Source organism: Triticum urartu, chromosome 1 (genome assembly GCF_003073215.2).
Source record: "Triticum urartu cultivar G1812 chromosome 1, Tu2.1, whole genome shotgun sequence".
Taxonomy (NCBI): Eukaryota; Viridiplantae; Streptophyta; class Magnoliopsida; order Poales; family Poaceae; genus Triticum; species Triticum urartu.
Genome location: NC_053022.1, coordinates 285,472,238 through 285,544,120, shown reverse-complemented (window position 1 = coordinate 285,544,120; position 71,883 = coordinate 285,472,238). Strand labels below are relative to the sequence as shown.

Sequence of the window (71,883 nt, the reverse complement as noted above, 5' to 3'; positions counted from 1 at the left end):
TAGCTATATATATCAGGATCTTTCCAACACATTGTGCTTGCCAAAGGATAAAATGTAAAAAGGAAAGAAAAGGTGAAGATCACCATGACTCTTGTATGAAGTATAAGACAAGAATAAAAGATAGGCCCTTCGCAGAGGGAAGCAGAGGTTGTCATGTGCTTTTATGGTTGGATGCATGAAATCTTAATGCAAAAGAACGTCAATTTATATTGCCACTTGTGATATGGACCTTTATTATGCAGTCCGTCGCTTTTATTTCTTCCACATCACAAGATCGTATAAAGCTTATTTTCTCCGCACTAATAAATCATACATATTTAGAGAGCAATTTTTATTGCTTGCAACAATGACAACTTACTTGAAGGATCTTACTCAATCCATAGGTAGATATGGTGGACTCTCATGGCAAAACTGGGTTTAAGGATATTTGGAAGCACAAGTAGTATCTCTACTTGGTGCAAAGAATTTGGCTAGCATGAGAGGGAAAGGCAAGCTCAACATGTTGGATGATCCATGACAATATAATTTATTTCAGATGTAAGAAAACATAACCCATTACGTTGTCTTCCTTGTCCAACATCAACTCTTTAGCATGTCATATTTTAATGAGTGCTCACAATCATAAAAGATGTCCAGGATAGTATATTTATATGTGAAAACCTCTCTTTCTTTATTACTTCCTATTAATTGCAATGATGACCAAAACTATGTTTGTCAATTCTCAACAACTTTTATTCACCATACTATTTATATGTGAAGTCATTACTCTCCATAAGATCCATATGATCTCTTTAATTCTTTTTATTCTTCTCTTCTTTTTTTATTCCCTCAAGATCATAGCAAGATGGCAAATCCCTTGACTCAAGACTAATCTTTATTATATAGCTCATGGACTTGATTACATAGAAGGATCATAAAGCAAAACTCAAAACTAGATCATATTAAAACTTTATTCTACTAGATCAAGATATTACCAAAAGGATCGAACTAAGAAAAACGATAAAGATAAAAGTGTGACAGTGATATGATACCGGGGCACTCCCCCAAGCTTGGCAGTTTACAAGGGGAGTGCCCATACCCATGTGTTTATGTCTCTTTGTTTGGGGGGTGATGTGATATTCTTGGTGATGATGCCCCTCAGGATACGATTATCTTCCTCGATCTTATTGACTTGCTGCTTGAGGTCCATTATTTCCTTATGGAGCTTGCCTGTGACGGCTAAAGCTCCTTTCACCCAAGGATGTTGCATAGCTGTGGGAGAACAAGTAACACTCTTTTCATATTTTCATAAGAAAGAAATCTAACATTGGAAGGGATGACCGAGTTTGGAATAGCTGAGCTCTGTAGTTCCCCCGTCATGAATCCGGCTCGGAAACGAGAAGTAACTTCTTGATCCTCCTCCATGGCATCTATCATTTTCAAGTCGACCTCCATCTCTTCCTCGGTTGATGGCCCAAAGTGGTCAGCATCGCTGTTTGCTCTTGACCCCGGTATCGGATGAGACACCCGACTCTCCCTGACTGACTCTTGAGAAGACATCTTGCTCTAGATCTGCAGCAGAAACAGCTCAAAACAAAAACAGAGGATATTTGCGTGGTACGGTGGTCAAAACCTTCGGGAGATTATATAATGAACTTTTACCGACCAAAAGAAGTATCCTACAAGAAAACGGAGTCCGGAGGGAACACGAGGTGCCCACGAGGCAGGGGGTGCGCCCAGGGGGTAGGGTGAGCCCTCCACCCTCGTGGACGCCTCGTGTCCTTCCTGGGCTGCTTCTTATTTTCCTATTTTCTTAAATATTCCAAAACGGAGCAAAATTTCTATTAGAACTGTTTTGGAGTTGGTTTACTTACCGTACCTCATACCTCTTCCTTTTCGGAGTCTGGAATGTTTTGGAAAGTCTCCTTTATGTATTCCTCCGGGGTTACGGTTTCGATAACATTAGTTTCAACATTTATAGGATTACCTGATATAATGTTTGATTCTTTGACCGTTCACCACCCTCGGATTTGTGCCTTTGAAGTTGTTGATTTTTATGGCACCGGTACGATAGACCTCCTCGATAATGTGAGGACCTTCCCATTTAGAGAGGAGTTTTCCTGCAAAAAATCTTAAACGAGAGTTGTATAGCAAAACATAATCACCTACATTAAACTCACGCTTTTGTATCATTTTGTTTTCTTTAAACAATTTTGCATTCTCATAAGCCTGAGTTCTCCATTCATCAAGTGAGCTAATGTCAAAAGGCCTCTTCTCACCGGCAAGTTTGAAATCATAATTGAGCTCTTTAATGGCCCAATATGCCTTATGTTCTAGTTTGAGAGGTAAGTGACATGCTTTTCCATAAACCATTTTATACGGAGACATACCCATAGGATTTTTATATGCAGTTCTATAAGCCCATAATGCATCATCAAGTTTCTTGGACCAATTCTTTCTAGATCTATTAACAGTCTTTTGCAAAATTAATTTAAGCTCTCTATTACTCAGTTCTACTTGACCACTAGACTGTGTATGATATGGAGATGCAATTCTATGATTAACATCATACTTAGCAAGCATCTTACGAAAAGCACCATGAATAAAATGTGAACCACCATCAGTCATTAAGTATCTAGGTACTCCAAACCTCAGAAAAATAACTTCTTTAAGCATCTTAATAGAGGTGTTATGATCAGCACTACTAGTTGGAATAGCTTCTACCCACTTAGTAACGTAATCAACAGCAACTAAAATATGTGTATACCCATTAGAGGAAGGAAACAGTCCCATATAATCAAAGCCCCAAACATCAAATGGTTCAATAACAAGTGAATAATTCATAGGCATTTCTTGACGTCTACTAATATTACCAATTCTTTGACATTCATCACAAGACAAGACAAACTTATGGGCATCTTTGAAGAGTGTAGGCCAATAAAAACCAGATTGCAATACCTTATATGCAGTTCTGTCTCCAGCATGGTGTCCTCCATAAGCCTCGGAATGACACTTACGTAGGATCTGTTCCTTTTCATGCTCAGGTACACAATGTCTAATAACACCATCTACTCCTTCTTTATAAAGGTGTGGGTCATCCCAGAAGTAATGTCTTAAATCATAGAAAAACTTTTTCTTTTGCTGGTATGTGAAACTAGGTGGTATAAATGTAGCAGCAATGTAATTAACATAATCAGCATACCATGGAGCAGTACGAGAAGCATTTATGACAGCTAATTGTTCATCAGGAAAGCTATCATCAATAGGTAGTGGGTCATCAAGAACATTCTTTAACCTAGACAAGTTGTCTGCAACGGGGTTCTCAGCTCTTTTCTATCGATAATATGCAAATCAAATTCTTGTATCAAGAGAACCCATCTAATAAGTCTAAGTTTAGCATCTTTATTTTCCATAAGATATTTAATAGCAGCATGATCAGCATGAACAGTTACTTTAGAATCAACAATATAAGGTCTGAACTTATCACAAGCAAATACAACAGCTAAAAATTCTTTTTCAGTAGTAGCATAATTTCTCTGGGCACTGCCTAGAGTTTTACTAGCATACTGGATAACATTTAATTTCTTATCAACTCTTTGTCCTAGAACAGCACCTACAGCATAATCACTAGCATCACACATAATTTCAAAGGGCAAATTCCAATCAGGTGGCTGAACAATAGGTGCAGAAATCAAGGCTTTCTTAAGTATTTCAAATGCTTCTACACAATCATCATCAAAGACAAAAGGAACATCTTTTTGTAAGAGATTAGTGAGAGGCCTGGAAATTTTAGATAAGTCCTTAATGAACCTCCTATAAAAAGCGGCATGACCAAGGAAACTTCTTATACCTTTAATGTCCTTAGGACATGACATCTTTTCAATAGCATCAACTTTAGCTTTGTCAACTTCAATACCTCTTTCAGAAATTTTATGCTCCAAGACAATACCTTCATTAACCATAAAGTGGCACTTCTCCCAATTCAAGACAAGATTAGTTTCTTCACATCTCTGCAAAACTCGATCAAGGTTGCTTAAGCAATCATCAAAAGAAGTTCCATATATGGAGAAATCATCCATGAAAACCTCAACAATCTTTTCACAAAAGTCAGAGAATATAGCAATCATACATCTTTGAAAGGTAGCAGGTGCATTGCATAAACCAAAAGGCATACGTCTATAAGCAAAGGTACCAAAAGGGCAAGTAAAAGTGGTATTTTCCTGATCCTATTTCGACATAGGTATTTGAGAGAAACCAGAATAACCATCTAGAAAGCAAAAATGTGTATGTTTAGATAATCTTTCTAGCATTTGATCAATAAAAGGTAAATGGTAATGATCCTTTTTAGTGGCTTTATTTAATTTGCGGAAATCAATTACCATTCTATAACCCGTAACAATTCTTTGCGGGATCAATTCATCTTTATCATTAGGAACAATAGTAATACCTCCCTTCTTAGGGACACAATGAACAGGACTCACCCACTGACTATTAGCAACGGGATAAATTATACCTGCCTCCAGAAGCTTTAGTATTTCTTTTCTTACCACTTCTTTCATCTTAGGATTTAACCGTCGTTGGTGATCAACAACCAGTTTAGCGTCTTTCTCCAATTTTATTTTGTGCTAGCATAGAGTGGGACTAATGCCCTTAAGATCACCAAGAGTATATCCAATAGCAGCATGGTGCTTCTTCAGAGTTTTCAATAATTTCTTTTCTTCATGCTCTGAAAAGTTAGCACTAATAATAACAGGATATATCTCTTTCTCATCAAGATAAGCATATTTAAGAGTATCAGGTAAAGGTTTAAGCTCAAACATGGGATCACCCTTGGGTGGAGGAGGATCCCCTAGGATTTCAACAGGCAAGTTGTGTTTCAAAATAGGTCCCTGTTTAAAGAATACTTCATCTATTTCCCTTCTTTCATTCATAAACATATCATTTTCATGGTCAAGCAAATATTGTTTTAAAGGATCATTAGGAGGCACGGCAATAGAATCAAGACCAATAATTTCATCTTTATTAGGCAATTCTTTATCATGGGGTTGTCTATGAAATTTAGCAAAATTAAAATCATGAGACATATCCCCCAAACCAATAGTAACAACATCCTTTTTGCAATCTATCCTAGCATTAACATTATTCAAGAAGGGTCTACCAAATATAATGGGACAAAAGTTATCTTGTGGGGAACCAAGAACAAGAAAATCAGCAGGATATTTAACTTTCCCACACAAGACTTCAACATCTCTAACAATCCCAACTGGTGAAATAGTGTATCTATGGGAAAGCTTAATTGTAACATCAATTTCCTCTATCTCAGCAGGTGCAATATCATGCATAATTTCTTTGTATAAGGAATGAGGTATTGCACTTGCACTAGCACCCATATCACATAAGCCATGATAGCAATGATCTCCTATTTTAACAGAAATAACAGGCATGCCTACAACAGGTCTATGTTTATTTTTAATGTCAGGTCTAGCAATTCTAGCAGCTTCATCACAGAAGTAAATAACATGCCCATCAATATTATCAGCCAAGAGATCTTTAACCATAGCAATACTAGGTTCAACTTTAATTTGCTCAGGGGTGTAGGTGTTCTAGTATTACTCTTACGAACCACAGTTGAAGCTTTAGCATGATCCTTTATTCTAACAGGGAAAGGTGGTTTCTCAATATAAGCAGTAGGAACAACAGAATCATTATAAGTGATAGTCTTCTCTTCAACTTTAATAGGTGCAACTACTTTTACTTCAATGGGAGGATTATATTTAAACCACTTCTCCTTAGGGAGATCAACATGAGTAGCAAAGGATTCACAGAAAGAAGCTACTATCTCATCCAACCCATCACCGTCCAGCAAGCCTATGATGGATTTACTCACGCATGGCGGTGAGCATCACGAAATTGCTGATGGAGGATGGTTGATGATGGCGACAGATTCCCCTCTCCGGAGCCCCGAACAGACTCCAAATCAGTCCTCCCAAGAGGTTTTAGGGCTTGGTGGTGGCTCCGTATCGTAAAACGCGATGAATCCTTCTCTTTGATTTTTTTCTCCCCAAAAGTGAATATATAGAGTTGGAGTTGAGGTCGGAGGAGCTCCAGGGGGCCCATGAGGTAGGGGGCGCGCCCAGGGGGTAGGCGCGCCCGCACCCTTGTGGCTAGGGTGTGGGCCCCTAGTCTTGATATTTTGCCAGTATTTTTTTATTATTTCCAAAAATACGCTCCGTGGAGTTTCAGGTCATCCCGAGAACTTTTGTTTCTGCACATAAATAAAAACATGACAATTCTGCTAAAAACAACGTCAGTCTGGGTTAGTTCCATTCAAATCATGCAAGTTAGAGTCCAAAACAAGGGCAAAAGTGTTTGGAAAAGTAGATACGACGAAGACATATCAACTCCTCCAAGCTTAAACCTTTGCTTGTCCTCAAGCAATTCAGTTGACAAACTGAAAGTGATAAAGAAAAACTTTTACAAACTCTGTTTGCTCTTGTTTGTAAATATGTAAAGCCAGCATTCAAGTTTTCAGCAAAGATTATGAACTAACCATATTCACAATAACTCTTAGGTCTCCTGTTTACTCATATCAATGGCATAATCAACTAGCGAGCAATAATAATAAATCTCGGATGACAACACTTTCTCAAAACAATCATAATATGATATAACAAGATGGTATCTCGCTAGCCCTTTCTGAGACTGCAAAACATAAATGCAGAGCACCTTTAAAGATCAAGGACTGACTAGACATTGTAATTCATGGTAAAAGAGATCCAGTCAAGTCATACTCAATGTAAACTAACAGTAATGAATGCAAATGACAGTGGTGCTCTCCAACTGGTGCTTTTTAATAAGAGGATGATGACTCAACATGAAAGTAAATAGATAGGCCCTTCACAGAGGGAACCAGGGATTTGTAGAGGTGCCAGAGCTCGGTTTTAAAATAGAGATGAATAATATTTTGAGCGGTATACTTTCATTGTCAACATAACAACCAAGCGATGGCGATATCTTCCATGCTGCACACACTATAGGCGGTTCCCAAACAGAATGGTAAAGTTTATACTCCCCCTCCACCAACAAGCATCAATCCGTGGCTTGCTCGAAACAACGAGTGCCTCCAACTAACAAGAGTCCCAGGGGAGTTTTTTTTGTAATTATTTTGATTTAGTTTGCATAAAGCATGGGACTGGGCATCCCAGTGACCAGCCATTTTCTCGTGAGTGAGGAGCGGAGTCCACTCCTCTTGAGAATAACCCGCCTAACATGGAAGATACGTACAACCCTAGTTGATACATGAGCTATTTGAGCATACAAAACAGGATATTTATTTGAAGGTTTAGAGTTTGGCACATACAAATTTACTTGGAACGGCAGGTAGATACCATATATAGGTAGGTATGGTGGACTCATATGGAATAACTTTGGGGTTTATGGAGTTGGATGCACAAGCAGTATTCCCGCTTAGTACAAGTGAAGGCTAGCAAAAGACTGGGAAGCGACCAGCTAGAGAGTGACAACAGTCATGAACATGCATTAAAATTAATCAACACCGAATGCAAGCATGAGTAGGATATAATGCACCATGAACATAAATATCGTAGAGGCTATGTTGATTTTGTTTCAACTACATGCGTGAATATGTGCCAAGTCAAGCCACTCGAATCGTTCAAAAGAGGATACCGCCCTATCATACCACCTCACAACCATTTTAATAGCATGTTGGCACGCAAGGTAAACCATTATAAGCTCCTAGCTAATTAGGCATGGCATAAGCAACTATAATCTCTAATTGTCATTGCAAACATGTTTATTCATAATAGGCTGAATCAGGAACGATGAACTAATCGTATTTACAAAAACAAGAGAGGTCGAGTTCATACCAGCTTCTCCCATCTCAATCAGCCCATCAGATATCGTCATAATTGCCTTTCACTTGCACGACCGAATGATGTGAATAATAATAACAGTGCACGTGCATTGGACTAAGCTGGAATCTGCAAGCATTCAATAAACAGGAGAAGACAAAGCAATATGGACTCTTGGTTAAATCAACAATAATGCATATAGGAGTCACTTCCACAATTTAATTATGGTCTTCTCCTATCGACCCCCAAAGAAAAGAAAAGAAGTAAAAGTATTTACACGGGAAAGCTCCCAACAAGCAAAAGAAGAACATGAAATCTTTTTGGGTTTTCTTTTTAATTACTACTACAAGCATAGAAATTAAAACTAGCTAAAAGCTACAACTAATTTTTTTTGGTTTTTTCTTAAGGTTTATCAAACACACAAGAGAAAGCATATAAAGGAAAATAAACTAGCATGGATATTACAGTGAAAGGGTATGAACACCGACATCTAGCAATGAGTGTGTGAACATGAATGTAATGTCGGTGAGAAATACGTACTCCCCCAAGCTTAGGCTTTTGGCCTAAGTTGGTCTAATGCCACGGATGGCCTGGCGGATATCCAAAGTTGTAGTTGGGGTCGTACTGAGATGCAGCAGTCATTGCATCGTGGGCTGCAGCTTGGAGGCGAGCTATCTCAGCCCTCCTCTTATACTCTTTTGCTTCCTCTATGGTTATAGAATATCTCCCCTTTGCCTGAAAATCAAAGAAAGTAGAAGCAGGGAGAGCGACGTGATAGGTGCGTCATCTGTCAAAGATTAGTCGATACTGGAGGAACTGATCGTTCCTCTCAACAAATTGATGATGAACCATAGCCTCATAATCCAAATAAGCAGGGGGCAACTCAATATCATCCTCATGTATGGTTATACCAAGAAAATTAGCTATGCGGGTTGCATAAATTCCACCAAAGAAATCTCCATTAAATCTATTAAGATGCAACCTACGTGCAACAATGGCTCCCAAATTATAAGATTTATCTCCTAACACAGCACTCCTAAGAATACTGAGGTCAGGGACACACATGTGACATGCTTCATCTTTACCGTTAATGCATCTACCTATGAAGAGAGCAAAATAATGTATAGCAGGAAAGTGAATGCTCCCTATGGTAGCTTGTGTTATATCTCTAGATTCCCCCACAGTTATACTACTAAGAAAATCTCTAAATTCAGATTTGCGAGGTTCACTAGTACTACCCCATTGTGGAAGTTTGCAAGCAGTGGTAAAGTCCTCTAAGTCCACAGTGTAAGAATTTTCATAAAGATCAAATAGGACCGTTTGAGAATTACGTGAAGATGAAAATTCAAATCTCCTCACAAAGGAACTAGTGAGATAGTGGTACTGAGGGCATTTTTCTTCCTCGAAGCTCACAAGATCAGTGTTACACAAATATGCGTTAAATTCTTCCTTAATTCCCGCTCGATCCATGAAGTCCTCTGAAGGCCATTCACAAGGCCGCATTGGAGCGTCCCTTGGTGGCTCATCATCAGCATCACGCATTGCAAGCCTGGGTCCTTGTTTCCTTGAAGAACCACCTTGGTACATTTTCCTATGCATATTTCTCCCTCTGAAAAATTTCTGAAATTTTTAGTAACTTCAAATAAAAGTAAACCAAACTTAACAAAATTGATAGCAACTACTCCTACAAGTGCCTAGAGGCAATATCATGCACCAAAACTACTTTCGACCATATAAATTTGACATGCAAGCTCAAGAACAGGGTCACCTAAGCAGCAAAAATATGCAATGAATAAAGCACTAGAACAAAAACTAATTTGACCAATGGAGGGGTCAAATACCAAGGAACAATCCCCCCAAGTAGTTTTGTGAGAGGTGCTTTGGGCAAGGAGATCGAAAATGGCAGCAAAATGAGCTTGGACTCGGGTTTGAGCTAGATAATGGTGTTTGTGGGAGGAATAAGGAGAGTGTGGGTGCAGGAATAAGTGGAGGAGGGCCACCATGGGCCCATGAGGCAGGGGGGCGCGCCCAGGGGGGTAGGGCACGCCCTCCACCCTCGTGGCCAGGTGGATGCCCCCTGTTGTGTTCTCAGTGCCAAATATTCTCAAATATTCCAGAAAAAAATCATATTTAAATTTCAGGGCATTTGGCGAACTTTTATTTTCGGGGTATTTTTATATTGAACGGATAATTCGGATAACAGACAGAAAATACTATTTTTACTTTATTTAATATGAATAACAGAAAGTAAAAGGAGGGTATAGGGGGTTGTGCTTTCTAACTTCATCCATCTCATGATCATCAAAAGGAATCCATTAACAAGGTTGATCAAGTCTTGTTAACAAACTCATTCCGAATAACATGGAACCGGAGAATTTTTGAATAACACTAGGTTACCTCAACGGGGATATGCACATCCCCAATAATAAGAATATCATATTTCTTCTTGACAGTAGGAAGAGGAAATTCAAAACCTCCAAAAATAATTGATGGAATTTTTCCAATAGAATTGATACTGTGGACTTGAGGTTGTTTCCTCGGAAAGTGTATCATATGCTCATTACCATTAACATGAAAAGTGACACTGCCTTTGTTGCAATCAATAACAGCCCCTGCAGTATTCAAAAAGGGTCTTCCAAGAATAATAGACATACTATCGTCCTCAGGAATATCAAGAATAACAATGTCCGTTAAAATAGTAACGTTTGCAACCACAACAGGCACATCCTCACAAATACCGACAGGTATAGCAGTTGATTTATCAGCCATTTGCAAAGATATTTCAGTAGGTGTCAACTTATTCAAATCAAGTCTACGATATAAAGAGAGAGGCATAACACTAACACCGGCTCCAAGATCACATAAAGCAGTTTTAACATAGTTTCTTTTAATGGAGCATGGTATAGTGGGTACTCCTGGATCTCCAAGTTTCTTTGGTATTCCACCCTTAAAAGTATAATTAGCAAGCATGGTGGAAATTTCAGCTTCCGGTATCTTTCTTTTATTAGTAACAATATCTTTCATATACTTAGCATAAGGATTCATTTTAAGCATATCAGTTAATCGCATACGCAAAAAGATATGTCTAATCATTTCAGCAAAGCGCTCAAAATCCTCATCATCCTTTTTCTTGGATGGTTTGGGAGGAAAAGGCATGGGTTTCTGAACCCATGGTTCTCTTTCTTTACCATGTTTCCTAGCAACAAAGTCTCTCTTGTCATAACGTTGATTATTTGATTGTGGGTTATCAAGATCAATAGCAGGTTCAATTTCTATATCATTATCATTGCTAGGTTGGGCATCAACATGAACATTATCATTAACATTATCATTAACATTATCACTAGTTTCAGGTTCATTACCAGATTGTGTTTCAGCATCAGAAATAGAAATATCATTTGGATTCTCAGGTGTTTCAGTAATAGGTTCACTAGAAGCATGCAAAGTCCTATCATTTTTCTTTTTCTTCTTTTTAGAAGGACTAGGTGCATCTATATTATTTCTCTGAGAATCTTGCTCAATTCTCTTAGGGTGGCCTTCAGGATACAAAGGTTCCTGAGTCATTTTACCAGTTCTAGTAGCCACTCTAATAGCAAAATCATTATTCTTACTATTCAATTCATTGAGCAAATCATTTTGAGCTTTAAGTATTTGTTCTACTTGAGTGGTAACCATAGAAGCATGTTTACTAATAAGTTTAAGTTCACCTTTAACATTAGCCATATAATCACCCAAGTGTTCAAGCATATCAGCACTGCGTTTTAATTCTCTACCAAAATAAGCATTGAAGTCTTCTTGCTTAACCATAAACTTATCAAACTCATCTAAGCATGGGCTAGCAAACTTAGTAAATGGGATTTCAGCTTTATCATATCTATAGAGAGAATTTACCTTTACTACCTGTGTCGGGTTATCAAGACGATGTATTTCTTCAACAGGCGGTAAATTAAGACCATGTATTTCTTCTATAGGGGATAAATTCTTAACATCTTCAGCTTTAATACCCTTTTCTTTCATAGATTTCTTTGCCTCTTGCATATCTCCAGGACTAAGAAATAGAACACCTTTTTCTTCGGAGTTGGTTTAGGAATAGGCTCAGGAACTGGCTCGGGAAGTGTCCAATTATTTTCATTTGTCAACATATTATTCAATAGAATTTCAGCTTCATCCGATGTTCTTTCCCTGAAAACAGAACCAGCACAACTATCCAGGTAATCTCTGGAAGCATCGGTTAGTCCATTATAAAAGATATCAAGTATTTCATTTTTCTTAAGAGGGTGATCAGGCAACGCATTAAGTAATTGGAGAAGCCTCCCCCAAGCTTGTGGGAGACTCTCTTCTACAATTTGCACAAAATTATATATATCCCTTAAAGCAGCTTGTTTCTTATGAGCAGGGAAATATTTAGCAGAGAAGTAATAAATCATATCCTGGGGACTACGCACACAACCAGGATCAAGAGAATTAAACCATATCTTAGCATCACCCTTTAATGAGAACGGAAATATTTTAAGGATATAAAAGTAGTGAGTTCTCCCATCATTAGTGAACAGGGTAGCTATATCATTTAATTTAGTAAGATGTGCCACAACAGTTTCAGATTCATAGCCATAAAAAGGATCAGATTCAACCAAATAATTATATCAGGATCAACAAAGAATTCATAATCCTTATCAGTAATACAGATAGGTGCAGTAGCAAAAGCAAGGTCAGGTTTCATTCTAGCATTAAGGGATTGTTGCTTCCATTTAGCTAATAACCTCTTTAGATCATATCTATCATTGCAAGCAAGAATAGCTCTAGCAGATTCTTCATCCAGAACATAACCCTCAGGAACAACAGGCAATTCATATTTATTAGGGGGAGAGTCTTCATCATCACTTTCATCAATATTATCAATTTCAATAATTTCATTCTCTCTAGCCCTAGCAAGTTGTTCATCAAGAAATTCACCAAGTGGCATAGTAGTATCAATCATAGAAGTAGTTTCATCATAAGTATCATGCATAACAGAAGTGGCATCATCAATAACATGCGACATATCAGAATCAATAGCATAAGTAGGTTTAGGTGTCGCAAGCTTACTCAAAACAGAAGGTGAATCAAGTGCACAGCTAGATGGCAGTTCCTTACCTCCCCTCGTAGTTGAGGGATAAATCTTGGTTCTTGGATCTTTCAAGTTCTTCATAATGATAAGCAGATATAAATCCCAAGTGACTCAAAGAATAGAGCTATGCTCCCTGACAACGGCGCCAGAAAATAGTCTTGATAACCCACAAGTATAGGGGATCGCAACGGTTTTCGAGGGTAGAGTATTCAACCCAAATTTATTGATTTGACACAAGGGGAGCCAAATAATATTCTCAAGTATTAGCAGCTGAGTTGTCAATTCAACCACACCTGGAAACTTAATATCTGCAGCAAAGTATTTAGTAACAAAGTAATATGATAGTAGTGGTAACGGTAGCAAAAGGTAATGATAGCAAAAGTAATGTTTTTGGTATTTTGTAGTGATTGTAACAATAGCAACAGAAAAGTAAATAAGCGGAGAACAATATATGGAAAGCTCGTAGGCAATGGATCGGTGATAGAGAATTATGCCGGATGCGGTTCATCATGCAATAGTCATAACCTAGGGTGACATAGAACTAGCTCCAATTCATCAATGTAATGTAAGCATGTATTCCGAATATAGTCATACATGCTTATGGAAAAGAACTTGCATGACATCTTTTGTCCTACCCTCCCGTGGCAGCGGGGTCCTAGCGGAAACTAAGGGATATTAAGGCCTCCTTTTAATAGAGTACCGGACCAAAGCATTAACACATAGTGAATACATGAACTCCTCAAACTACGGTCATCACCGGGAGTGGTCCCGACTATTGTCACTTCGGGGTTGCCGGATCATAACACATAGTAGGTGACTATAGACTTGCAAGATAGGATCAAGAACACTCATATATTGATGAAAACATAATAGGTTCAAATCTGAAATCATGGCACTCGGGCCCTAGTGACAAGCATTAAGCATAGCAAAGTCATAGCAAAATCAATCTCAGAACATAGTGGATACTAGGGATCAAACCCTAACAAAACTAACTCGATTACATGATAAATATCATCCAACCCATCACCGTCCAGCAAGCCTACGATGGAATTACTCACGCACGGCGGTGAGCATCATGAAATTGGTGATGGAGGATGGTTGATGATGATGATGGCGACGGATTCCCCTCTCCGGAGCCCCGAACGGACTCCAGATCAGCCCTCCCGAGAGGTTTTAGGGCTTGGCGGCGGCTCCGTATCGTAAAACGCGATGAATCCTTCTCTCTGATTTTTTTCTCCCCAAAAGTGAATATATAGAGTTGGAGTTGAGGTCAGAGGAGCTCTAGGGGGCCCACGAGGTAGGGGGCGCGCCCAGGGGGGCAGGCGCGCCCCCCACCCTCGTGGATAGGGTGTGGCCCCCCGGTATTGATCTTTTGCCAGTATTTTTTATTATTTCCAAAAATATGCTCCGTGGAGTTTCAGATCATTCCGAGAACTTTTGTTTCTGCACATAAATAACACCATGGCAATTCTGCTGAAAACACCGTCAGTCCGGGTTAGTTCCATTCAAATCATGCAAGTTAGAGTCCAAAACAAGGGCAAAAGTGGTTGGAAAAGTAGATACGACGGAGACATATCACATCACATAGCCTAAACCATGTCAATGTCTTTTCCTTCAAAGATAAAGGGAAGACCTTCTTCTTGATAACATCCTCGGGCATACCTGCAAGCTTAAATAATCCACAAACTTCATCCACATAAATTAGGTGCAAATTGGGATGCAATGTTTCATCTCCTGTAAAAGGATTAGCTAGCAGTTTATCTATCATACCCGAAGGAATTTCAAAGTAAACATTTTCAGTAGATTCAGTAGGTTGAGGAGCAACTCTTTGCTCTACTGGTCGGGGTGAAGATACCCCGAACAAGCCCCTCAAAGGATTATGTTCCATAGTAACAAGCGACAGTAAATTTCAGCACACTATATAAAATTTTCCTTACCAAATTCCACCTACCAAAGGCGCTTCACTCCCCGGCAATGGTGCCAGAAAAGAGTCTTGATGACCCACAAGTATAGGGGATCTATCATAGTCCTTTCAATAAGTAAGAGTGTCGAACCCAACGAGGAGCAGAAGGAAATGACAAGCGGTTTTCAGTAAGGTATTCCTTGCAAGCACTGAAATTGTCGGTAACAGATAGTTTTGTGATAAGGTAATTTGTAACGGGTAACAAGTAATAAATGTAAATAAGGTGCAGCAAGATGGCCCAATCCTTTTTGTAGCAAAGGACAAGCCTGGACAAACTCTTATATAAAGGAAAACGCTCCCGAGGACACATGGGAATTATCGTGAAGCTAGTTTTCATCACGTTCATATGATTCGCGTTCGGTACTTTGATAATTCGATATGTGGGTGGACCGGTGCTTGGGTGCTGCCCTTCCTTGGAAAAGCATCCCACTTATGATTAACCCCTCTTGCAAGCATCCGCAACTACAAAATAAGTATTAAGGTAAACCTAACCATAGCATGAAACATATGGATCCAAATCAACCCCTTACGAAGCAACTCATAAACTAGGGTTTAAGCTTCTGTCACTCTAGCAACCCATCATCTACTTATTACTTCCCAATGCCTCCCTCTAGGCCCAAATAATGGTGAAGTGTCATGTAGTCGACGTTCACATGACACCACTAGAGGAAAGACAACATACATCTCATCAAAATATCGAACGAATACTAAATTCACATGACTACTTAAAGCGACACTTCTCCAATGTCCTCAGAAACAAACGTAACTACTCACAAATCATATTCATGTTCATAATCAGAGGGTATTAATGTGCATAAAGGATCTGAACATATGATCTTCCACCAAATAAACCAACTAGCATTAACTACAAGGAGTAATCAACACTACTAGCAACCCATAGGTACCAATCTGAGGTTTTGAGACAAAGATTGGATACAAGAGATGAACTAGGGTTTGAGAGGAGATGGTGCTAGTGAAGATGTTGATGGATATTGACCCCCTCCCGATGAGAGGATCGATGATGACGACGATGGTGATGATTTCCCCCTCCCGGAGGGAAGTTTCCCCGGCAGAACAGCTTCACCGGAGCCCTAGATTGGTTCTGCCAAGGTTCCGCCTCGTGGCAGTGGAGTTTCGTCCCGTAAGCTTTCTTATGATTTTTTCCAAGGCAAAAGACCTCATATAGCAGAAGATGGGCACCGGAGGCCTGCCAGGGGGCCCACAAGGCAGGGGGCGCGCCCATGGGGGTAGGGCGCGCCCCCCACCCTCGTGGATGGTGGGCGGCCCCCTCTGGTACTTCCTTCTCCCAATATTTTTTATATATTCTGAAACGTGCTCCCATGAAGTTTCAGGACTTTTGGAGTTGTGCAGAATAGGTCTCTAATATTTGCTCCTTTTCTAGCCCAGAATTCCAATTGCCGGCATTCTCCCTCTTCTTGTAAACCTTGTCAATTAAGAGAGAATAGGCATAAGTATTGTGACATAATGTGTAATAACAGCCCATAATGCAATAAATATCGATATAAAAGCATGATGCAAAATAGACGTATCTGCTACATTTTTCTAAAATGTAATCAAATGTCCATGTTAATCATGTCAGATCGAAGATGGCATGTTAGTGCATTTTACAAATCCTGCAAACCAAATAGGACTGTAGTAATGTTCAAAACTGCATGTAGGCACTAACACGTTTTCTTCTTTTGCAGATAAGATTAGGCCAAGTGGTGGATAATGTGATACAATATAACATTCACGTCGAATGCCTAGTTCTGCATCTCTCAGAAATTACTTTGAACTCCTACCGAGGGACCTTATATTCGCCAGGTTCTTTGCTCTCAGAGCAAGGGTGCTGAAGGAAATGAGGTTTGCCCTACTTTTTTCGCAAAAATGAATGGTTTGTTGATCAGCGCTGGCGCCTGCGGCAAAATGGAATAGGCTCCAAAAATGCTGAATTTCATTTTGGAACTTCAGATGACAGAGTAATCGGAAGTCATCGTGTCAACCCCATACATGACTTCTCAGTGGCTGATCCCTTTGCAAAAATTGTGAGGTTTCGAAACAAGACTTAGAAGTGGTAATATTAGTTTGAACCTCTCTGATATCCATGTTCAGTGGATCAGCGTGAGCATTTGCAGCTGATGAGCTGAATTTCATTTCTAATATCAGTTTGAACATTGTAATTTTCGAATTTGAGCCATGTAACTTTGGAATTTAAACATTGTAATATTTCGAGCTTTTGTGGTACAATCGTTGAAATGGCATGGTATGAGACTCGTATATTGGTAGCACTATTTTGACCTTAATATGCAAGGTCTTAGATTTTATTAACCATTCTCGAATCTATTTACCTTGTCGATCTCACAGCACATGATCTGTATTGCTAACTCGACTGTGATCTTTGACATTATTGCACACAGTTGGTTTCTTCCTGTTCGGGGACATAGTATTCCAAAATTTTCCTACGGTCATGCAAGATCTATCTAGGAGATGCATAGCAACGAGAGGTGAGTGTGTGTCTACGTACCCTCGTAGACCGAAAGTGGAAGCGTTAACTAACGCGGTTGATGTAGTCGAACGTCTTCGCGATCCAACCGATCAAGTACCGAACGCACGGCACCTCCGTGATCTGCACACGTTCAGCTCGGTGACGTCCCTCATACTCTTGATCTAGCTAAGGCTGAGGGAGAGTTTTGTCAGCACGACGGCGTGATGACGGTGATGATGAAGTTACCGTCGCAGGGCTTCGCCTAAGCACTACAACGATATGACCGAGGTGGAAATCTATGGAGGGGGGCACCACACACGGCTAAACAATCAACTTGTGTGTCTATGGGGTGTCCCCTCCCCCATATATAAAGGAGGGGAGGGGGCGGGCGGCCTCATGGTGCGCCCACAAAGGGGGGAATCCTACTCCTACTAGGACTAGGTTTCCCCCTTTCCTAGTCCTAATAGGAGGAGGGAGGAAGGGGGAGAGGAGAAGAAGGAAAGGGGGGCCGACCCCCTTCCCAATTCGGATTGGGCTTGGGGGGTGCGCCCCACCTCTTGGACGCCTCCTCTCTCTTCCACTAAAGCCTGTGTAGGCCCATTAAGCCCCCACGGGGTTCCAGTAACCCCCCGGTACTCCGGTAAATGCCCGAACTCGTCCGAAACCATTCCGGTGTCCAAACATAACCTTCCAATATATCAATCTTCATGTCTCAACCATTTCGAGACTCCTCGTCATGTCCGTGATCACATCCGGACTCCGAACTACCTTCGGTACATCAAAACACATAAACTCATAATACCAATCGTCATCGAACGTTAAGCATGCGGACCCTACGGGTTCGAGAACTATGTAGACATGACCGAGACTCATTTCCGGTCAATAACCAATAGCGGAACCTGGATGCTCATACTGATTCCTACATATTCTATGAAGATCTTTATCGGTCAAACCGCATAACAACATACGTTGTTCCCTTTGTCGTCCGTATGTTACTTGCCCGAGATTCGATCGTCGGTAACCTAGTTCAATCTCGTTACCGGCAAGTCTCTTTACTCGTTCCGTAATGCATCATATCGTAACTAACTCATTAGTCACACTGCTTGCAAGGCTTATAGTGATGTGCATTACCGAGAGGGCCCAGAGATACCTCTCCGACAATCGGAGTGACAAATCCTAATATCGATCTATGCCAACTCAACAAACACCATCGGAGACACCTGTAGAGCATCTTTATAATCACCCAGTTACGTTGTGACATTTGATAGCACACTAAGTGTTCCTCCGGTATTCGAGAGTTTCATAATCTCATAGTCATAGGAACATGTATAAGTTATGAAGAAAGCAATAGCAATAAACTAGACGATTATAGTGCTAAGCTAACGGATGGGTCAAGTCAATCACACCATTCGCTAATGATGTGATCCTATTCATCAAATGACAACTCTTGTCTATGGCTAGGAAACTTAACCATCTTTGATTAACGAGCTAGTCAAGTAGAGGCATACTAGTGACACTCTGTTTGTCTATGTATTCACACATGTACTAAGTTTCTGGTTAATACAATTCTAGCATGAATAATAAACATTTATCATGATAGAAGGAAATATAAATAACAACTTTATTATTGCCTCTAGGGCATATTTCCTTCAGTCTCCCACTTGCACTAGAGTCAATAATCTAGATTACATAGTAATGATTCTAACACCCATGGAGTCTTGGTGTTGATCATTGTGAGAGAGGCTTAGTCAACGGGTTTGCAATATTCAGATCCTTATGTATTTTGCAAATCTATATGTCTCCCTCCTTGAGTTGATCGAGGATGGAATTGAAGCGTCTCTTGATGTGCTTGGTTCTCTTGTGAAATCTGGATTCCTTTGCCAAGGCAATTGCACCAGTATTGTCACAAAAGATTTTCATTGGACCCGATGCACTATGTATGACACCTAGATCGGATATGAACTCCTTCGTCCAGACTCCTTCATTTGCTGCTTCCGAAGCAGCTATGTACTCCGCTTCACACGTAGATCCCGCCATGACGCTCTACTTGGAACTGCATCAACTGACAGCTCCACCATTCAATATAAATACGTATCCGGTTTGTGACTTAGAGTCATCCGGACAGTGTCAAAGCTTGCATTGACGTAACCATTTATGACGAGCTCTTTGTCACCTCCATAAATGAGAAACATATCCTTAGTTCTTTTTAGGTATTTCAGGATGTTCTTGACCGTTGTCCAGTGATCCACTCCTGGATTACTATGGTACCTCTCTGCTAAACTAATAGCAAGGCACACATCAGGTCTGGTACACAGCATTGCATACATGATAGAACCTATGGCTGAAGCATAGGGAATGACTTTCATTTTCTCTCTATCTTCTGTAGTGGTCGGGCATTGAGTATGGCTCAACTTCATACCTTGTAACACAGGCAAGAACCCTTTCTTTGCTTGATCCATTTTGAACTTCTTCAAAACTTTATCAAGGTATGTGCTTTGTGAAAGTCCAATTAAGCGTCTTGATCTATCTATATAAAACTTGATTCCTAATATATAAGCAGCTTCTCCGAGGACTTTCATTGGAAAATTCTTATTCAAGTATCCTTTTATGCTATTCAGAAATTCAGTATCATTTCCGATCAACAATATGTCATCCATATATAATATCAGAAATGCTACAGAGCTCCCACTCACTTTCTTGTAAATACAGGCTTCTCCAAATGTTTGTATAAAACCATATGCTTTAATCACACTATCAAAGCGTATATTCCAACTCCGAGAGGCTTACACCAGTCCATAAATGGATCGCTGGAGCTTGCACACTTTGTTAGCACCTTTTGGATCGACAAAACCTTCTGGTTGCATCATATACATCTCTTCTTTAAGATATCCATTAAGGAATGCAATTTTGACATCCATTTGCCAAATTTCATAATCGTAAAATGCGGCAATTGCTAACATGATTCGGACAGACTTAAGTATCGCTACGGGTGAGAAGGTGAATGCAGTCGTCTCTAAAGCATAACCCCAAAACGATAGCGGTAAATCAGTAAGAAACATCGTAGATCGCACCATATCTAATAAAGTACGATTACGACGTTCAGACACACCATTACATTGTGGTGTTCCAGGTGGCGTGAGTTGCGAAACTATTCTGCATTGTTTCATATGAAGACCAAACTCATAACTCAAACATTCTCCTCCATGATCAGATCATAGAAACTTTATTTTCTTGTTACGATGATTGTCCACTTCACTCTGAAATTCTTTGAACTTTTCAAATGTTTCAGACTTATGTTTCATCAAGTAGATATACTCATATCTTCTCAAATCATCTGTGAAGGTCAGAAAATAACAATACCTGCCGCGAGCATCAACACTCATCGGACCACATACATCAGCATGCATTATTTCCAACAAGTCTGTTGCTCGCTCCATTGGTCTGGAGAACGGAGTCTTATTCATCTTGCCCATGAGGCATGGTTCGCAAGCATCAAGTGATTCATAATCAAGTGATTCCAAAAGCCCATCAGCATGGAGTTTCTTCATGCACTTTACACCAGTATGACCTAAACAGCAGTGCCACAAATAAGTTGCACTATCATTATTAAACTTATATCTTTTGGCTTCAATACTATGAATATGTGTGTCACTACTATCGAGATTTAGTAAAAATAGACCACTCATCAAGGGTGCATGACCATAAAAGATATTACTCATATAAATACAACAATCATTATCCTTTGATTTAAATGAATAACCGTCTCGCATCAAACAAGATCCAGATAAAATGTTTATGCTTAACGCAGGCACCAAATAACAATTATTCAGGTCTAAAACTAATCCCGAAGGTAGATGTAGAGGTAGCGTGTCGACGGCGATCACATCGACCTTGGGACCATTTCGCACGTGCATCATCACCTCGTCCTTAGCCAATCTTCGCTTAATCCGTAGTCCCTGTTTCGAGTTGCAAATATTAGCAACAGAATCAGTATCAAATACTCAGGCACTACTGTGAGCATTAGTAAGGTACACATCAATAACATGTATATCAAATATACCTTTCACTTTGCCATCCTTCTTTTCCGCCAAATACTTGGGGCAGTTCCGCTTCCAGTGACCAGTCCCTTTGCAGTAGAAGCACTCAGTCTCAGGCTTAGGTCCAGACTTGGGCTTATTCACTTGAGCAACAACTTGCTTGTTGTTTTTCTTGAAGTTCCCCTTCTTCCCTTTGCCCTTCTTCTTGAAACTGGTGGTCTTGTTGACCATCAACACTTGATGCTCCTTCTTGATTTCTACCTCCGCAACCTTTAGCATTGCGAAGAGCTCGGGAATTGTCTTATCCATCCCTTGCATATTATAGTTCATCACAAAGCTTTTGTAGCTTGGTGGCAGTGATTGAAGAACTTTGTCAATGACACTATCAACCGGAAGATTAACTCTCAGCTGAGTCAAATGATTGTAGTACCCAGACATTCAAAATATGTTCACTGGCAGAACTATTCTCCTCCATTTTGCAGCTATACAACTTATTGGAGACTTCATATCTCTCAATCCGGGCATTTGCTTGAAATATTAACTTCAACTCCTGGAACATCTCATATGCTCCATGACGTTCAAAATATCGTTGAAGTATAGGTTCTAATCCATAAAGCATGGCACACTAAACTATCGAGTAGTCATCAGCTTTGCTCTGCCAGGTGTTCATAACATCTAGAGTTGCTCCCGCAACGGGTTTGGCACCTAGCGGTGTTTCCAGGACGTAATTCTTCTATGCACCAATGAGGATAATCCTCAAGTTACGGACCCAGTCCGTGTAGTTGCTACCATCATCTTTCAACTTAGCTTTCTCTAGGAACGCATTAAAATTCAACAGAACAACATCACGGGCCATTTATCTACAACAACATAAACATGCAAAATACTATCAGGTACTAAGTTCATGATAAATTAAAGTTCAGCTAATCATATTACTTAAGAACTCCCACTTATATAGACATCTCTCTAATCATCTAAGTGATCACGTGATCCATATCAGCTAAACCATGTCCGATCATCACGTGAGATGGAGTAGTTTTCAATGGTGAACATCACTATGTTGATCATATCTACTATATAATTCATGCTTGACCTTTCGGTCTCAGTGTTCCGAGGCCATATCTGCATATGCTAGGCTCGTTAAGTTTAACCCGAGTATTCTGCGTGTGCAAAACTGGCTTGCACCCGTTGTATGTGAACGTAGAGCTTATCACACGCGATCATCACATGGTGTCTCCGCACGACGAACTGTAGCAACAGTGCATACTCAGGGAGAACACTTATACCTTGAAATTTAGTGAGAGACCATCTTATAATGCTACCGCCGTACTAAGAAAAATAAGATGCATAAAGGATAAACATCACATGCAATCAAATAAGTGATATGATATGGCCATCATCATCTTGTGCCTTTTGATCCCCATATCCAAAGCACCGTCATGATCACCATCGTCACCGGCTTGACACCTTGATCTCCATCGAAGCATCGTTGTCGTCTCGCCAACTATTGCTTCCACAACTATCGCTACCGCTTAGTGATAAAGTAAAGAAATTACATGGCGATTGCATTTCATATAATAAAAGAGACAACCATATGGCTCCTACCAGTTGCCGATAACTGTGTTACAAAACATGATCATCTCATACAACAAATTATATAATCATGTCTTGACCATATCACATCACAACATGCCCTGCAAAAACAAGTTAGACGTCCTCTACTTTGTTTTTGCAAGTTTTACGTGGCTGCTACGGGCTTAGCAATAACCGTTCTTACCTACGGCATAAAAACCACAACGTGGTATAGTGATTGCTTTTTGATCTTCAGAAAGAACTCTGTTCATTGAATCCGATTCAACTAAAGTGGGAGAAACTCACACCTGCCAGCCACCTGTGTGGAAAGCACATCGGTAGAACCAGTCTCATGAACGCGGTCATGTAATGTCGGTCCGGGCCACTTCGTCCAACAATACCGCCGAATCAAGAAACAACTAGTGACGGCAAGCAATATGTATATACCCACGCCCACAACTCCTTTGTATTCTACTCGTGCATATAACATCTACGCATAGACTCGGCTCTGATGCCACTGTTGGGGAACGCAGTATTTCAAAAATTGCCTACAATCACGCAAGATATATCTAGGAGATGCATAGCAACGAGAGGGAGAGTGTGTCTACATACCCTCTTAGACCGAAAGCGGAAGCGTTAACTAACGCGGTTGATGTAGTCGAACGTCTTTGCGATCCAACCGATCAAGTACCGAACGCACGGCACCTTCGCGATCTGCACACGTTCAGCTCGGTGACGTCCCTCGTACTCTTGATCTAGTTGAGGCCGAGGGAGAGTTTCGTCAGCACGACGGCGTGATGACGGTGATGATGAAGTTACCGACGCAGGGCTTCGCCTAAGCACTACAACGATATGACCGAGGTGGAAATCTGTGGAGGGGGCACCGCACACGGCTAAACAATCAACTTGTGTGTCTATGGGGTGCCCCTCCCCCGTATATAAAGGAGGGGAGGAGGGGACCAGCCGGCCTCATGGTGCGCCCCCAAAGGGGGGAATCCTACTCCTACTAGGAGTAGGTTTCCCCCCTTTCCTAGTCCTAATAGGAGGGGAAGGAAGGGGAAGAGTAGAAGAAGGAAAGGGGGGCCGACCCCCTTCCCACTTCGGATTGGGCTTGGGGGCGCCCCACCTCTTGGCCGCCTCCTTTCTCTTCCACTAAAGCCCATGTAGGCCCATTAAGCCCCTGGGGGGGTTTCGGTAACCCCCCGGCACTCCGGTAAATGCCCGAACTCGTTCGAAACCATTCCGGTGTCCAAACATAACCTTCCAATATATCACTCTTCATGTATCGACCATTTCGAGTCTCCTCGTCATGTCCGTGATCACATCCGGGACTCCGAACTACCTTCAGTACATCAAAACACATAAACTCATAATATCAATCGTCATCGAACGTTAAGCGTGCGGACCCTACGGGTTCGAGAACTATGTAGACATGACCGAGACTCATTTTTGGTCAATAACCAATAGCGGAACCTGGATGCTCATATTGGTTCCTACATATTCTACGAAAATCTTTATCGGTCAAACCGCATAACAACATACGTTGTTCCCTTTGTCATCGATATGTTACTTGCCCGAGATTTGATCGTCGGCAACCTAGTTCAATCTCGTTACCAGCAAGTCTCTTTATTCGTTCCGTAATGCATCATCAAGTAACTAACTCATTAGTCACACTGCTTGCAAGGCTTATAGTGATGTGCATTACCGAGAGGGCCCAGAGATACCTCTCCGACAATCGGAGTGACAAATCCTAATCTCGATCTATGCCAACTCAACAGACACCATCGGAGACACCTGTAGAGCATATTTATAATCACCCAGTTACGTTGTGATGTTTGATAGCACACTAAGTGTTCCTCTGGTATTCGAGAGTTGCATAATCTCATAGTCATAGGAACATGTATAAGTTATGAAGAAAGCAATAGCAATAAACTAAACGATCATAGTGCTAAGCTAACGGATGGGTCAAGTCAATCACATCATTCTCTAATGATGTGATCCCGTTCATCAAATGACAACTCTTGTCTATGGCTAGAAAACTTAACCATCTTTGACTAACGAGCTAGTCAAGTACAGGCATACTAGTGACACTCTGTTTGTCTATGTATTCACACATGTACTAAGTTTCTGGTTAATACAATTCTAGCATGAATAATAAACATTTATCATGATATAAGGAAATATAAATAACAACTTTATTATTGCCTCTAGGGCATATTTCCTTCACTTTCACCGTGTGCCCTGTAGAGCGCAGAATTAATTATCGCACTCCAAGTGTCCATCATCACCCTTCTGTGTACCTTTGACCTTATCACCTATGGGTAAAATTATGACCGAAGTCATTCCATACACTTCATTTTTACAAAGCTTTTTGCCAATAAATGCCCATGATTCGTCCCTCTTCTAGCCGACGCGTGGCCAAACTAGTCGGGCGGGAACCTTTTGCTGTAAACTGTGCGGTAGCGCGGGAACAGGCTCACCGACGATACATTTGGCGCCTCTTCGAGCCCACGCGTGCGGTGCGGTGTTATCAAGCATGCACTGGAATCCTCCGCTATGAACGCTGTGACAAGACGTGACGATTATAGGCCAGCCGGCCCCCATTTATTACAGCGGCCAACCTTTCGATCGCGCCCCACCATTGCAAGAAGCACACCCACCACGAGAAATTCTTAGAGGGTATCCTGTGCGGCTCCAATGGCGCTCCGAGCGGCTGCCGACGACGAGCAGCAGTTCACCATGCGTGCCATGGTGGACACCCACAGAAGGTTCATGGACCTCTCGGTGGTGTACACCAACGACCCGGTCTGGGTGGAGCACTCCATCCACATCATGGAGCTGTTGCTTGCCGAGGAGAAGTACAAGGTGGTCGGGCTCGACCTCGAGTACACCCGCCAAGATGTGCGTGCGCCACCATGTCCTCATCTACCACTACTGCCTGGCTACAAGGTCTTGCGAGCACATCGCTAGGTTTGTCAAAAGCCCTCACTATATATTTGCTACGGTGAACATCACCAACGATGTAAAGGCGCTCGAGAATTCGAGCATCGCCTGCCAAAATCTTGTTGACATCTAGGGCCAATATAAGATATAAGGCAGCAAGGAGCATGAGAAGGACTCACTGGTTCACCTCGCCGAGGCCATCATCGACCCCTACTACAGAGACATGAATGATTCATGCAACAAGGACAAGCGTGTCTGGCACTCGGCCTGGATGGAGAAACTCGACAAAGCTCACATCGTGTATGCGGCCAAGGAGGCGTACACGAGCTACGACATGTACAGGCGGATCATTGACATGAGGAAGTGCCTCCTTCCCCAAAATAGCCAGTGATCCAGCCGGAAGCAGAGCAATGGCAAGCGTCGTCACAGCAATAAGTAGATGATTAGATCCTCATTTCTCCTACTTTAGTATGCATGTAATTGCTTACTTTGGTGTGTGGAAATGTTATATGTGTAGTCACTTGTATAATTAAGGACAGTAAAACCGAGCCTAAACCAAGCTCTCCCAGCGATCAGCATTTTTGGTCGTCCGTTTTCGTGATCTGGACGTTTCTGGCTGTCAGATCTGATTTGTGCGCCACGTCTGCCGTTTCCTGGCCCGACTGTCCTAGGGGATGCTACTCCAGTGGAAAAATCCGTGTGTCCTGGTTGATTGGGCCTGTGCGCGCGGCCCAACTATCTGATCAGTCCACTGTCCTGCCGATCCATCCTCTCCCCTCCCCTCCTCCTGACCTTCTGCAGCCGCAATTGATTCAGGTCGTTCCTCTTCCCTACCCTCTAGCGACGCCGCCGACGGCAACACGGCACTTGTCCGGCTACAGCGCCACCAGAAGTGGCCTCCGAGGAGCCAGTTGATCCACCTATGAGGTAGAAAGGTTGGACGGTGCCATGCCGCCACCCGCAGATGTCTACCTCCGGCCGACCCCCGCCTCACGAAGCTCATCGTCTTGATCCGCCTGCTCCTAATCCGGATGATATCGTGCCTCTGACCCTTCCAGCCACCTTAATTGCATGTTCCCCATCTATCAGTTTGATGTTGATTTCTTCTCTTCCTTCCCGATCTTGCGTTCTGTATGTTCCCATCTGTTCGTTCTATGGTGAACCTGATCTGCTGGTTTAAGGTGCGAGCGCTTACTCTTCAGTTTCTGGATCCGGTTTCAGGTGTGAGCACTTAATATTCAGCGAGTAGCATGGCCCTCCTGAAGTCATCCCGATTTGATGTGGTTTTGGTTGTACCACGTTCCTGCAGGAGTTTCGATCTGCTGGGTAACCAATCTTCAGTTTCTGGATCCATTCATGATGTGTCACGCACCGGCGACGCTTAATACAAGTGTGACTTTGTATTTTCCTCTGTACAAGAATCTGCAACCTTCCTACTCCAGCAGCTGAACCTCTAGTAGCATGGTTCATGGCAAGGTTACCCTCTATCCACATTTGTTTCTTTCATGTACGAGTCCTTCCACCAAATGATTACATGTTCTAATATCCCCCAATCAATATTTTGTGCAGGCGGTGTTCATACTGATTTGGTCAACTAATTTGGGTAAAACTTGGAGGCTGGTTTTGGCATATTGATTTGGGATTTCTTTACTTTAATCTCCGATGGCTGCTGGACAGTTTATTACTACGACATTTGAGGAATTCTTCAGTTTTGAATCTCTGGTGGATAGCGGCTTTTAATTTTCTTCTATAATTCTCTATTTGTTGATCTGATTTCCAGCATGCTCCAAGTAAAATGGATCTTTGCGTTCAATCGATTATCTCAGGTACATACTTGCCTTCAGGTTATGATGTTGTAGAAGTATAACTTCTAGAAACTTTTGTGATGTTTCCCTTTGTGGTGCTTCAGGTTATAAAGTAAAAGCAGTATCTTTTGTTGTCTCGCCTTTTTATTGTTCAATATTTAGACTGTAAACTTAACTATGTCTCTTATTTTGTGAAATAGTATTATCAATTACTATCCTGCTAATCTTACAAGGTCACACAAATGCAACATTTAGTTGGACAAATTATGCAAAGTACGGGATAAAAAACAATACTCATACTGATATAATCGAGATCACGCAGTGAAGGTTTTCTCTTAAAATAGTGAGGGTTAATCTAACATTTGTAAAGACGGGTAATAATGACTTTTCCTAGATGGTGTAGTAATGTCATGGTCCCTTTGATGACATACATATTTGTTCTTTGCTGTGAACTTACAAGAACTGGAAAAATCAACCTATTTATTCAAATTTCAAAAGCATGGAATTGTTTTTCCTTTCTTTTTGTATACTTCTCCTGATGTTTTGATGACAAGCACTTATTGCTAATCTGCATTTCATGATTACATGTTTTTTGGCTGATAGTATTATTAAACCTTTAAAACAATTTTTTTACTTGATATAATGGTTTGTAATGGTCTGCTGCTCAATATAATTGCTGGTATACAATAGATAAAACTATACTTTCACCAATTTATCATCCCTTTATAATATATTTATTACTACAGATTATGAAACAAAACAAATCAGTGCATCAGCGAGGACTAGGGTTATCAAATGATGAGTTGATAAACTGCCAATAAGATGTGAAATCAAGAACCAAGTGTTTCGTATGATGGGCAAGAACAACGAGCTAGGCTAAAAAATAGGGAAAACGAAGATCAAACAAGTTGATGGGTGTTTATGATTTCAGTTTAAGGCTGATTGTACATCAACTTTAGAGCTGTATTTTTACCTTACAACCTGATGCTGTTGCTAAAACTTGCAGCTGGTTAGAATAAGATTTTTGTGTCTGATCTTGCAACTGCAGTACACACATTACGCTGCTAAAACAAGTGCCGGTGCTCTGTTTTGCTAACCTGAATATTCAGTTTGTTGTCCTTAAACCCAAGCAACTTATTTTGTTGTACTCCCTCAGTTCCATAAAATAAGACGTTATTACATTCAATATGCTTGCATATTGTATGTAATAGCGCCTTATATTAGCATATTGAATGTAATAATGTCTTATATTATGGACGAAGAGAGTATTTAACATCCATATTTCATTTCATCATATATTTACGAATTTCCTACCATTATACCGAAGAAATGCATGGGCGCGGCAAAGCGCGCTAACAATGATTTAGTTGTATGCTTAATTTGGTTATGCAATACTGTATTTTTAAGTATATATGTTGATGCTCTGTAGATAGAGCATAGATGTTGTGCGGACAGAGAAAATCACATCGCACACGGACTAAACAATGGAACCCGTCGGTGATGTTTTCATCAATCACTCACAATTGTATACCAGCAATCGTTTGCTCACAACACACATAGCTTGTTAGCAGTAATCATCTACGTTGTTATCGGTCTTCACACACATTTCCGATTACAGACTTGTTTGCCGCGTATCACACACATCTTGTTAGTTTGAACCGTTTTTGTTCTCATGTCTCGACGCAAACAGTTCATCCGATTGAACCGCATGACGTATATCGCACACACCTTGATCTGGCTGACAGTTTTTTTTTTGTGTTGCCTAATCACAAACAGTTCATCCGAGTGAACCGTATGTTGTATATTGCACACATCTTTATCTGGCTATCCGTTTCTTTTGTTCCTCCTCATCGCAAACAGTTAATTGAGCTGAACTGTAAGCCCTGCATCGCACATGCAACTACAATCTGAACCGTATTTGATGCATCCTCCATCGCAAATGTTTTGCACATTTTTGATGGTTTTTTTACACCATCGTTTGCGATTATTGCATTGTACATAGTTTTGTCGAAGTGTCTCTAATCGTAGTGTCGCGTTAGCAGCATCCTGCAATAGTGATAGTGTTCAATGATATAATTTTTGGTGATGTGCATAAACATTTGTTAGTTAAATATTTGATCAAAATTTGGTACAAATTACAAAGGGGGGCAATAAACCAGGACGGAGGTAGTACTTCAATGACACACGGTTCCCAAAATTGGAACCGTGTGTAATGACTTTCATTTTGCCTGTTACGTCAATCACACACGGTTGGCTCTAGCAAACCGTTGCCTCCGAAACTCTTTGTGGGACAGAAAACCCTCACCACCCAATTAAAAAAAAAAGAAAACCCTCACCATCCCCATGTCACAAAAACCCTCGCCCCGCCCGCCACCCCCTCCGGTCCCCCTTCACACCTGCACAAGCTCCTCCGCGTCATGGAAATATCTACTATTCGAATCGCCTTTCAGGATAAATTGGGGGTTAGAAAGTTGGTACCATATGAGTTCCTCTCCACGCAACAGCCTAGCTATCTATGCATTCGAATGACTCTTGATCCCCATTTCATGCTCAGATAGAGGTCTAACCTCCGCCAAAGCTTCTAAATCATCAATGATAGATGAAAGACGAAGCTTCTCTAACATGCTCCTCCGCACGCCCCACGTCTTCAAGACCGCCTGCATCATCGCCGTCTCATTTGTGTAGTTCTCCTCGTCGGACGAGCCGTCAGACGACTCAACATAGTTCTTGTATATGTACTCCAAATCAGATTCCATTGCTTGAAAGAAGAAGGGACAAATTTTCTAGCTTCAACAATGCATCGAACAAGTGTCGGGGCATGGTGAGTATAGTAGTAGTGGATGGTACCTAGCGAGGCGGTCGGAGGAGAGAAGTTGAACAACGACTTAGGAGAAGCGGGGTAGAGCCTGACTGGAACGCTGGAGATGACGAAGACGTAAAGTTCCCGCAGGGGTGTGGCGTAGAGGCCGGGGTGGTGGAGCGACGACGAAGGTAGGGGAGAAAAAAGAAATAAGAGAAAATGAGGAGGATGGAGGCGCGGGGTCCGGAAGGGTTTTTGGGTGGGCTGAGGGTGTCAGAGTCCTGCGTGGCTCATGTCCGGACTCTCGCAAGGCCCCACGTTTGTCTCGGGTTTGCCGAAAAAAGTACGTCCAGACCGCTCAGTGGACCTATACAGACCCGCATTGGATGGCAAACCGTGTCCAGACAACGCGGCCCAGACGTATGCGGATGGTTTGAGGGTCCACCTTGGCGATGCACTTATATGGCAATATAACAACCTCAATAAGAAAAGCTCATCATAACTTTTAGGGTTGGCATATCTGATAAACGTTGGCCACGAGAGATGGCATTTGCGAATGTTAGTCTGGCAGTTTCAATGTATTTAGAGAACTTGGGTGGTTCGCAAAACTGCAATGGTATTTCTTTAATTTTGAGTGTAAAAAAGTCATCCAAATTGCACCGTAGGATCAAGATCGTGTGGCAGGTAGGGCGTTCACTAACAGTTTCTCATTGGCAAATGTTCACTAGTTACTATTTTCACATTTTTTATCCACCACTCATCCATCAAAACCAAACACATACTTGGCTATCTCCAACCACCTATCACCCTACTCAACCAACCAGAAAAGGAAAAGTGCTCAAATGAACCAGCTGATCCACACAACGCGTAAATCACCTCGTCCTATCGACGTTTGTCCCACGTGGGCCCCAAATGCACATACGCCTTATTCTTTTCCCTTTCCCCTTTATTCTACCTTCGTCCTCACCTCACATTTTTTTCTTCCATCATGAATCCATCTCCTTCCACCTCGCCTCGTGATTCCGTCTTTTTTGCCTTCGCAACCCTGCTGCGAGCGGAGGCGTGCTGTGAGCCCCGAGTAGTGGAGTTGGGAGCATGTCCGCCGGAGTTAGGGAGTGCTCGATCTTGTTAATGCCGTGACCAATGGGAGCACCACCGCTTCGTTGTCGGAGGTGCAATGAAGCACCGCCGGCTTCCGTCGCTGCGATGAAGCTACGACGAGCCGTCGGTGTTGCATTGGAGCACCGTTACGCCGGTGTGGCGCTGCAATGAAGCATCACCGGCTTTTCGTCGATGTTGCGACAGGTTGCGATGGAGCGCCGCTGACTTGTTTTTTTTTTTTTTGCTTCGATGCGGCTAGGGGTGATGGGATGAGGGCGATGCGCCATGCATTGACTGATCCAATATCTGTGAAGGGACGAATCCGATGGCTCACGACGCGACTAATTTAATCAATCGGTTGATCCGTATGGAAAAGGAGGCTATCCCTTGTGAGGCGGGGATATCCACACCCATTCAAACCTAACCCCCGAACCAAACGGACCCTAGTTTTTTTTAAACAAAACCAAACGGACCGCATAGATTGTGGGCCTTTCAGGTGCTGCCGAGCCCAAGCCTGATTAGCCACGGTCCATTCAAAGATTCCGCTCTGTCTAATTTTCTCTTCATCCGTTGGCTGCTTCTCTCTCGCGACGCCCGTCCGGCCCCGTTCGCCTCACAAAACCCTAGGCCACACTCTACTCCCATGGCGACGCCGGAGGTGGTCGCCTCCGACGCTGCCAACCCGCAGCCGGATGAGCCATCTCGGGCTGAGGAAGCTGCCCCAGTGGCGGAACCAGAGGAAGCATCCGATCTTGGCGCCGTTGCGGCGGCCCCAGCGGTGGAAGAGGTGGCAGCTGGGGATGCCCCGCCCGCTACCACTCCTACCTCCACCTCCACCTCGAGTGCCGCAGTGCTACCGCCGCCTGCTTCCCCTGCCTCGGCTGCCGCTCCAGGGCCGCCGCCGCCGCGGCCGCAGTTCGCTGGCTCGCCGGCGTACATGGCGCCTCCGGCGTCGTCTCCGGCGCCCGCGTTCTCTTACAACGTTCTGCCCAGGGCGCCGCCCTCGCAGCATATGGGCAGCGGTTTGGCCCACCAGCAGCTAGCTTCCGCTCCGGTAGAGTATCAGTATCCTATCCCTTTCTTCAGCTTATATGCTTATAACCTAACTATTAACAGACGTTCATTTAAGAAAATTGTTTCTCTCATGCATTTTGGTGTATGATCCGCATAGGTAATGCTATAACTTTGTTCAAAGGATACATGGTGCTAGCATTGCCGGGGAATATATTTTGGTTAGTGACTTAGTTCTGATGATAGGTGCTGAGCCGCAGATATATGATGCAATTTTTGATTGCAGAAGCCTGTCCCTTGTATTGTTTATGTAGGGACACTCTGAACTTAGTAATTTCAAACTGATATATAATCCTACTTTAGTCCTCCTGCCAAGAGGTTCATATATCACTCCGGTTAAAAAAACGATAATTTGTTTGTTTCTGTTAGCTTCAACATGAATGCCTAGTTCATGCTTTTGTCAAATAAATTGTTCTTTTAGGTGTATGTTACTATGTTGCAATTATCTTGAAACTTTGTTGTTATGCCTGCTGCACTGTTTTTGACCTTCATTTGGTAAAACATTCTTTGGCTTGATTTTTCATCTGACAGAAAACACAGATAGGTTACCTTTCTCTATCACGGTCCACGGACGTCTGACGTGAACCTTTGCATAAAGAATTCTGAAATTTTCATATGAATGCCTAGAAGCCTATTCAATCAGTAATAAACCTGCTGCATGTTTCATTTCTGTAGCCTTCATGATTAGTCAACTGAAAATTCTTAATGGAACTAAACGTACATGGCTTTGCATCCTGCTTCTGCAACATTTAATAAAGGAGTAAAAGAAATTTGACTATTGACACCTATATTTATGATCGCTGCAAAACAACTCAACGATGTTCAAGTTAGATTATCATAACTAGTATTCTTACCATTCTTCCTTTCCAGGCTCTGATGGCTCGTCCAATGCCTCCAGCGGCTCTCCAGCCACCAGCTCCACGGCAGTATTTTGGGAACAGGCCTTCTTTCTCATATAATGTAGTCTCACATGCCAATGCTAGCCTGCCTACTGGTCAGCAGTTTCAACTTGACACTGTAATTTCTCATGGCTTTATTATTACTAGCATTACTATTGTTCTTGTTATTAGTTTTTAATGAACCGATCCTCTTCTGTAACGCACTAACACTTAATGCCACCTTTTCTTTCAGAGGACAAACCATGCTGTCCAAGTCCCTATGTTTGCTCCACCAGCATCCTTGCAACCTCCTGCTCCTGGGCAATTGCCTCGCCCAGGTGCACCATTCCCTGGACCTATGGCACCAAATCCTCCTGCATCTATTCGGTTGCCATTTCCAGTGCCACCCAGGATGCCCAATATTCTTTATGGTGCAAACCCACAACAGGCACAGTCCTGACCCCCGAGCCCTCCAGCTTTTTTTTAGCACTGCATGCTTCGATTGGCTTGCTGCCATATGCTTGAATCTTGTCAATGAGGCACTAATATTTTTTTTGAATTATTACAGGGTAACCTGGATGTTGGTGCTTCCAAGTCGGATGCCCCAAGTGCCCCAGAGGTAAGTCCCCATACAGTGCAGTCACTGCCACCTCGTCCTGAGGGATTTGGGGCTGTTGGGGGTTCTGCACCTGGACAACGTCCTTCAAACTTGTCAACTCCACCAAGCCTCCTTCAGAGGCCTACAGGTCCAGCCCCATCTTTGCCTCAAACATCACCATCAGGTGCTGCACCAGGTGCTGTTCCACGGGCAACTCAGCAACAGTTTTATCCATCCTATCCTTCAGCCCCATCCTATCCTTCAGCGCCTGGTAATCCACCTCAACCTTTATGGGGATATCCTCCACAACCTACTGGCTTTCAGCAGGCTCCCTTCCATTCATATCCACCGGGCTCTCTTGGACCTCTTGGTACACCAATGGTTGGAACTTCTTCTGTGACTACATCCTTGCCCAACATCCAACCACCAGGCATTACAACTGGTGATCCCAAAGAACAACCATCCGTAAATCCAGGATCTGTGCAGTCCATTCATACTTCAGTTGAACAACATCCAACAGGTATTCTTTTTACTGGAGCTGATGTTCGTGTTGAGTCTTGGTGTTCCTGTTAATTCTCCAGTTCTTATGATTTATGTGTAATGCTGAAGGGCTGGAGGACAGAAGTATGGCCGGAGTTCAGGATTCAGATGCATGGTCTGCACACAAAACAGAAGCCGGTGTTTTATATTATTACAATGCCTTGACAGGGGAATCAACTTATCAAAGACCACCTGGTTATAAGGGGGAGGTAGTTGCACCGAAGAATAGCTTTATCAAGTAATATAACTTCATTCTAGTCTGTGACATGGCAATTTAGCACCACAATGTAACTAACTCATTTTTCCTGTTCTGCTATAGCTCGAGAAGGTTGCAGCTCAACCAGTTCCAGCTTCTTGGTATGTCGTGCAACTGCTCATTTTACCCTGTGCTACTTTGGCTAATTTATGTTGGCATATGAGGGTTGTAAGAACCTTCTTGAATTTGATCAGACCCACTTCTATACTCTTAGGCGTTTTACAAAACATCTTGTACCTACAATTTCCTGTGGATGATAATGTGCACAGCAACTAATTATAAGGTCTTGTTAAATGTGGGACGATCGGTAAATAGTATAAAGTATAAACCACAAAATGCAATTATGAGTAGTGTAAAAGACCAGCCTGCTCTTGGTTACATTTTGATATTGGCGCCACAAGGCAGGATATTTTAGTTTTCTTGTATTATCTGGCATGATTTCACATGTTCTATTTGTTGTATTCCAGCTCAATATGATTGCAGTATTATACAGCGAAATATCAATGTTTGAGATGTTGTTGAACAACTTTTCCTGTCCATCTAGATTGGTAACATACTACCCAACAACAACAACAACAACAACAACAACAACAACAACAACAACAACAACAACAACAACAAAGCCTTTAGTCCCAAACAAGTGGGGGTAGGCTAGAGGTGAAACCCATAAGATCTCGCAACCAACTCATGGTTCTGGCACATGGATAGCAAAGCTTCCATGCACCCCTGTCCATGGCTCGTACCATACTACCCATCTAAGATATTATCATAAATGCACTTTTGCATGTCAGGACCAACCCTATGTAGGCCCTGCAAGGAATATATGAATTTGTGCAGACTGCTGTAATAATTGAGTGGCTTTCTAGTGTGTTCCAAACATGCATGTAAATTTCTGGAAGCTGCCATTGTTATGAATGTCTTTATCCACTTTGGTCTTTTGCTCTTCACCTGAATAAACATGCCAATTTGTTTTTCTGTGCATGCCCACAAATAGTGTTTCATGGACCTTACATTTTGTCACTTTGTCAGGGACAAAATTGCTGGCACAGACTGGAGCATAGTAACTACAAGTGATGGAAAGAAATATTACTATGACAATAAACAAAAGGTATGTGCTTGATGATGGTTTTGAAGCTCAGCACATATACTACATTGGGTTGGTGGGGTAGCCTTTCAGTATCGCATGAATTTGTTATAGTATATGGCTTAATTCTGATGCTGAACAGGTTAGCAGCTGGCAACTTCCGCCGGAGGTGGCTGAACTCAACAAGAATGCTGATTCTGGCAACTTGAAAGGAAGTTCAACTTCACTGCAGGATGCTGGCACAGTAGCAAATAAGGGAGAGGCGAGTGGTGAAATAAGTACTCCTGCCTTACAGACAGGTGGCCGTGATTCGTTGCCACTTCGGCAAACAGTTGCCCCTGCATCGCCTTCTGCTTTGGATTTGATAAAGAAGAAATTGCAGGACGCTGGTGCTTTCAGTGTGTCCTCTCCTCTTGCTACTCCATCATCTAGTGCATCCGAGTTGAATGGATCTAAACCAGCTGATGGTGCACCTAAGGAACAGCAAGGTTCAAAAAATGGTGAGAAATCAAAGGATAACAATGGCAATGAAAATATGTCAGATTCCTCTTCAGATTCAGATGATGAGGAACATGGACCAAGTAAAGAGGATTGTATTCGTGAGTTTAAGGTAATTTTCATGATGTTATTTTGAATTTCAGAATAGATGTCGAGGGAGCTTTTTTCTCCTCCACAAGATTTGGTTTTCCCTGAAATGCTAGTTTAAGACAATGAACTTTGATGCCTTTTCAATTCGTTTGTATTATGTAACCATATGCTATTTCATGGTTTTTTTGGCAAGGCGAAATTTTGTCTACTTTATGTTATTCGGAACCAAGATAACTGAATGCAAATTGTTTATTTATGAAATTTGCTGATTTTTGTTGGTGCTGTGAAGTAATAACATGACATGGGTTCATTTTAAACTTTCACAGAAAATGCTAAAGGAACGAGGAGTAGCACCATTTTCAAAGTGGGAGAAGGAACTGCCAAAAATAGTATTCGATTCACGATTTAAGGTTTGTGAAATTGGTCATTATAGCCTTTCATGAGATCTTTATGGTTTGCCAAGTTTGTGACCGTACTCCTGCTTCCATAGTATCATTTGTGGCCAACAGGGACACTTCCTCTCCATGTAGAATTTTTCATAGTTGATTTCTACTTGTATGGGTGCATTATCTTTCTTCCAAGTAGTTTATGTGTAGAGTTATGATTGCCGAGTGCTATAGTAGTATGAAAGAGGAGAGCTCCCGCATAGCGCACAAAGAGAAGTTTTGATTCAGATGGTTTTCATTGAAATACTAGAAACTTCTAAATGGACTGTTGGATTTTCTGCATGACTGAATACTGAGAATAACATTACACCTAACCGTTTATATGCTTTTCTGTTTATTCTTGGCCGAAGGCCAGAGCGAGCCTGAACATATCTTGACTTATCATTTGTCACAAGGATAACAAAGTGAATGCTGACCAATGATCTCAAGGATCTTTTTGTTTCTTTGTTCCTTCTGCACCAGGTGTTCCCTTTCAAGGCAGTGATATAGTTTCCTAATCCTATCAAAATAAATAACCGTAGCTATCCAACTTGGTTCAAGTTTCAATGATGCAAAGTCAGTGCCTTCTTTCTGTAATTGAATTGATACTGTAATTGGTGGTTATGTCTGTAGATTTACTGTGATTGCAGTTAAAGGTAAACTCTAAAGTGTCCTTATGAGTATCTGCTGTTCAAGGCTAACTCCTGTCCTTCGAACTGGAAAAAAACTGACGAACCTAGTTCATTGTGATCTGTGTTCAAATTACAGCGATTACTCATTCAGAGAATCTGTGTTCTGTGTGCTTGTGGTTCTGGTTTATCTTTAAGTAGCTTCTGTGTTACTACTTTTGGTTGTGGTAACCTCTTCTTTAGAGCCATAACAATAAGTTTACTCGAATCAGGAAAGATTCTGCATAAGTAACTAAATTCAGGAGCTCAATGCTGCACAGCATAGCAAATGCCAAACTGCCCATTTATGCTCTGTTTTTCTAATCCTGGTTATGTTGTATTTGTATCCAAGGCTCCAAGCAAAACCTCATGTTGGAGTACAACAATTATGATTAGCTGATTGCTACACTGTATGTTCAGAACACTAAATTTGCCCTTTTCCAAAGTAGGCCCTAAATTGTATTTCTTCCTGCTTAAGTAGAAGTACTGATTACTTGGCATACATGAAATACATGAAACTTACTTTATAATGCTTATTACTGTAGTAAGGCGCTCCCTCTGTTCCATAATTCTTGTCATATTTTAGTTCGACAAGAATTATGGAACGGAGGGAGTACAATATATTTTCTTTTGGTTTGCCTGCTGCTACTATTAGCTTTACAGCAGTAATTCTATATTCAAATGATACTAACTTTAGATTGCCCCACTACAGGCTATTCCAAGTCACTCGACTAGACGGGCTATATTTGACCACTTTGTTCGGACACGTGCTGACGAGGAACGAAAAGAGAAGAGAGCTGCTCAGAAGGCTGCCGTTGAGGCATATAAACAGCTATTAGAAGAAGCATCTGAGGTTCACTAATTGCTATTAATTCATTTTACAAGTTACTTGAGGTTTTCCTTTAAATTAGGGCATCCGATGGCTGCTTATTTTTGCAACTGCTGCTTTCTTGAATGTCATGCCTTAATACATACATTGCAGGGCATCGATTCAAAACCAGGTTACCAGGATTTCGAAAGAAAATGGGGTGCTGACCCAAGATTTGTAGCCTTGGATAAAAAAGAAAGGGAGGCTCTTTTCAAGGAGAAGTATGGCCGCCTATTGAATTTCAGTTTCATCTTTCAAATCAAACCATTGGGTTATCAACATTTACTTGACACATTTTCAAATGTTTGAGCAGGGTGAGGGCTCTTGAAGAGAAAGTTCAATCAGCGCGAAATGCTGTCATAACTGACTTCAAATCAATGCTTCGAGAATGTAAAGATATAATCCCAACTAGCCGTTGGACCAAAGTAAGTTCCTTGTACTCATTTCACTACATATCTCGTGTCAAGATTAAATAACAAAGAAGGCACATCTGATTTATGTAAAGATAATATGATAATCTGCCTTGTGATGATATTCTGTTACGTGCACTTACATATTAGTATAGACATTTGTATTTGTATTGCAATAAAAGAAGTCAGTTATTTTGTGCTCTCATCATTTTTTCTTCTTTTACCACACTAAGAAAAAAAATACGTTATGGTGATGAAGATAGTCTATATTATTATCTTTCTTCTCTGTGTGAAGATAGTCTTATTCCCGTGTTTTCCTTGAGGCAGCGACTGGTCAGTAAGCAATTTGAGAGATGGGTATGTTATAATAATAATATGCCTAAATCAAAGCATTTGCTCATAAGTTGCACAGTACATGTTCACATATTTGGATTAAATATGACTTGAACACAATCAATAAGGCTGTACGGCGAACACTGCATAGGCTCAATCAGTCCCTCATAAAGGGAATGTTGGTTGGGGGCTAGAAAATTGCTTCATCAAGATGTGATGAATTCTGGCAGAAACCAAATAGTAGTCCCTGCGTCCCATAATGTAAGACGTTTTTTGAAACTACACTAGTATAAAAAAACGTCCTATGTTATGGGAAGGAGGGAGTAATGTTTAACAATGCATCATTTTTGAACAACCGCCCATCTCCACAATATACCCCATCTTTCTTCCTTGGGTTACTCGCCAGCAGCAGCAGGGTCAGGCTTTGCATCTGAAGGCATCTACAACCAGGCACAGATGTGCACGGCTTTCTCCGTGTCTATCGCCGCTTGGACGCTCTTCCCTGTACTACCCTACCCACGCGACCCCAAAGGCTTCCGATATTGACAGAAGTGGCAGCTGCAGATCGATGAACCGTCAACGAAAATTTGAGTATCGCTCCTCGTTTGTGAAACAAAAGAACAGTGAGAGGTATAGGTAGTATGGTGTGAAGCGGCGGTTTGAGGGTTTAGCACATGATTAGACGCGAAAGTTAGTGGAGTGACACGACAGTTCCAGTGGAGACAGTAGTTGGCTATGTTTGGAATGACGTGGATCCAGGATTTTTTTAGTTGGATCCAGGATGAGGAATCAATTTTAGATTAAAGAGAGATTATTTCATTTTGTTATCTTCTAATATTGACAGCAGTAATGGGTTCGTTCTCCTATTGTGAAACTTAAATTATTATGTACTCATGATATTTTGTACTCCCTCCGGTCCTTTTTAGTCTGCATATAAGTTTTGTCCAAAGTCAAAGCATCTCTACTTTGACCAAATTTTTAGAAAAAAGTATCAACATTCATATTGTCAAATTAATATTATTGGATTCATTATGAAATGTAGATTCATAGTATATATATTTGGTATTGTATATGTTGATATTTTTTAATATAAATTTGGTCAAAGTTTACAAAGTTTGACTTGATACAACTCTAATATGCGGAGTAAAAAGGACCGGAGGGAGTAACACATTTGTGTAACTTGTCGATTTGCCCATTTCTTCTGGAAAGTTGAAACTTACCAATAGACCAAGTCAAACAGCTGCCTCTGAGGCTCTGACATAGGGAGCCGTATTGTCTAGTGAAAGTTTGTGATTTAAAGTTGTCATTTTGATGCCTTTTTTCTAGTTACCATTACCACTAACCGGTAATCATCTGGATGTGCTTTACCGAAGTATGATCGTCTGTTTGATACGTTAGCCATATATCTTCACATGGACAGGTTTCATCTTTCCGGCGTTTACATTGACATGGCATGACATCACTGTGTTTAGCTGGTGTGAACCAATTGTGACCCTACAATAGTCCCTTCCCTTCTGAACTTCACATAAAACAGCCGATTGTTTACTTGGGTCAAACTTGTATAGTGTTGTAGGAGTATGTGATTTTGATCTGTCAATTTTATGTAATTTTGATCTGTCATTTCTTTCATGGATCATACTACTGCATACAGGTGAAAGAAAATTTCCGGAGTGATCCAAGGTACAAAGCTGTAAAGCACGAAGAGAGAGAGAATGCTTTTAATGAATACATAGCAGAACTTAAATCAGCTGAACGGGAAGTGGAGCAAGCTGCAAAGGCCAAAGTGGATGAACAAGTATGTCAACTTAGCTGATGAACTGTACGATGCTTTATTTATCGCGTGTGGTTTCACACATACTGTGGTATGCATTGTTAGGCCAAATTAAGGGAGAGGGAACGCGAAACTCGCAAAAGGAAAGAAAGGGAAGAGCAGGAAATGGAGAGAGTAAAATTGAAGATCCGAAGAAAAGATGCCACGTCTTCGTATCAGGCTTTGCTTGTTGAAACTATAAAAGATCCAAAGGTGATTTGGTTGACTTATTTATTCTTTATTTAACTGTACATGCTTCTTGGTCTTAAGTACTTCCCCTGTAAAGAAATATAAGAGCATTTAGATCACCACTACTTTGGTGATCTAAATGCTCTTATATTTCGTTACAGAGGGAGAACTTGTCATAGTACTTTTTTTACGTTCAGCCGATCTGTTTCTTTTGCTCCTTAAGTGACTTCCTTTTGATATATTAGGATACACTCACTTTTGATTATTGGCATGTTGCCTCTTTGCAAAATATAAACTGACATTAACTATGTTGTTTTCGTTCCATAGGCATCATGGACTGAATCCAAACCAAAACTTGAGAAGGATCCGCAAGGTCGTGCTGTAAATCCGGACTTAGGCCAAGGTGAGGCCGAGAAGTTATTCCGTGAACATGTCAAGGACTTATATGAGGTATATTCCTACTATGGTGGTCCTTTGTAGCTACTGTAATAAAAATTCTAACTGTCTGGTATGCTAGCTGCTTGCTTATTGTGTCTGCTTCTTGGGCTCTGAGTCTGTTGGCCTGTTCCAATCATTTTCTTTGACAGAGGAATTTGCCAAAATATTCAGCAGATTCACATGAACTATTGTATGGAAGTCTTTATGGATGGTATTATCTCATGTATTTATGTTTGAGCTTCAATGCTTGGGTCACTGCTACTTCAATATATCCTCTTTGTTTAAGCAGACGTGGCAGCATTTTGGCCGCGATATGTATCATCTGAGCTTACATGCTCAAATTATGGTATGCTTTTGACCTGACCTGATGTTCCTATAACTTCCCCGCAGCGTTGTCGCCGTGACTTCAGGGCACTTCTGTCTGAGGCGATTGCCCCAGACGCAGCAACTCGGACGACGGAAGGAGGAAAGACTGTGGTTATCTCTTGGAGCGAAGCAAAAGACCTTCTAAGATCTGATCCAAGGTACAGCAAAGTGGCAAGCAAAGATCGAGAGTCAATGTGGCGACGATATGCGGATGATATGGTGAGAAAGCTCAAACAGCCGGACACGGAGAAACCGGATACCAATGCCAGACAACAACAACAACGACAACAACAACGCAGGTCCTCTGATCCGCCGAGGCGGAGGTAACTTTTAGAAATACATCCACTTGTGTACCTCCCTGTTATTCCTCTTGTCGGGTTGTTCAGGACCCCTTGTCTGTGTAACAAAATGGCCTTGAGTTATCATCACCAGTTTTGATGGCAAGAGCTCAACTGTTCCGTAACCCCCTTCCTGGTGCCATTTTATGCTGCCATGTCACATTGTTGGCTGTTGTGATATGAATATCTTCAGTTTTTTTGGTTTTGAAAGAATAATGTTTCTAAAGTTGATGAAATACATTGAGTTGTCTTCCCAAAATAATGCCATGTTAATGTGCCATTTCGTTTCACTTGAAGCAAAGTGTTGGCCTGCTCTTGCCAAGGAGCCTGAGCCAGCAGACTTCACCTGTAACCATGCACCTGCACCATAAGCAACAAACGAAGCATAGATCAAGAGCAGTAAGGGGTTTTAAAACAAAAACGACGAGGAAACTGTTTATTTTACTTCACACGTGAATTCATAAAACCACACGAAGAGAGAAGAAATATGCACCAACTTCAGGAAATACCCATGGGCCATGATCTCATTCTCATGTTTGTATTCCTCAAACATTTTGGTCGAACAATAGCTCATCTAATAGAAAGTTTAAATAAGCGCATAATTAGCAACTAAACAAATAATAAAGAAAATTTAAATAAACCATCATGAGCTATTCCTTTGTTCCAAATATCATTTTGAACAGAAAAACCACTCTACCAATCACTGTGATTCATGCACGGAATGAAATGGATCGTCGGCTGTCAAAACATCTGAAATTCATAACCCCACTGCTCAGATTTAAAACAACGACGATCAATCTAATACGGTTCTTATTTAAGTTCAATTTTAGTTTTTTTAAAAACAATTTCAGGTTAACCAAAATGGTAGTATGAGGCCTTCATAGTTTTTTTTTTTTTTTTTTTTTTTTGCGAAATGGACTAGTGCTACAGGCAGACTGTAGCAATTGTGCAAGCTTCCGCAGCAGAAAGGGGAAGTGCCCTCAAACTCAAGGCCCAAACCCTCGCAAACCCCGTGCTCGCTCACCAATCACCATGGCGTCCCTCCTGCGCCGCCGCCACCCCCACCCCTCCGCCGTCTCCGCCCACCTCCTCCGCCGCCTCTCCGCGCTCCCGGACGTCGATCCTTCGCCCCCCGCCACCGCGCCGGCGCGCCCCGGCGCCTCCATCATCGATTCTCCAGCTTCGCCGTCCGCGCGGGACCAACCGGGAGAGCACAACTAGATAGCATAAGAGCATTACGGCAAGACACCCGCTACCCGCCCACACCTGCTGACCGCAATATTTCATACAGACACAATCCCGCCGACGCCGCACCGCCCCCCCCGACCAGCTCCTCGCCTCCGCCCCGGTCACCCCCGGCCTCCTCGCGCGCGCCCTCTCCCTCTTCCCGGGCCCGGACGACGCCGTCCGTGCCTTCTCCTCCTCCGCCCCCGCCGCCCGCTCCGATGTCTCCCTCTCCGCCCTCCTCTCCGCGCTTCTCCGCGCGGGCCGCATCGACGACCTCAAGTCAACCTTCAAATCCGCCGAGTCCTCGCTCGGCGTCGCCCCTGGCCGCGCCTCCCACAACGTGCTCCTCCACGCTCTGGTCAAGAGCTCTGAGCTCCCCGCCGCCCGCAAGCTGCTCAATGAAATGGCCAAGAAGAAGTTTAAGCATCGCCCGCCCGCGGACATCATATCCTACAATACTCTCCTCGCTGGGTTCTCCGAGCAGGACGATGCCGAGGAGTTTGAGAAGCTGCTCAAGGAAATCAATGAGAACAAGCTGGAGCCAAATGTCGTCACGTACAATTGCCGGATGCGGTGGTTTGCAAGGAAGGGGGAAACCTTCAAGGGCGAGGAGCTGCTCGATGTGATGGAGTCAAAAGGCATGCTGCCCAATTACGTTACTTACAATGCGCTTGTGCAGGGGTACTGCAAGGAGGGGAATGTCGGGGCCGCCATGCGAGTATTCAAGAGGATGAAGGTGATGAAGAGGCGGGAGGGGAGGAGTGACTTGGGAGTGTCGGTGCACTCGCAGACATATGTCCTGCTGTTTAAGAGTTTGGTCGAGAAGGAAAGGCTTGATGATGCACTGTGGCTTTGTAACAGCTGCTTTGCAATGAAGGCAGCCCCATCATTTGAGGCTGTCAAGGGTTTAGTCGAGGGGTTGGTGAAGGGAGGGAGGTCTGCAGAGGCGAAGGGTGTTGTTGCCAAGATGAACTTTCTTGTGAAAGGGGATGCTAAAGTTGCTTGGGAGAAGATTGCTGGTGAATTATCTCTTGAAGAGGGAGCACCAAGTTCAGATCCATGATTTGTTGGAGGCATGCAAGTCAGTTCTGATTTATTCAAGTGTTTTGGCCTTTGAATAACGTTGATGAAGAAGAAGGGCATTCACATGGGTTCTAGTATTGTCTTCATGTTATCATGGGCCTATCTTTCAAGGTCCAATAGTTAGATCAGAGTGTAATGTCTCTATAAGGCAGAATGGTCAGCGCCATTTCATAATCCCTTTTCTGTAAGAGCTTCTTCTATTTTGTTGCCTTTTGGTAATACTTAAAAAGATATTACATTTGTTGAAGTGCTAAGGGAATCATGATACTATCTACTATCTATCACTGTAACCGTTTGTTTAGTGTAATTCAGAATAGTTTTATGATAATGGTATGTTTCAAGCCTCAGTTGTTCTGCTTCGTTTTCCTTCTGAGAGGAAGGTAGTTGTACCAGTACTAGTTTGGTCATGCACTTGTACATTGTACAACCAGCACAGATTAAAAAAAAATCACAGCTTATACAGTCTTGGGAACAAACTCGAGTAACTGACATTGTTTGATAATTGATAGCATAAAGCATAAAATTACAAAGTACTGAGTATGTAGTGAACAGAAATCATCAAGACGCTATGCTTATGATATTCTTACAGTATATAATTATAGTCGCGAATTGCTATCCTTACACTGTATAATTATAATTGTGAAATGCTACCGTGCCATGTAAAGCTTGTTTGTGACCTTTCCATATATCTGGTAGTAACCTACTTGGATCTCCTTCAATTTCAGTTAATGCCCCGAACTAGCAGTCCTTCAAATGTGATGCCTGGGCCAAAAGCCAAGATCAATCCCCACTCTTCCCTTATTGCCCCTTTCTTCAATTCATCCCTCAAATACTCCAGCACATAGAAGACTGTGTTACTGCTCACATTCCCATAGTTCATCAGGGCCTTTCTACTGATCTTGAGTTTATCTGGCTCAAGTTGAAGACAAACCTCCAGCCTGTTCAATATTGCTGGTCCACCGGGATGCACAGCCCAAAATACATCATTGAACTCCTTTATCCCAACCTTGTCCATGAGTATCCTGCAGAAGCCTTCTATGCGGCTTTCAATCTTTTCAGGCAAATCACGCCCCAGTTTGAAGTTAATCCCTTCCTCTGAGATTTTGCCATCAATTACCTTGTCTGTCCCTGGTAGGAACTCCTGGGTTGAGAACTCAAGCTCCAAGAAAGGATCCTCTTCTGCTTTGATAGGGCTTGCTCCAATAATTGCAGCTGATGCACCATCACCAAACAGAGCAGCACCAACAAGGTCATAAGGACGATCAGGGCTTGGCGGCCGGAAGCCCAACACAGTTGTCTCCGCCGCTATTACAAGGACACGGCTCCCTGGGTTGTTCTCTGCAATGTCCTTGGCAGTGCGGAGGGCGGCAGCACCACCTGAGCAGCCAAGGAAGAGAAGGGATGTGCGCACTGTGTTTGGAGAGAGGCCAAGACGGGTTGCCAGGAAAAGATCACCCCCTGGGAGGCGAAGCTCGCTGGAGGAGATGTAGACCAGGTGGGTAATATCAGCTGCCGGACGGCCCCACTCACCAAGGGCGGCACGAGCTGCAGCAGCACCAAGTTCAAGCACCGCGGCATTGCAGATGTCAAGCCGTGGCGTCAATGTTGGAGTGCCTTCTGTCTTCAATTCTGGGTGTTCATCCAGGAGCTCCTTCGACATGACAGTGTACCTTGTCCTCACTGTTGTGGTCTTGCCTGTCAAATCAAATCACAGGGGAACCATTATACATACATTGGAGGGACTGATGCAAATTACTACTCCCTCAATTCGGAAATAAGTGTTGTGGGTTTAGTTCAAATTTGAACTAAAACCACGTCACTTATTTCCAAACGGAGGGAATACATAACAAATAAGTATAGTTTATAGTTTGTGATTATGTACTATTAACTCTTATTTGCTTAGCCCTCACCACAAACAGAAGGACAAAAACAAATGGTGTTCTAGTGTTCTTTTTTGAGGGGGTGTCCTAGTGTTTCTCCTAGAGCAAAAAATAAGTACAATTGGAGAGTAATAATTCTAGTTGTGCATGCATGTTGTTTCTAGGTGGATTTTTTTTGGAGCGGTCAATGACTGTAGGCGAGTTTTCCTACAGTCTTTTCTTGTGGAATTTTGTTTCTAGGTGGAATTTTGTTGTGTTTCTCATCACACTAATTCCATTTTACACAATTTATGTACTCTATAAAATAGGTTAGGTACTGCTGATTTTCTTAAGCTAAACTGTAACTGGGATTTAGTAATAATGACCATGTTAACATTTTATTTACCGAGTGGAGATTTGTCGCACTTTGCACCTATGATAACTGACAGTTATACTAAAGCATGGTAGATTCTGTAAACTAAGATGCTGCAACCAAATGGCAGTATTACTACAACTCACTAGTGTCAATGATCTCTTTACGGAGAATCAACTATTTTTGTTTTCGAAGTCGACAGAGAACAACTATTGTTGCCAACTTAAAACTCTCAGCCCGGGAAGCTGTTATATGTAAAACTACAAATGACATGAAGGAAGGGAACTCACAGAGGCGTTCGAGCTTGGCCCTGGTGGCGGGATCGTCGCAGCTGGTGTCCTGGAGGTAGGTCTCCACGAGCTTCTCCTGGGGTAGAACTTGTTCAGGGAGTCCCTTGCCGAGCGCGAGCAGCTTGGCCTTGCCCCCCAAGCCTTGGCTTCTGCCGTCGCCGCCTCCGCCAATGCTCCCGACTCCACCAAGGCCAGACATCGCTGCCTCACAGTCGCTCCTTGCTTCCTTCCGCTTCAGGTTTACAAGTTCTCCGCTCCTGTGATTTCGCTGTGTGCATGATGGGTGCTCCGCTTTAATAGGGGATGCTCGCCATGGGGCTGTTTGGGTTCAGGCTTGCAGGGAGCGGGTTGTTTGGTGTTAGGCCTGAGGGAACGACGGCATGAGTGTAAACTGAAAAGGATGGTAGGTTGTGGATTGGTCATCTGGTTTTCTTCCAGTTTTTGTGGAAGGGCGGCTCGGCGAAGGTTCGTTCTTCACACCCCCTTCTTTGGCTCGCCCATAGTTTTTGCCCATCTATTCGGTGTGATCTTTTTTCATGTGACCCGTGCCCTGTTGTAAAAATGTCTCGTGCTTGTTTGTTTACCTGAAACGTGGTTGATGCTGGAGTCTGTGGGCAGGCAGACACACTTGCTCGTGAAATGTGGTTACAGTTTGTTACTAGTATGAGCAGTGACTCTTCACTTCTCTTCGGTGGGTATACTGTTTCTTGGAAATTGTCAGTTTTCAACATCACTACAAGGTTGTTCTGGAGCTGAAACCTGGAGGTTCTCTTCTGTTGCTGCTTGTGCCTGGGACGCCTAATACGCGGTCTGCGCGCAACTTGTGCCACCGTGCCAGGATTGTTATATGCACACACTCGGCGCCCAACTCAAGCCCGCGCCTGCGGGCGCGCGACACGGCTCCCTGGCTCCGACGATCCTTGCCCACACCGTGCGTGCGCTCTCTAGACGGCCTGTACCAAGCGGCACGGCTAGCATTGGCTTCAAAAACTGCCCAAGACGAGGTAGAATTGTTCGGTCACTCCCAACATCGCCACCTGTTTGACTGCAGCTGCATGCTTCCGTTTCTTATCTTTGGCGATACTCTGTATACTCGTCGTGAGCATCTGTTGCACACAGCAGTCTTCTACAGACAATGCGTAGCCTCACATCGCCGGTTTGCTCGACATGACCAGGACGAGGCCCGGTTGTGGGTGAAGAACAGGGGCTGTCGGACTAAACATGCTACTCCCGGGGATGTCTAGCTTCTTCTTCTTCTTCTTTTTTGAGAGAGAGAGGCTCCCACGGTATGCTTTACTGGTTGCAAAACATGATTACATCGTTCACAAGATATAAGTAAGGCAATAAAAAGCTAGGTGGTTCATCAACCCAAGTACAAGTAATTCTAGAAATATGGAGTTGACAGGGTGGAAGGAGAAATCCTTATGAACACCTACGAGAGACTGGAATGACAAATATTTAAATTGACGAAGTTACCACAAGCATCTCGTGGTCAATGGAAACTTCATCTCCCGTCGCAAAAATGCTTGGAATAAATTTAGAAAAAATTGACATTCATACCAAGTCAGACAGTAGAACCTGAATGGATTGATTCCTTAATAAGGTCAGCACGATACATATAGCTCCCGCTTGCGCAGGAACAGAGGAAGGATCCTTTCATGAGTGGGTTGATTCCTTAAAATTCTAAAATCAACCAAGAGTTCCGAAAGAAATCCTAAAGTTTTAAGATACGGGTCTGCTTCTCCTCTAAGAGCAACTCAAACAGTTCCCCTAAAAATCTTCGCGTAAACCATAATTTTTAGAGGAAATTGTCTGGAAGCAACTTTTGTCAGTTCTCGTATAATTTTTGTGAGCATGAGGTGAGATTGAGGCTGATTTACGAAAATCTCTTTATTGTTTTTTTTGCCACGACTGTTAATTTAAAGATAGGGGAGTGTTTCCGTAAATGGAAGGATGACTAGAGCTTTGCTTCGTTCCTCTTGACTTTTCAAAATCACGCCAAGATCCTACTCCACCTTGGCCTTATCCAAACGTTGCGAGCTGCCAAGCGACTCCAACAGTCGAATTAGGTGGAGCAGTCGAGGTCGGCGCGAGCGAGCAACCAATGGAGGGGAAGCTGTCAGAGGCGTCGAAGCGGGCGGCCCCGTCGCCCATCCAGCAGCTCTCCCACCTCGCGCAGCGCGTCGGGGCCGTCAACCTCGCCGAGGGGTTCCCCGACTTCCCCGCGCCCGCCCACGTCAAGGCCGCCGCCGCCGCCGCCATCGCCGCCGACCTCAACCAGTACAGGTCCGCCTCCCGTGACTCCATCGCCACTGATTCAGTCACCCTATTGTGACGCGCGTTTGGATGGCTGGCTCAAGGCATGTGCAGGGAGTCTGCGACGTCCTCGCGGCGACCATGAAACGGGACCACGGCTTCGATGTCGACCCCCTCACGGACTTCGCCATCTGCTGCGGGCAATCCGAGGCCTTTGCCGCGGCAGTATTTGCAAGTAGTACCTCATGCAAACTACTACTAATGCTCATTCTGTACATATGATATGGGCTACTGAATCGTGGCAGCTCAAGGGGAATGCTGTACCTGGTGAATGTACTGATGCATATGCGGTTTCTGTTCCTGCAGTTATAGACCCAGGGGATGAGGTTCTCCTCTTTGACCCGGCTTACGAAACGTATCAAACATGCATTGAGCTGGCTCGGGGCGTCCCTGTATGTCTTTCGTCTGATCCAAAGTTTTTTTTTCAGACATGAATGATGATGGTCTTCTGCTGACTAATTACGTGTTTGTGTAATTTAATTTATGTGCATGAAGGTGTATGTGCCATTGGATCCACCTTCTTGGACACTGGATGCGGATAAATTTCTGAAGTCGTTTACTAGTCGGACAAAGGCAGTGGTCTTAAATAGGTGAATAGTTCCCACTATTTTCGTGGATATACTGCTAACTTAGTAGATGCCACTGTTATGTTTATCCCTACGATGCTTACCTCTGTAAGTAGCACGAGTGATTTGCACTCATTGTACTAGTCATTTGGTTGAGTCCAACTGTGCTGTTTCAATTTGTGACATGGTTAAATCTCATTACTGCAGCCCACATAATCCAACAGGAAAGGTCTTTAGCAAGGAGGAATTGCTTATTATTTCTCAAGCTTGTCAGCAAATGGACTGCTTTGCAATAACTGACGAGGTAAATCTGCACGATCACGTGGACAGAAATAGCTTTTATAGTAGTTAAACATCTTCAGTAAATTCATTAATCCGTTTGTCTGTTTTTGAAACGAGTCTAAAATTATGGATATTCTAGGTTTATGAGTATATTACTTATGATGAGAACAAGCATATCTCTCTGGCTTCTCTTCCAGGAATGCAACAGAGGACAATCATCACATCCTCACTGTCAAAAACATACAGTGTAACTGGTGGGTTACTCAGTTACATAGCTAGGCTCATTGTACAGATTTACTCATAGTGTTGCTCATTGTACAGATATATTGAGTAACTGTGCAGATTTACCATGAATCTGTATGATGCAAGTGTAAATTTTGCTAGTGACGTGGGATGTTAACATTAGCTGTATAAACTGACTAGGTTGGAGAATTGGTTGGGCTTGTGCTGCAGCAAACATAGCCACAGCAATAAGAAATATCCATGTCAAACTGACAGATTCAGCTCCTGCACCATTCCAAGAAGCTGCATTGATTGCGCTAACCAGCACACCAGACTACTATGAGTCCCTTAAAAAAGTAAGGTTTCATGCTAACTGTTTATGATTAATGTCATTCTATCAAATTCAATTACCCATCGTCGTTTTAACTGTACTTACCTTGGAAAGGACTATGCAGAGAGAAGAGACTTCATTCTTCAGTTACTGAAAAATTATGGTTTCCACATTAGCTTCAAGCCACAAGGTTCAGTCTTTGTGTTTGCTGAGTTGCCCAAGTCCTGGCAAATTTCCGACGTGAGTTCCTTTTACATACTGAACTTTTGTTGAAATATGAGATCATGAATGAGAAAACACCACTATTATCTGATAATTCAACCATGTGGAGCAAACAATTGTTTATTAAATTGGGAGGTAAAGCAAGATATTATTGCACTGGCACTTGGTTTGCTTTATTAGTTACACTGGTCCCTCTGAAGACAAACTAATCCAGAACAGTTAACTGTCTATAGATTTTCAGATATTTTGGTACTAATAGTGTCACATTCATCAAGCTTTATTAGTTACCGACTCTTCAACATGTTGTTATTATCTCTAATTCTCTATCAAGGAAATGCTTTCGAAGTAACCAGTAGAGCACCAACACTCAACAACTGAGACCATTTCCCTGTGATGTCAATGCAGATAGATTTCGTGACGAACTTGATTAACAATGCTGGTGTGGCGGCAGTACCTGGTCGTGGCTTCTTCCACACAGATGCCGACGACCAAAGTTACCATCACCGTTATGTGAGGTTTGCTTTTTGCAAGAGCGATGAGACCCTCAAGGCTGCTGCCCAGAAGATGATGAAGCTGGTTAAAAGCAACGAAAAAGTGCCACATGACACACAAAGCTTTTGCGTGTCCAAGAAAGGAAGGTGAGACTCAGATCATAATACCCTCTGCGGCATTTCTTTTCACTGGAAATGCCTTCAATATCTCCTACCCCCCTGTCCAAAATAAGTGTTGTGGTTTTAGGTCAAATTAGAACTAAAACCATGACACTTACTTTGGAACGGAGGGAGTAGCAGCGTTGTAAACACAGAAATTTGAGTTTTCACACACATTGTCATTTCAACACAGGAATGAACATGTTACCAAGTAAAGATGCTCGGAAACTACAGCCAAGGCAGTGTTGGAGCTGATCCTAGCTCGCTTCTTCCACATGGCTGCTTCACACAGTTTGCATAAGAACACATGAGGCATGAGTTTGGTGACGTGCTGTTTCACACAGCAAGCGTCTTTTCTCACTTTTATTCCCTTGGTTCAAAGTAAAAATGATTACAGTGCTTATATAGGCTCACGCACCCACAAAGCCACCCTCCACACTTGCCTAACTAACTCCATGCACTAACTAATCGCTAGCTACATTTGTGTAATTTTCTGATGGTATAACTTTTGTGATGTAAAACTTGTATTACATTCATCGAATTGGTGATATAAGGATACACGTGGACCTTTCAAACTGGAAAGGAGGGAGTAGCTAATACTTCACAAGGGGGGTAGAAAATTAGAATATTGTACTCCCTCCGTTCCCAAATATAAGTCTTTTCTAGAGATTCCAACAAGTGACTACATATGAAGCAAAATGAGTGAATCGACACTCTGAAATATGTCTATATACATCCGTATGTTGTATTCCATTTAAAATATCTAAAAAGACTTATATTTAGGAACGGAGGAAGTATTAAGTAAGATGACATACTGTTGATAATAACATTCCCCTCACATTGTATTCATCGTCGGGGCTCGGTGCCGAAGATGCAATTGCAGTTTTTTTTCATTACTATCAGTGAGACTCATTCTTGAAGATCTATCCCATCTAACATCTCCCTCTACATTTTTTTGTCTATATTTGCAAATGAATAAACGGAGAGCAATATATATCTATAAGTCATGTAAAAGACTATCCATAATCTGATCATAAAGTAATAATAATTTGTCACATAGCAAAATCACACCATAAAGATTATGTCAGATCAGATGGATAATCATGTGATCTGTGTATTGAAGTATGGGAGAGAAGATGCTAAATATAATTGTTACAAACCCACCATTGTGATGGATGAAAACGGCATTGATAAATATGATGGTGATTAGGGGGTATATGTACGCGTCAAGGGACAAAGTAGGGCACCAGGGTGAGGCCCACACCCAGGGGTCTCCGTGTAGGTCCCACATAGCACCCATGGCTCTCCTTTGGCAGATGTTATCATCCATGTTTCTGGGACCAACATAATTTTGTTTTATGTTTATAAGAACTTCGTAAGTTCTCAAAAATCCTAGTCACGGAAACAAATATTGTCCTTTCTGATACTCTATTAATATGTTAAGTCAAAAAATTATTAAATTATAGATAATATGACAAGAGTAATATGAAAACTGAAGAAAATATGCCCTAGAGGCAATAATAAAGTCGTTATTTATATTTTCTTATATCATGATAAATGTTTATTATTCATGCTAGAATTGTATTAACTGAAAATTTGATACATGTGTGAATATATAGACAAAACAAAGTGTCCCTAGTATGCCTCTACTTGACTAGCTCGTTAATCAAAGATGGTTAAGTTTCCTGACCATAGACATGTGTTGTCATTTGATGAACGGGATCCCATCGTTAGGAGAATAATGTGATGGACAAGACCCATCTGTTAGCTTAGCATAATGATCATTAAGTTTTATTGCTATTGCTTTCTTCATGACTTATACATATTCCTTTGACTATGAGATTATGCAACTCCCGAATACCGGAGGAACACCTTGTGTGTTATCAAACGTCACAACGTAACTGAGTGATTATAAAGATGCTCTACAGATGTCTCCGAAGGTGTTTGTTGGGTTGGCATAGATCGAGATTAGGGTTTATCACTCCGAGTATCGGAACCCCCCGGGGAAGTAATGAGCCTACATGGGCCATAGGGGAAAGAGAGGGGAGCCCATAAGGGGTGGCGCCCCCCCACGGGTTGTCCGAATTGGACAAGGGGAAGGGGGCGCGGCCCCCCTTTCCTTCCCCCTCCCACTCTCCTTCCCCCTCCCCCTACGAAAGAAGGAAGGAGGGGCGACTTGGATTAGGAGTCCTAGTCGGTTTCCCCCCATGGCGTGCCCCCTATGGCCGGCCTCCTCCCTCTCCTCCTTTATATATGGGGACATGGGGCACCCCAAAGCACATCAATTGTTCTTAGCCGTGTGCGGTGCCCCCTCCACAGTTTATGTAACGACCCGAGACCGACGCTCCAGACGCTTTTCATGTTTTTCGTTGTCGCCGTGTGTTTTATTTGCTTGTTGCCTTTCATCATCGCATCATTCGCATTGCATCGACACTATGTTGCCGCCATTTTTCAAAACTTGCATTTGTTGGTAGTGCCGCTTCCCGTTTGTCTTTATTGATCGTTCCGAGATCAACCGGGTTTCTCGTTTCCCTCTTGTTTGACCACCTAACCTCTCTGCTCAGGTCTCACACCCCCTTGCGCGCGTTCGAAACTGCCCCGAACCTGACCCGCTCAGTCATCACCGTTGGATCCAGATCATCCTCAAACATCCCTAAAATATCTTCGGTTCTTTGTTAGACTCCCCTAAGCTATTTGTTTCGGACTGTCCGATTTTGATCGAAGGGACCAAATCGCCAGCATCTAGTTCCCCTACCTATTTATAAGCAGACCGAACCCTAATCCGAGGAGTTGTCCCATCCATCCCCTCACCCGCCGCCGCCACCCACTCACCATCTACATCGGGATCCTCCCGATCCATCCAACCACCTACCTCCTCATCTTGCACACCCAGCCAGTCACCGCCCGATCCAGTCGGGGGCCTCGATCTGGGGCATCCCTAAGTGCCCTCCCTCATGCCCGAGCCACTATCCAGGAGCTCCTCGAGCACCCGCGCTCGTCGCCGGTAGAGTCTACAGCCAGACTGTAACACCCCGGTAGTTAAGCTACAGTAACCACACACTAATGGTGCCACGCCATCGCAATTAATTATCTAAAATCTCAATTTGATCCAAATCGAATTCAAATTCAACTTTAAAATAAAGTCAAATTATTATTTCTTCAAGTGGAAAAACAAAAATGTTCGCTGAGTTGAAAATATTCACTAGCTAATTATAATGTAGGAGTTAACATTTTTCAAATATAAAAGAAACACCTCTAGATAAGAAACAGTACCAACACAACCCCCTTTAAGTCATTTTCGTTTAAAACAAAACACAAACAAATTCTAATAGCCCCCAAACTTTTTGGGGCAGTCCATAACATTGCCAAACATTTTTATGGCAGGTATCACGTTCAACAAAATTCATTTGGTACAGAAATGAATTGCAAAACAGGAGCAATAAAAAGTAAAAGAAAACAAAACTAAAGCCTACTGTGCTACTAGGCCTAATTAAACTACAGTGCAGCCCAACCCACGCACCCCAGCCTTTTGGTCCTCCTCTCGCTACAGGAGGAGGCCGAGGCACCATGGCCGCAAGCGCTCGACACCGCGCACTACAACACCGCGGGAGGATAAGGCTGCCACCGCGACTCCTCGGGCGACCCCCTCGAGATATTTTCCTCCCTCGCTCGCCCCTCTCCTCACATCCATCGATCGCTCCCCACCTTCCGGAGCGCCTTCGTCGCCGTCGCACCGTCGGTTCCACCATGGCCACCGGCGCCCCCCTGCGTCCCCGGGTTGTCCACGGGCCGCGTCTGCTACGACCTCATCTTCTGCACCAAGCAGTCGGAGCCAGGGAGTTCTACGTCGACCGGATTGACTACGTCGTCCACCTCGGGCTCCGGCGCACGCCACCATCGATCTGCACTACTTCGGCCCGCATATGCTTCCCCGAGCTCACGTTGACCTCACTGTGAGCCCCGCCCGCACCTCTGCATCGTTTTGTGCTCGAGCCCAAGCTTATGCGTGCCGACCATCGTCGCATGTAGTCTCGCCGACCGCGCCCCGCTACCGCCCCGACCTCGTCCGCCTTCGCCCACCGCGGCGGCGGCTGCTCCCACCGTGCCCCAGCTCGCGCCGGCCGAGCCCCAACGTGCGCGCCCGCAGCCGCTGCTCTCTGTGTGCTGTCGCGATTGCTCTTGCCGCTGCTTGGCCACTAGCTGCTGTTGTTCTCCTAGCTACTGCTGTGTGCTGCCCTGCTGCTGATGCTCTAGTCCTTGCTATTGCTCTACTTGCTGCCACGACCGCCGTGCTGCCGCTGCTCTATGTTTCTAAGCTACGGCTGTTGCTCTTGTGCTGCGTTGCGGCCGCCTACAGCTCCTAGCTGGCCATGGAGCTCGTGCTCCTTGAGCACAGCCGTGGTTAGGCCACTGCAAGTGGCCGGCCTTGTTTAATTAGACTAGGTCTAATTAGGACCAATTAGGACTAGTTTAGTAGCACTCATTTAGTACTACTAGTTTAGTCTGTAGAGTAAATGACATGTGGCCCCTAGTTTAAATTAATTTAGCCTAAGTAATCTACACCTATGACCATGACATGTGGGCCATGCTATCCCTTTTGACTAGTCAAAAGTTGACTGGGTTGACTGCACTTTAGAAATTAACTTTCAAATTTAAAACAATTCAAAAAATTCTAGAATATTATTAAAGCTTTAGAAATTCATATAAAATAATCCGTAAATCAAATGAAAAAGTTTTATACATGAAAGTTGCTCAGAACGACGAGACGAATCCGAATACGCAGCCCATTCGTCCGCCACACATCCCTAGCATAGTGAACACGCAACTTTCCCCCTCCGATTCATCTATCCGAAAACGCGAAACACCGGAGATATTTTCCCGGATGTTTTCCCCCTTCACCAGTATCACCCCATACCGCGTTAGGGCACCCCTAGTACCGCTTCTTGTCATGTCATGCATCGTTGTGCATCTGTTTGCATTGTATTCATTGTTTCTTCCCCCTCTTCTCTCCGGTAGACTACGAGACTGACGCCGCTGCTGGTGCCCCGATCGACTACGGTGTTGACGGCCCCTCTCTCTTGCCAGAGCAACCAGGCAAGCCCCCCCTTTGATCACCAGATACCGCCTATTCTTCTCTCTACTGCTTGCATTAGAGTAGTGTAGCATGTTACTGCTTTCCGTTATCCTATCCTGATGCATAGCCTGTCCTTGCTACTACTCTTGTTACCTTTACCTGCAATCCTAAATGCTTAGTATATGATGCTAGTGTTCCATCAATGGCCCTACACTCTTGTCCGTCTGCCATGCTATACTACTGGGCCGTGATCACTCGGGAGGTGATCACGGACATATGCTATATACTTTATACTGTTACATTACTGATGATATTATTCGGAGATGGGGACTGAAGGGGCAGGTGGCTCCATCCAGGTAGTGGTGGGCCTGAGTTCCCGACAGCCCCCGACTATTACTTTGAGGCGGAGCAACAGGGCAGGTTGAGAACACCTAGGATAGAGGTGGGCCTGGCCCTGGTCGGCATCCGCGGTTACTTTAAAATAACATGTTTAACGAGTTCTTGGTATTTGATCTGAGTCTGGCCACTGACCTATACACACTAACCATCTACGCGGGGACAGTTATGAGCATTCGACGTCGTGGTACCAGCCGAAGCCTTCGTGACGTCAGCGACTGAGCGGCGCTCGCTGGATTGGACCGTAAGCATGCTCTTGTATTAAGGGGGCTAATTCTGCTTCCGGCCGCGTGCGCAACGTGCAGGTGTGCAATGGGCGATGGGTCCGGACCCCTGCGCCATAGGATTTAGACCGGCGTGCTGACCTCTCTGTTGTGCCTAGGTAGGGCTGCGACGTGTTCCGAGGCCGGGCATGACCCAGGAAAGTGTTTCCAGATAAAGGGGATTGAGCGTGTTGGGAAATGTGGTGCACCCCTGGAGGGAAGTTAATCTATTCGAATAGCCATGATCTTCGGTAATAGGACGACTTGGAGTTGTACCTTGACCTTATGACAACTAGAACCGGATACTTAATAAAACACACCCTTCCAAGTGCCAGATACAACCGGTGATCGCTCTCTCACAGGGCGACGAGGGGAGGATCATCGGTTAGGATTATGCTATGCGATGATACTTGGTGAACTTACCATCTACTCTCTTCTTCTGCTACAAGATGGAGGTGGCCAGAAGCGTAGTCTTCAATAGGAATAGCTATCCCTCTCTTATTCCGGCATTCTGCAGTTCAGCCCACATATCTTACCCCTTTGCCATTTGATACCAATGCATACATATGTAGTGTAGCTCTTTGCTTGCGAGTACTTTGGATGAGTACGCATGGTTGCTTTGCTTCCTCTTTTCCCCCTTCCTATACCCGATTGCTGCGACTAGACGATGGAGCCCAGGAGCCAGACGCCACCGTCGACAACGACTCCTACTACACTGGAGGTGCCTACTACTACGTGCAGCCCGCTGCCGACGACCAGGAGTAGTTTAGGAGGATCCTAGGCAGGAGGCCTGCGCCTGAATCGATCTGTATCCCAGTTTGTGCTAGCCTTTTTAAGGCAAACTTGTTTAACTTATGTCTGTACTCAGATATTGTTGCTTCCGCTGACTCGTCTATGCTTGAGCTCTTGTATTCAAGCCCTCGAGGCCCCTGGCTTGTAATATGATGCTTGTATGACTTATTTTATTTGTAGAGTTGTGTTGTGATATCTTCCCGTGAGTCCCTGATCTTGATCGTACACGTTTGCGTGTATGATTAGTGTACGATTGAATCGGGGGCGTCACAAGTTGGTATCAGAGCCAACTGCCTGTAGGAATCCCCCTTCCACACTCTTTGGCCGAAGTTGAGTCTAGTCAATGAAAACTATTTTACTAACATGGCTGTGCGGCCCATGGGCCCACGTCGTAATTGGGTGGTATTAGGATCTTTTATTCCTCGTCTATACTCTGGGACTCTGATCTCTCTTCTATTCGGGTTAAATGATTTTGCTAACTCTAACTCTAGGTTCTCGTAAATACTTTCTCCCGGAGAGCCCCTTCATTCCAGATGATGGCCTGCTTCACCAGAAGATTCCGATGATACTCTCCGTTATTCTCTCGAGACCTGGTGCCCACCACTTTTGCTATTCCCGTCCATCTATAAATCCTTATGGATAATTGCTTACACTTGTCGTTCTTACCTTTGTTCCCAGTTGCCCCTGTTATTACTTGATACCCTAAAAATTTCTTCGATAATTCAAGAATCCTTTGTGCTCACCACTTTGCAGCTCTTTGCCACAGAAATAACCCTACGGATAATCCCTCACACTTATCAAGGATTCGTTCATCCCCAGCTGATCATGTGTTTCACCAAATTCTTTGAATGCTATTCGGTCTTTCGAAAATCCTCAATAGACTTTTGCTCTTGAAATTCTTGCCTGCTTGCATTATGTTTAATTCCATATGCCTAGTAGCCTTCGTTGACATCCCTTGTCCTTGCCATTTTGAGCCTAATGAATTATTGTCTGTGAATGCACGCAATCATTAGTTGACCCTTATAAATTATCCTTCCGGCTCAGACGTCATTTTAAACATGAGATGGATCTTGTCCAATCAAATTGCCATCGATTGTACCCCTAAGGCTATTCTACTTATCCTTCCCTAATCAGAGGTTTGCTTCTGAACCCTTGTCTTGGAATTCATAATTCCTTTGCATTTGAGCTTTGAGTTAGTCAGTTGTTTCTATATTCTGATCTCCTTGCATTCTTTCTTCCTCTGTTTGAGTACCGATACTCACATCAGATCCTTTGTGGACCATCAGACCCTTTGTCGGAAATTTGTCCGACAACGTCCTTCATATTCAATAAGCTTGTGAGCCTTTCCTCGGATACATAATGCCTTTGGTAAATTGTATCCTCTGCTTTTGTCAACCATGCTCTACTTTCGAGCTTGTATAATTTACTATTGAAGCTTGTGGTATATGTTTCCACGATACCCTGACGGGTTGAACCTATGCCTTTTCTTATCCGTGTGAACCCGAAGGTTTTCACGAGTCATATTCTTCTGGTGGTTCGCCAGATAAAATTTCAACACTACAACTTCTTCATAAACGAGAAGTGGATGAAAGGTTATGCATTGCAGAAGTGGGAGTCGACCTTGAACTTTGTGTTCACGCCCATGGACCCGATGTGGAACTTATCATGGAAGTTTCTTGTAATAATAATAATCCCCCTATTATAAGTTCATCTTGTATCTATGCTTGGTCCTTTGCAACCGTGGTTCCGACCATATTTTCTCCTTAATACCATTTCTCGGACAAATTGGAGTACTTGTCTTCTGCAGATCAATATACCTATCCAACCTCTATTCTGTCCTACCTTCGAGTATACCCTCTGGTATCTCGAGAATATCACGGAACTACATAACTTATGAGTTCTTCATCAACTATTATTCTCGCCGAATCCAATGGCCCCCAGGGTTATGTGTTAATAGTCACTCAAGAACACCGATAAGTGAATCGATTCCGCACTCCGATTCAATAACTCTAAGTAATCTTCGTTTCTTATGAGTTTAATAACCCTTCAAGTCATTCCTAGCCTGATTGGCTATATCATTGCCGTGCTAAATTTTAACTCTGCCACTCGTACCTTATTACCAGAGCACATCTTTCGGCAATAAGCTAAGCTTACATCGACTTTCCTCGTCATATCATTTCGCCTTGAACAACAAGCTTGATTCCGAGTTTTTGTCGTACCCGTGGTTCCAATAAACTTGCGCTTCATCATTCCTTTGACTTGATGCCATCGCTGATCGATTACATCTTCATGAAATCTCTTGACAAATGTGTCATGATCATCATCAATATTTTGACTCCTTCTAGGATATCAATTGAATTCATGATGAGAAGTACCATCCCGACCCTCAATGATTTGTGTTATCATTGACCACTTTATTACCTTCCGTTAAACACAAACTTGTTCGTGTTTCGTGTTATACCTTGAGATCCTTGCTATCCAGCATTTGTTCTTTACCTTGGAGTATTACCATCTTTTATGACAAGAATGTCGTGAGAATTTCACCACCTCTTAAGAATTCTTGATACAGGTGATATTCCTTGCCATATCCGTTCACTCCTTGGTCCCCGTGTTGTTTCTAACCGGAAAACCGACAATTGTGTTGGGGAACGTTGCAGAAAACAAAAAATTTCCTACGGTTTCACCAAGATCCATCTATGAGTTCATCTAGCAACGAGTGATCGGATTGCATCTACATACCTTTGTAGATCACGCGCGGAAGCGTTCAAAGAACGGGGATGAGGAAGGCGTACTCGACGTGATCCAAATCACCGGAGATCCCAGCGCCGAACGGACGGCACCTCCGCGTTCAACACACGTACGGTCAGCGTGACGTCTCCTTCTTCTTGATCCAGCAAGGAGGAAGGAGAGGTTGAGGAAGATGGCTCCAGCAGCAGCACGACGGCGTGGTGGTGGTGGAGCTGCAGTACTCCGGCAGGGCTTCGCCAAGCACTATGGAGGAGGAGGATGTGTTGGAGAGGGAGAGGGAGGCACCAAAGGCGTGGGGTGAGAAGTCCTCCATCTCCCCACTATATATAGGAGGGCCAAGGGGGGGGGGCGCCGGCCCTAGGAGATCCAATCTCCTAGGGGGGTGCGGCCAAGGGGAGGAATCCCTCCTCCCCAAGGCACCTAGGAGGTGCCTTCCCCCTTTGGGACTCTTCCCTTCTTGAAACCCTAGGCACATGGGCCTCTTGGGGCTGGTGCCCTTGGCCCATATAGGCCAAGGCGCACCCCCTACAGCCCATGTGCCCCCCCGGGGCAGGTGGCCCCACCCGGTGGACCCCCGGGACCCTTCCGGTGGTCCCGGTACAATACCGGTGACCCCGAAACTTGTCCCGATGCCGAAATAGCACTTCCTATATATAATTCTTTACCTCCGGACCATTCCAGAACTCCTCGTGACGTCCGGGATCTCATCCGGGACTCCGAACAACATTCGGGTTACTGCATATACATATCCCTACAACCCTAGCGTCACCGAACCTTAAGTGTGTAGACCCTACGGGTTCGGGAGACATGTAGACATGACCGAGACGACTCTCCGGTCAATAACCAACAGCGGGATCTGGATACCCATGTTGGCTCCCACATGCTCCTCGATGATCTCATCGGATGAACCACGATGTCGAGGATTCAAGCAACCCCGTATACAGTTCCCTTTGTCAATCGGTATGTTACTTGCCCGAGATTCGATCGTCGGTATCCCAATACCTCGTTCAATCTCGTTACCGGCAAGTCACTTTACTCGTACCGTAATGCATGATCCCGTGACCAGACACTTGGTCACTTTGAGCTCATTATGATGATGCATTACCGAGTGGGCCCAGTGATACCTCTCCGTCATACGGAGTGACAAATCCCAGTCTTGATCCGTGTCAACCCAACAGACACTTTCGGAGATACCCGTAGTATACCTTTATAGTCACCCAGTTACGTTGTGACGTTTGGTACACCCAAAGTACTCCTATGGTATCCGGGAGTTACACGATCTCATGGTCTAAGGGAAAGATACTTGACATTGGAAAACTCTAGCAAACGAACTATACGATCTTGTGCTATGTTTAGGATTGGGTCTTGTCCATCACATCATTCTCCTAATGATGTGATATCGTTATCAATGACATCCAATGTCCATAGTCAGGAAACCATGACTATCTGTTGATCAACGAGCTAGTCACCTAGAGGCTTACTAGGGACATGTTGGTGTCTATTATTCACACATGTATTATGATTTCCGGATAACACAATTATAGCATGAATAAAGACAATTATCATGAATAAGGAAATATAATAATAATGCTTTTATTATTGCCTCTAGGGCATATTTCCAACAAATTGAACTATGATGTGCTACTTCAAAACTTCTAGCAACCCTATTGCTTTCAAGTTAATGGTCGATATTTCATTCTTAGACCATTGGTTATCAAATCACCACTCTAACATTGATCATGCTACCTAAGCCCATATTTCGGGTGCACCTTTCAATCAATGTTTAATTGTGTATGTCTTCCTCAAGCATACATCATTGTATCATTGATCTGACAAAAGTTATCTCCTTGTTCACATAATTGTGGAAATCCATCTTGTCAGAAATCTTGATGAATTGTCCCTGAGTCCCTCAGTCACCTCCTTGTCCTCTCCTTGGTTTAATGATGAACTCTTGATTCGAAACTTGCTTCCTTAGTTCATTTCCCGAGAATCTTACAATGTCATCTCGTCAATTTGTGTTGCACCTTTTCTTCTCAGGCATCCTGAGTCTGAGGTAATTTGACACCAATCGGATCTGAATCTCGGTCAGATATGATGGTTGGGACATATTTCCAAGAGTTATAAGATTGGTCTTCATGTGACCCGGTAAGGTGATGTCATGCCTAGCACACCTGGCCGGAGGACCTACTGTTATAGTTTCCTTTTTAGCAAGGTTAATCATTCTTCCATGAGGAAATTGAATGACTTGTTTAATAAGTTTTTCCCGATGGATCCTTTGTGTATCCAGGTCTGACGTTTGCTTGAAGACCTTGTCAATGCGACCTCGAAGCATGTCGGTGGTACTCCGATTTTCAGTAAGAGCATTTGAAGAACAATGCTATATCTTCTTTGTCCATTATCCAAACACCGTCGTTTGGGTTATGTCATGAAATTCCTCTCCCCTTACCTAAATGGTTTTCTACTTTCTATCCTGTCATGGATATCATGCTCTGCTTGTCATTGGGAAGGATATATCCCTGAAACATGTGTTTAAACACATTTTCCTTTCCATTGTCTGTTTAATCTGATGATCACCTTTTCCTTTCCATTGTTTTGTTTAACCTTACTGGTGATCAATATGATCTAAGTAGTAATATTCTCCTGCTTAGGTAAGCACCTCGTTGAACCACTCTGTCAGTAAGACCCTGTTAATATTGTTGATAACATTCCGGTAACCACCGATGGACGAGAACTTTACCTATTGGTTCGCCTCGTTCAACGAGCAGGAAGATGGTTCTCTTTGTCCCTCGCCCTTGGTACCGACGTTGCCGACATAATTGATAGACTATCCTCTGACATGCCTTGTTATCATGGCTGTGCAAAATATCACCGCCCTTTCTACTTTTACCGCATGGTGGGCCCATAACCCACAGTTCCAGAGGATCGAAACCTAACTCTCATGTACACCCCTGTTGCCAAATTGACTCCTCGCGTTTGAAACCGTATGTAATTCACGGGTCACCTTCCAAGAGATGATCTAATCTGGTATCAGACACAACACTTATTCCCATTGGTCTGAACCGCTCTCCCATTCCGTTTCAGGCAATGAACGATTGCCTATCTGCTTGAAACTTCCTATTACACCTTCTTACTTTACTCTTGATGACTTTCTTGAATGTCAACTCGAGAGATGCCTCTATACCTCATACACTGAGATAGCCCTAGGTACCTAACATGTGTTAAACTCCGTCCTTCCTGAGTTTTTCCACTTAACTTTGTCGTAAGTACGATGCAAATCCTGAAGAAAGGATGCCGACTTCATCATGATGACCTGAAGCAGAGAAATAAAAGCATCAACGTAATAGATCGACCTCTTCGAGAAGGGCAACTAAGACCGAGAACACTCGCTAGAATTTCGTAACCAGAACCCTCCCCCTTTACTCTGCCTCTTAAATCTCGGGACGAGATTTCTTTTAGTGGAGGAGATTTGTAACACCCCGATAGTTAAGCTACAGTAACCACACACTAATGGTGCCACGCCATCACAATTAATTATCTAAAATCTCACTTTGATCCAAACCGAATTCAAATTCAACTTTAAAATAAAGTCAAATTATTATTTCTTCAAGTGGAAAAACAAAAATGTTCGCTGAGTTGAAAATATTCACTAGCTAATTATAATGTAGGAGTTAACATTTTTCAAATATAAAAAATGCCTCTGGATAAGAAACAGTACCAACACAGCCCCCTTTAAGTCATTTTCGATTAAAACAAAACGCAAACAAATTCTAATAGCCCCCAAACAATTTGGGGTAGTCCATAACATTGCCAAACATTTTTGTGGCAGGTATCACGTTCAACAAAATTCATTTGGTACAGAAATGAACTGCAAAACAGGAGCAATAAAAAGTAAAAGAAAACAAAACTAAAGCCTACTGTGCTACTAGGCCTAATTAAACTACAGTGCAGCCCAACCCATGCACCCCAGCCTTTTGGTCCTCCTCTCACTACAAGAGGAGGCCGAGGCACCATGGCCGCAAGCGCTCGACACCGCGCACTACAGCACTGCGGGAGGATAAGGTTGCCACCGCGACCTCTCGGGCGACCCCCCCGAGATATTTTCCTCCCTCGCTCGCCCCTCTCCTCGCATCCATCGATCGCTCCCCACCTTCCGGAGGTCCTCCGTCGCCGTCGCACCGTCGGTTCCACCATGGCCACCGGCGTCCCCCTGCGTCCCCGGGTTGTCCACGGGCCGCGTCTGCTACGACCTCATCTTCTGCACCAAGCAGTCGGAGCCAGGGAGTTCTACGTCGACCGGATCGACTACATCGTCCACCTCGGGCTTCGGCGCACGCCACCATCGATCTGCACTACTTCGGCCCGCATATGCTTCCCCGAGCTCACGTTGACCTCACTGTGAGCCCCGCCCGCACCTCTGCATCGTTTTGTGCTCGAGCCCAAGCTTATGCGTGCCGACCATCGTCGCATGTAGTCTCGCCGACCGCGCCCCGCTACCGCCCCGACCTAGTCCGCCTTCGCCCACCGCGGCGGCGGCTGCTCCCACCGTGCCCCAGCTCGCGCCGGCCGAGCCCCAACGTGCGCGCCCGCAGCCGCTGCTCTCTGTGTGCTGTCGCGATTGCTCTTGCCGCTGCTTGGCCACTAGCTGCTGTTGTTTTAGCTGCTGCTTGCGCTCTTAGCTACTGCTGTGTGCTTCCCTGCTGCTGATGCTCTAGTCCTTGCTATTGCTCTGCTTGCTGCCACGACCGCCGTGCTGCCGCTGCTCTATGCTTCTAAGGGCTGTTGCTCTTGTGCTGCGTTGCGGCCGCCTACAGCTCCTAGCTGGCCATGGAGCTCGTGCTCCTTGAGCACAGCCGTGGTTAGGCCACTGCAAGTGGCCGGCCTTGTTTAATTAGACTAGGTCTAATTAGGACCAATTAGGACTAGTTTAGTAGCACTAATTTAGTACTACTAGTTTAGTCTGTAGAGTAAATGACATGTGGCCCCCTAGTTTAAATTAATTTAGCCTAAGTAATCTACACCTATGACCATGACATGTGGGCCATGCTATCCCTTTTGACTAGTCAAAAGTTGACTGGGTTGACTGCACTTTAGAAATTAACTTTCAAATTTAAAACAATTCAAAAAATTCTAGAATATTATTAAAGCTTTAGAAATTCATATAAAATAATCCGTAAATCAAATGAAAAAGTTTTACATGAAAGTTGCTCAGAACGACGAGACGAATCCGAATACGCAGCCCGTTCGTCCGCCACACATCCCTAGCATAGCGAACACGCAACTTCCCCCCTCCGATTCATCTATCCGAAAACGTAAAACACCGGGGATATATTCCCGGATGTTCCCCCCTTCACCGGTATCACCTCATACCGCGTTAGGGCACCCCTAGTACCGCTTCTTGTCATGTCATGCATCGTTGTGCATCTGTTTGCATTGTATTCATTGTTTCTTCCCCCTCTTCTCTCCGGTAGACTACGAGACTCACGCCGCTGCTGGTGCCCCGATCGACTACGGTGTTGACGACCCCTCTCTCTTGCCAGAGCAACCAGGCAAGCCCCTCCTGTGGGAGTCCTGGATTAGGGGGTCTCCGGACAGCCGGACTATATCTTTGGGCCGGACTATTAGACTATGAAGATACAAGATTGAAGACTTCGTCTCGTGTTCGGATGGGACTCTACTTGGCGTGGAAGGCAAGCTAGGCAGTACGGATATGGAAATCTCCTCCTTTGTAACCGACCTTGTGTAACCCTAACCCTCTCCGGTGTCTATATAAACCGGAGGGTTTCAGTCCGTAGGACACAACAACTACAACATACAATCATACCATAGGCTAGCTTCTAGGGTTTAGCCTCTCTGATCTCGTGGTAGATCTACTCTTGTACTACCCATATCATCAATATTAATCAAGCATGACGTAGGGTTTTACCTCCATCAAGAGGGACCGAACCTGGGTAAAACATTGTGTCCCCTGCCTCCTGTTACCATCCGACCTAGACGCACAGTTCGGGACCCCCTACCCGAGATCCGCCGGTTTTGACACCGACATTGGTGCTTTCATTGAGAGTTCCTCTGTGTTGTCGCCGTTAGGCTTGATGGCTCCTACTATCATCGATAGCAATGCAGTCTAGGGTGAGACTTTTCTCCCCGAACAGATCTTCGTGTTCGACGGCTTTGCACTGCGGGCCAATTCGCTTGGCCATCTAGAGCAGATCGAAAGTTACGCCCCTGGCCATCGGGTCAGGTTTGGAAGCTTAAACTACACGGCCGATGTCCGCGGAGACTTGATCTTCGACGGATTCAAGCCTCTGCCTTGTGCGTCACGCGGGCACGATGAGTACGATTTAGCTCTACCATCGGGTAGTGTTCAGGAAAACACACCGGCAGCCGCTCCGACCCTCAATTCGGAGCCAGTTGCGACTTCCGCGGACGGGTGGATGGACCCCGCCACGGAGGCCCTACCCTCAGCAGCGATCGAGCCGAATATCGACCTCACCTTGCACGAGAGCCGTGTTGATAAACTGCCAGATCCTTGGCCGGCCACGAACTCCAAACCGCCTCCGCCCGTTCCTATCGAATCTGATTGGGTGCCGATCATGGAGTTTACCTCCGCGGATATTTTTCAGCACTCGCCCTTTCACGACATACTAAACTCGTTAAGGTCTCTCTCCTTGTCAGGAGGATCCTGACCGAACTATGTCCGGCAGGACTGGGATGCGGACGACGAAGAAATTCGCGACCCACCCACCACCCACTTAGTAGCCACTGTCGATAACTTAGCCGACATGCTCAACTTCGACTCCGAAGACATCGACGGTATGGACGACGATGCGGGAGACGAAGAGGAACCACTGCCTACAGGGCACTGGACGTCCACCTCATCACATGACGTATACATGGTGGACACACCAAAGGAAGACGACGATGAGGAATGGAAGGACGCAACGAAGGCTTGTCCCCTCGAGAAGCAGTCAAAGCGGCGGCGTAAGCGCCGCCCCAAATCCCGCCTCGGCAGAAACAACGATCATATAGACCCAGCGTTAGAGCAGGGTGAACCATCGCCGGATCACGGCAATACGGAGAATCAAACCGAACAACCTGACTCTGTCAAAGATAATAGTCCGGACGACCTCACACCAGACAGACACCCGGAGCAACAGAATGCCCGTCAAAGGCTTATTGCCACCGCGAGGAGTCTAAAAAAGCAGAAGCAAAGACTCAAGGCTGCACAAGACACACTCGGAATCAGATGGAGCAAAATACTCAATGCAGCAGCAAAGTACGGCGGCAATCGCCCCACCAAGAGTTACCTGAAGCGGAAGTTACTACCCGAATTCGATGAGGAGGCCTTAGATCCCCCACAACCAAAAATCAAAACGGCCACCTGGCCGGATAGACGACCTCACGGCCAACATAGAGCGGCAAACAATGCCACATATAAGCCAATACGCGATCCACGCGAGGGCTCGCATCAAAAGGACGACGCAACCAGGTCCATCTATGGACCACGCAAGCGCTCTCCAGCATACGATGCAACACAACAAACATCCGAACAACGCGGCACGCCCAGATACAGGGGCGCCGCGCACCCCCTATGTTTCACCGACAAGGTGCTGGACCATGAATTTCCATAGGGATTCAAACTCGTAAACATAGAGGTATACGACGGAACAACAGACCCTGGGGTCTGGATTGAGGACTATATCCTCCACATCCATATGGCTCGAGGAGATGATCTCCATGCCATTAAATATTTACCCCTCAAACTCAAAGGGCCAGCTCGGCACTGGCTTAAAAGCCTCCCCGAAAACTCCATCGGAAGCTGGGAAGAGCTCAAAGACGCTTTCCGGGCAAATTTTCAAGGGACTTATGTCCGACCACCGGACGCGGACGATTTGAGTCATATAACTCAACAGCCCGGAGAGTCAGCCCGAAAGCTCTGGAATAGGTTTCTTACTAAAAAGAACCAAATAGTCGACTGTCCGGACGCCGAAGCCTTGGCAGCTTTTAAGCATAGCGTCCGTGACGAATGGCTTGCCAGACACCTCGGCCAAGAAAAGCCGAGAACAATGGCAGCATTAACAAGCCTCATGACCTGCTTTTGCGCGGGTGAGGATAGCTAGCTAGCCAGATGCAGCACCAGCGACCCTAGTACATCCGAAGCTAGAGATGGAAACGGGAAATCACGGCGCAACAACAATAACAAACGCCGGAATAAAGAAGATAGCACGAAGAGCACGGCAGTAAACGCCGGATTCAAAAGCTCTCGGCCAAGTCAGCAAAAGCCACCCCTTAAAGGCGCCAGAGACGAACTGTGCAGCCTAAACAAAATTCTGGACCAAGTACGTCAGATCCATAACACCCCTGGTAAACCCGCTAATCATACCCACAGAGAATGTTGGGTCTTCAAGCAGTCCGGCAAGCTCAACGCCGTACACAAGGGGGAGGATACACCAAGCGAAGATGAGGATGAACCTCCCAAGCAAGACACTGGGGAACAAAAGAAGTTTCCACCAGAAGTCAAAACAGTAAACGTGTTACACGTGATCAAGGGGAGAAACAAAGCGGCACTCCCAGATAAATATGCCCAAGGGCCTATGACCGCGTAGCCCTGCCACTGGTCGGTTCAGCCGATCACTTTTGACCATCAGGATTACTCAGCAAGTATCCGACGCGCAGGATGGGCTGCCTTGGTATTAGACCCAATAATTGACGGATACCACTTCACACGAGTCCTGATGGACGGTGGCAGCAGTCTAAACCTGATATATCAGGACACAATCCGCAAAATGGGGATAGACCCAACGAAAATTTGCCTCAGCAATACTACCGTTAAAGGAGTAACGCCAGGCCCAGGGGCTCATTGCACGGGCTCCCTGCTACTAGAAGTTATATTCGGCTTCCCCTATAACTTCCGTAGCGAAAATTTAACCTTCCACATTGCTCCGTTCCAAAGCGGTTATCAAGCACTACTTGGACGCGAAGCTTTTGCTCGCTTTAATGCAATACCGCATTACGCTTCCCTCACGCTCAAGATGCCTGGCCCACGTGGCATCATTACAGTGAACGGAAATATTAAGCGATCTTTGCGCGCCGAAGAGAATGCGACTGCCTTGGCAGCCGCACACTAAAAACGGCCTCACCAACTAAAGCATTTGATAGGTCGTCAAGACCACGGATGCGGTTAGACGAGTCCGGCGCTGCTATATGTAATTTGTACCGGATTGATGGTCACACCCCTATTACAAACACAAGGGGGCTCAACGCGCGCAGACAAGTGGCAATTTCTACTCATTTTTAATTATACATGGTTTCTTTAAAAACTACCTTTTTGCATGACAACTTTTTCACCTAAGTTCCTCTCTTTTACAGATGATCATCGTGCTACACCCGTTCAGGATACGGCACAATGGAGACAGAGGCGCAGACGTGCAGCAGGGACCCGCTCCAAGGATTCTTTTTAGATTAAGACCCTGCGTAAACCTTTTTTACTGTCTCTTGTTGATACACATCCCTCGAATTCTCAGTACAATTGAGAAGGATGCTGACGTCTTGGCATGTGGCCATGTCAGAATAATGCACGTACCTGGACACAAGGGACTTCTCACAAAGGGCACTATTTAGGCCCGGTTTATACCATAAAGACCGAATACCTTAGGGAGTGTTCGGCGTCGCGAGTTTGGCCTTATATGCATCAGCTTCGAATCATTGTCTTTGGTCAAATGTTGGGTTTGCCCGGCTCCTGTGTTTTGGTGCCTTACGTTCCGCTTTATCGGCTAAGGCAGCACCAGAGAACTACTGCGATTGTGCCCTGGTTCATCCGGACGAGCACCTCAGTAGAGAAAGCCGAAAACTGACTGTCATGATATAGCGTGAGACTGGTCAACCACTCGATGACCTATCGGAATGTTAGAATTCCTCCGCCTTAACGAAGGGCCGTTTCCCGCCTAGGCATGTATGCACCCCAAGATCGGGAGAGTGCGGAGCCACCAGGGGCTATCTAGTAGCCCCACTGTCAAACTCCTATGGCTAAGTGAAAGTGTTAAAGCATTATAGTCCGGTTGCCTCGTTCGCTGTGCTATCACCTCCTTAATAGGACCAAGACGTTGGGTTAAGTGTGAACACGCGTTTTTTGCAAGCACCTCCGCATTATATGCATGGGGGTTGAAGCCGACAACTGCAATTTTTCAGGTTATACACATGTATACATAAACGGCCGCACAGGAGGCATCATATTACTTTCAGGCAAAAGTATAAACACAGCCTTAATAAATTTCATAAAAACATTGTGTTTACAATGGGAATACATGTCACTCAAACATAATATTCTTCGAGCACTGGGACTCTATCAAACGAGCACCCTCGAGAACCTCTTCGAAATAGTGCTCGGCAGCCACTCGGCCTATGGCCGAACCCTGCGCCGCAACAGTGGTAGCATCCATCTCCGCCCAGTATGCTTTAACACGGGCAAGGGCCATCCGCGAGCCTTCTATGCACGCCGACCTCTTCATCGCGTTGATGCGCGGCACCGCACCAAGGAGCTGCTGCACTAAGCTGAAATAGCTGTTCGGCTTCGGCTTCTCCGGCCACAAATGATCTACGACGGACCTCATGGCAAGTCCGAACAACCTATTAAGTTCGGCCCATTCGGCTAGTCGATCAGTCAAGGGAA

The 71,883-nt window shown here is 43.8% G+C and overlaps 4 protein-coding genes across 8 annotated transcripts; 3 read left to right on the top strand and 1 right to left on the bottom strand.

The window, feature by feature from the left end:
* Nucleotides 1-26,704: 26,704 nt before the first annotated feature.
* Nucleotides 26,705-42,761, top strand: LOC125507996 (pre-mRNA-processing protein 40C). Of its 5 annotated transcripts, none has more exons than XM_048672555.1 (18): nt 26,705-27,138; nt 27,267-27,433; nt 27,527-27,783; nt 33,605-33,751; nt 33,866-34,060; nt 34,181-34,730; nt 34,820-34,959; nt 35,070-35,107; nt 36,036-36,114; nt 36,233-36,700; nt 37,005-37,088; nt 38,484-38,624; nt 38,754-38,860; nt 38,953-39,064; nt 41,034-41,177; nt 41,259-41,405; nt 41,709-41,831; nt 42,210-42,761. In XM_048672555.1, the coding sequence occupies exons 3-18, from the start codon at nt 27,739-27,741 to the stop codon at nt 42,510-42,512; spliced, it is 2,823 nt and encodes a 940-aa protein (XP_048528512.1). In that variant the 5' UTR covers nt 26,705-27,138; nt 27,267-27,433; nt 27,527-27,738; the 3' UTR covers nt 42,513-42,761. The 5 variants fall into 5 exon arrangements, with proteins under 5 accessions (XP_048528512.1, XP_048528505.1, XP_048528517.1 ...); XM_048672548.1 differs by having other exon boundaries at nt 26,705-27,178; XM_048672560.1 differs by lacking the exons at nt 26,705-27,138; nt 27,267-27,433 and having other exon boundaries at nt 33,605-33,728.
* Nucleotides 42,762-43,505: 744 nt separating this feature from the next.
* LOC125532833 (pentatricopeptide repeat-containing protein At3g13150-like) lies at nt 43,506-45,180 on the top strand. Its single transcript, XM_048696726.1, has 2 exons — nt 43,506-43,714; nt 43,815-45,180. Exons 1-2 carry the CDS (start codon nt 43,556-43,558, stop codon nt 44,811-44,813), a joined length of 1,158 nt encoding a protein of 385 aa, XP_048552683.1. The 5' UTR covers nt 43,506-43,555; the 3' UTR covers nt 44,814-45,180.
* Nucleotides 45,181-45,310: 130 nt separating this feature from the next.
* Nucleotides 45,311-47,744, bottom strand: LOC125507984 (type III polyketide synthase A-like). The gene is made up of 2 exons (XM_048672532.1): nt 47,356-47,744; nt 45,311-46,528 (listed from the first exon to the last, which is right to left on the bottom strand). The coding sequence occupies exons 1-2, from the start codon at nt 47,552-47,554 to the stop codon at nt 45,555-45,557; spliced, it is 1,173 nt and encodes a 390-aa protein (XP_048528489.1). The 5' UTR covers nt 47,555-47,744; the 3' UTR covers nt 45,311-45,554.
* Nucleotides 47,745-49,327: 1,583 nt separating this feature from the next.
* LOC125507976 (probable N-succinyldiaminopimelate aminotransferase DapC) lies at nt 49,328-52,526 on the top strand. Its single transcript, XM_048672524.1, has 10 exons — nt 49,328-49,641; nt 49,716-49,846; nt 49,978-50,063; nt 50,167-50,261; nt 50,445-50,541; nt 50,659-50,773; nt 50,943-51,097; nt 51,187-51,312; nt 51,700-51,932; nt 52,138-52,526. The coding sequence occupies exons 1-10, from the start codon at nt 49,460-49,462 to the stop codon at nt 52,157-52,159; spliced, it is 1,242 nt and encodes a 413-aa protein (XP_048528481.1). The 5' UTR covers nt 49,328-49,459; the 3' UTR covers nt 52,160-52,526.
* The last annotated feature ends 19,357 nt before the right edge of the window (nt 52,527-71,883 follow it).

Coding starts and splice junctions, on each gene's coding strand:
- LOC125507976 (XM_048672524.1), top strand. CDS start 49,460: ATGGAGGGGAAGCTGTCAGAGGCGTCGAAGCGGGCGGCCCCGTCGCCC. Junction 50,262..50,444: donor AAGGCAGTGGTCTTAAATAG/GTGAATAGTTCC, acceptor TCATTACTGCAG/CCCACATAATCCAACAGGAA. Junction 51,313..51,699: donor AGTCCTGGCAAATTTCCGAC/GTGAGTTCCTTT, acceptor ATGTCAATGCAG/ATAGATTTCGTGACGAACTT.
- LOC125507996 (XM_048672542.1), top strand. CDS start 32,307: ATGGCGACGCCGGAGGTGGTCGCCTCCGACGCTGCCAACCCGCAGCCG. Junction 36,701..37,004: donor ATTGTATTCGTGAGTTTAAG/GTAATTTTCATG, acceptor AAACTTTCACAG/AAAATGCTAAAGGAACGAGG. Junction 41,178..41,258: donor AGGCCAAAGTGGATGAACAA/GTATGTCAACTT, acceptor ATGCATTGTTAG/GCCAAATTAAGGGAGAGGGA.
- LOC125507984 (XM_048672532.1), bottom strand. CDS start 47,554: ATGTCTGGCCTTGGTGGAGTCGGGAGCATTGGCGGAGGCGGCGACGGC. Junction 46,529..47,355: donor GGCCAAGCTCGAACGCCTCT/GTGAGTTCCCTT, acceptor TTGATTTGACAG/GCAAGACCACAACAGTGAGG.
- LOC125532833 (XM_048696726.1), top strand. CDS start 43,556: ATGGCGTCCCTCCTGCGCCGCCGCCACCCCCACCCCTCCGCCGTCTCC. Junction 43,715..43,814: donor ATTCTCCAGCTTCGCCGTCC/GCGCGGGACCAA, acceptor TATTTCATACAG/ACACAATCCCGCCGACGCCG.